Consider the following 60,948-nt stretch of genomic DNA (forward strand, 5'->3'; position numbering starts at 1 on the left):
TCTTAGCTTGTCAGTTAGAGGCAGAGTTGAAACAGTCTCTTTCAGCACAGAAGATTAATTTCTAAACAGTCAGGCCACAGAACAAAATTGCTAATGTTTAGACTTTTAAAAGTTGGGAAACTCACCTGCATTGATACTGAGTTGGGGTGGGAGTGGGTATGAGTATTTATGAAAATGTTCTTCACACAAACTTCCCCCAAACAAAAGCCTGTTCTAACTTACTGAGGGCTGGTTCTATCTTGCTTTGGAGAAAATACGTGAAGATTCACTCAAGTAGAATAATAAGTAGAATAATCTTAATCAAGGTTTCGAAAAGAAGAAAGTATAATGTGCATATCACTGAACACATGTAACCTACAGATAGATATAGAGACAGATATATACACAGAGGAAAAGAGGTCAAACAACTTTATTTTGCATGCAGCATTTAATGAAATATTTGTCTAGAAGTTTTTACTTAAAATGTTTACTTGTACACAATTCAGGGAAAAAAATCTGTGTTCACCGAGATTGACAGAATTAACAAATGAGGAAAATCTCAGTATGTTACTATCACTTGATATCATATGATTTTAGCACATCATTTTGATCATTTCAAGAAAATGTGAATGATTAATATGTTTAACACACTTGAAAATAAAGGCCATAAGCCTGTAAGACTTCGACTGACAATAATTATATATAAACTACTCCGAACTAAAAAAAATTAAAATTTTTGTTTTATAGGGATCTGAAACAAGATTCACATGTGAATATGATGATGAGACAGCAACCATTGTAGAATTTCTGAACAAATGGATTACCTTTTGTCAAAGCATCTTCTCAACACTGAGCTGATAATTAACTGCCTCCCATTTAAAATGTATCAGGCTTTCTATTTATTTAAATATTTAAAATTTATATTTATTTTGTGATGTATGGTTTGCTACCTTTTGTAACTATTAGTCTTCGGATGATAAATATGGATCTTTTAAGATTCTTTTTGTAAGCCCTAGGGGCTCTAAAAAATTCACTTAAATTATTTATCCCAAAGTATTTATTTTTATATTGAATTGTTAAATATAACGTCTAGGTAGATCAGTTAATAAAATTATTTAATAAAGTTGATGAATAAAAATAAGCCCAGATATTTGTTATTTTGGGAATAGCACACAGTAAGCACTAAAATATTTCTGAATTACTCATGCGAACTCATAAGATAGTTAAGATGCTTACAAAAGTCACCCTTCCCCCAGAGAGGTGCGTGGAATAGGGAAATGGGCTTCTCAAAGCTCTTGCTTTCTCCTTTCATGAGATGATTGGTTCCTTAGTTCTAGTCTGAGAAAACTCTCGGCAAATTTTATTTTCCTTGTCTAGGTCATGTCTTAAATGTAAGATGCCAAACACATTCATGAAACTCTTCATATAATTGGTGTGTCTCTCTATCCATTCTTCAACATCTTACATCTCACTCTCTGCCTTTAGGAGGCTCACCTGTATGACCTATATCAAAGGCCTCCCCTGCCCTCTGGCTTTCCTGCCACTGGGGAGCCCTGGTAGGAGGTCTGAGGGACAGAAGTGATTCCCCTGACTCCTGCCCTGTGGAGTAGCCTCTGGGTGGCTGTGCCTCTCCACCAAAGAACCCAGTTTCTCTCAAGGTGGCTTTCTTGAGACTTTTTCCTTCTGGGTTCTGCTAACCTTTCCTTCCACTCCTTCCTTCAAGCCCAGGGATGTTAACACTTCTACTTCTACCAGCTCTAGAGTATTGTACCATCCCTTGCAGTTTCCCCACACCCTGACCATAGCTTTGTAAATTGTCTCTTTATTAGATCTTCCTTGAATTATTCTAATTTGAGTATGCCATCTGTTTCCTGACTCAGACACAGTAACTGTACGAGAAAGAGCCCCGAGAAATAGACCCTCAAAATAGGATTCTGGGAGTGGGCTGTTCATATATTCAAGGAACTCAATGATAATAGAACATGGGAAATCTATGGGATGTAGCAGCATCCTGATTACTCAAACTGTCATCAGTGGTAGCATAAGATGAAATGCAGATGGAGGGCAAGGTGTTGTGAGATCAAATGGCTGTGACATTTAATTGCTACAGCAACAGCAGATATAAAAATTGTGATTATCACCAAGATTCTTCTGATGGTCCCAGAGAACAAAGGGAAAAAAATTAAAATTATGAATATACAATTAAAAACACGCATGGGCAACCAGGAAGTCCTCATTGGCAGTTTTCAAGGGCTTCCTCATCTCTTATAGTCACAGGGCATATAAGGCAGAAGACAAAGCCAAGAGTCTGATGTAAGGTCTGTAAAGATATAGTGCCAATTAAAAGTTTAAGCCTTCCAGGTCTCTTATGTTAAGGAAGGGGAAGGAGTGGGACCCTGAGATACGGGATGTGGATATTTTGTCAGACATGAGGCTGAGAACTTTAAACATCTGTCTGTCCGTCCTGCTGACAGCAGGCAACCCCTTTTCTTTAATAGTATTCCTTCTGAGGAAAAGTCACTCCTCTACTTAAAAACCTTCCAATGACTCAAATTGAGGGCAATTTTCCTCAGAACTCAACTCTACCACTTTTCATCACCTCCAGGACTAACATGGGAGTTAAGATCTCAACATTCTTGGGGCAGTGAGATGCAAAGTGTTTAGACCAATGGGGGTGAAAAATAAGTCATGTTTGGGCTGATTTAATTGAGATGAGTGCAATTACCTGGGATCTGGAACTTAATGTGAACTTGTAAATGGCATTAATAGTTGGTTAAATAAACACTTGGACTACATAGTGGCCTCTTTTAATGATACTGAAACGCCAGAGCTCCCCCATAGAACAAAGAGTCCAAAGGACCAGGGAAATGGAAATGTTGGAATGGATGTATTATGTGCAATCTTCTCATCTTACCCAGGATGACATTAAGAAATGCCTTGGGGGGCCGGCCCCGTGGCACAAGCAGTTAGGTGCGTGCGCTCCGCTTCGGCGGCCAGGGGTTCACAGGTTCGCATCCCGAGCGTGCACTGACGCACCGCTTGGTAAGCCATGCTGTGGCGGCATCCCATATAAAGTAGAGGAAGATGGGCACGGATGTTAGCTCAGGGCCACTCTTCCTCAAGAAAAAAGGGGATGATTGGCATTGAATGTTAGCTCAGGGCTGACAGTCCTCCTCACAAAAAAAAGAAATGCCTTGGTAAGGGGACACTATCATCCACCAGAGTTCTGTGGTGGCATTCTTCATTAGGCCAGAAATGACAGAACAGATGGTGCTGCAATGGAACTGGGTTCCCTGAGCTCATTGAGAATAATGGAATCCTGGGGTGATAAAGGCCAGGTGGTAGCACTGAGCCCTCAGAGACAAGGTAGAAGCAATCAACACAATAAACCATAGGACAGAGTGCTAATCAAAGTGTTTTGATTCAAAGAGATCTGTAATGGTGGCTAACCGATTGCAAGATCTCTAAAAATTACATAATAATTCTGCTGGGCAGAAATGAATGCAAGCCACTAAATAACTGGAATTCATGACTTGTTCCCGGTTCCCAGACTTGACCCACTTCACACACTTGTTATCCCTGCCTCAGGGGGAGGAGGCTGGATCCCTTCAAAGAAGGACCCTGTCATATGGCCACAGACATATACAGTGGTTCTTCCTCATCCACAGTTTTGCTTTCTGTGGTTTCAGTTACCTGCGGTCAACTGGGGTCTGAAAATATGAAATGGAAAATTCCAGAAATAAATACTTTGTAAGTTTTAAATTGTGCACCATTCTGAGTAGCATGATGAAATCTCGTTCTGTCCCAACTCCATCCTGCCCGGGATGTGAATCATCCCTTTGTCCAGTGTATCTACACTTTATACACTACCCTTTATATACTCGTTAGTCACTTAGAAACCATCTCAGTTATCAGATCCACTGTTGTATTGTTGCAGTGCTTGTATTCAAGTAACCCTTATTTCACTTAATGGCCCCAAAACAGAAGAGCAGTGATGCTAGCAATTCGGATATGCCAAAGAGAAGCCATAAACTGCTTCCCTTAAGTGAAAAGGTGGAAGTTCTTAACAAGAAAAAAAATCGTATGCCGAGGTTGCTGAAGTCTATGATAACTTTTATTATTACATTATATTTTATATTTGTCCTATTTTATTACTAGTTGTTGTTAACCTCTTACTTGCTTAATTTATAAATTAAACTTTATCATAGGTATATATGTATAGGAAAAAACATAGTATTTATAGGGTTCAGTACTATCTGTGGTTTTAGGCATCCACTGGGGGTCCTGGAATGTATCCTCCACGAATAAGGGGGGCCTGTTGTACTATAAAATTTTCCCCATGCCATTTTAGAAGAGATACTTACTAGGGAGACCAATCATTGAGGAATGGGAAATATCTAGATATTCTGGGGGCTATTAAATAATGGCTCTGAACAGACCCTATAATTCTGAAACTCCACTGTGAGCCACCAGTCAGAATAGGGGCTTATGAAGGTCAAGTGAGAGATGGACCATTAGCCTGAGTCCCTCTCAAGAAGGTCCAAAGGGATCACATACCTCTATAGTGGCCAAGGAGGTGCACTGTTCAGAACTCCTTTCAAGAGAACATACTCTGCAGTGAGCATGGTTGATTATTGACTGACATAGTCTCTAGCTGTTGCCATTTGCATTACATGACAGGAGCAACAGAATACTTTAATTGTCTGGTCCCAGGGATCTATCAATTCTACTGCTGTTATAATTAGTCTGGAGAGTACTTGATCTTCTTACTATTTCACAGAATATCATGTTGGTCCATTACATTGGTGATGTTATGCTAACTGGATTTGGTAAGAAGTAACAAGTAGTAGTACCACCTGAGTAAGGCATATGTAGGGTAGAAGAAGGGAGAGAAGTCTTGGCAAAGTTCAGGGGTGTGTCACAAAAATGAAGTTTCCAGGAGTCCAGTAGTTTCATGCATGTTAGGAGAGTCCTCTAAAGTGGAGGACAAGATGCTGTGCCTTGAAGAGCCCACTACAAAGAAGTACAAAGCTCGGTCAGCCTCTGGAATTTGCAAGTACACTACATATGCTACTCTGACCCATTTTTTGGGGGTTGGGGGCTACCCATAAGGCTGTCAGTTTTCAGTGAGGCCGATAGCAGGTCAAGGCCTCAATACAAATTCCTCAGCCACCTGGGTTTTATGACCCAGCAGACCCAGGGGTATTCAAAGTGTTTGTGACAGAGATGCTGTTAAAAGTCTCTAGAAAGTCCCTGGAAGATAATTACTACACGGTCCTATAGTTTTTAGAAAAGACCATGCCCTACTCTGCAAATAATTCTCTATTAAAAGGCAGGTCCTGGCTTGCAACAGAACCCTGGTAGAGACAAATGCCTAACCACAGGACACCAAGTGATTACACAACCCAACTGTCCATCATGAACTACTGATGTACTGAACCATAGTATTTGGTGAACAGAGCAGCATTTCATCAAAAATGGAATTGAGTAGGTCTGAACAAGTCCAGGAGAGATAAGTAAACTGCATAATTAGGCAGCTTAGATTCTCATGACACCTGGTTTAATCGCTGTCCGTCAGCCCAGTCCTTTGGCTTCTTGGGGAGCTTCCTACTACAAATTAAAAAAGAGGAATAAGTAAGAGGCTGGTTTACAAATGGATCTGCACCAGATGGTGGCATCAGCCAGAATGGATGATCCCAGAACTATAACCCTATTCAAAGTTCTGCCTTTGGCTGACATTTCATGCCGGAGAAATGGACAGCAGTATGGACCTAAAACAGACTGACTGATGGGAAGTGACAAATGAGTTTACCAGATGATCAGAGATTTGAAAAAGAAAAGGGAAAATTGGTGATGAAGAGCTCTGGAAGAGGTACATGAACGGACTTCTTTGAATGGGTAGAGAATGTGAAAATAATAGTGTCCCACTGTAAAGAAGGCTTAAGATAACCCCTCCTATGGATGCTGGCCAACCTCTTTCCTTGGTCAATCTAGTGCTTACTCAATAGGTCCACAAACAAAGTGGCTGTGGTGGCACGGATGAAAACTATGTATGAGCCCAACAACATGGTCTTTCACTAACAAATGCTGATCTGGCTACTGCCATTGTTCAGTGCCCAGCCTCTGAAAAGCATAAGCCAATGCTGAGCTTTCAATATGGCACCATTTCCCAGAGGAACCAGCTGGCTACCTGATTGATTATATTGGACCCTTCCCACTATGGAGTGAACAGTGTTTTGTCCTCAAAAGGATAGATCCATGTTCTAAATACAGATTTTCCTTTCCTGCTTCAAGTGTTCTGCAGCATCACCATTAGATTTATGGATGCCTTATTCATCATAACACTTCCACCAACCAAATAATATAGTTTATGGCAAAAGAAGTGTGGTGAAGGGGTCATGCCCATGGATTTCACTGATCTCACTATGTGCTCTATCATTCAGAAGCAGCTAGCTTGATATGACAGTGAAATGGCCTCTTGAAAGTTGACTTATGACACCTGCTTGGAGACAATATTGTGAGGATGAGGTGCGGTCCTACAGGATGACTGTGTTAAATCAGAAGCCAATATATGGTACAGCCTCCCCTATAGTCAGAATGCACATGTCTGAGAATCAAGAAATAGAAGTAAAAGTGGTTCCTCTCATTATTACACTGAATGACTCACTTGAAAATTTTTTTTTACCTCCCATCAATGAAAGCTTAGCCTGATCAATTTTAAGGTCCTAGTGCTCAATGAGGCATGTTTCTACCAGGAACCTTGACTTCTACCAGAAAACTGATTAAATGAAAGCTGAGACTACCTTTTGGCCATTTGGAGGCTTTTCATGCAGCTGAACCAACAGGTACATAAAAGACTACTGTACTGACTAGAGTGATTGATTTTGATGACAAGGGGAAATTGAGTTCCTGCTACAGAACAGAAGCAACAGCTACACAATAGGTAGCACTGTACTTGGAACCTAGGAAATGCAGTGGGGCATCTCTTCGCTCTCTTTCCAATAGTACTGGTCATTGGAAAACTGTACCAATCCCCAAAACGCAAGAATATCAAAGACTAAGATTCCACAGAATTGAGATTTGGAGTCCACCGCCAGGGAAAGAATTCCACCCAGCCAAAGTAATGGCAGAGGGTAAAAGGAAATATGCAAGAGTATTGGAAGAAGGTAGCAGTGACGACTAGCTATTGAGTAGAGACTCAAGCAGTTATATTTTTCTTGTTTTTCTCTCATTTTTCCCCCACATGTGAAATGGGACTTCACATAGTCTCACTTTTCTTATGTGAAGAATACTGGTGGTGCCCAACATTTTAAGTTTCAGGAAAAGTACTGCTAAATTGACATACTCCACAATGATACCAAAATTTATGGAATTTCTTGTGTCTCCTTTGCTTGGGACACAAACTTTTCTCCCAAATGAAGGAAGACAGTACATGTTGAAGAACAAAGAGGTGAACTGTGCCAGGTATCTTCTATTTTCCCCTCGACAACTCGACATCCTTCTCCACCCTGCTAAGCTGACTTACATGGGCTACATTAATGTGTTTTCTTGCCTTCTGGTTTCTAGATGAGTTTGGCCAAAGGGGATCCCTGGTAGGAGGTGGATGAAGGATCACCTTGGGATGGCTGCATCACTTGACCAAAGAAAATACTCCTCTCAAAGTGGCCCTTTCTTATGATCCTATCCTTCAAGTTTCTAATAATCTACCCTTCTCCTCCTCCCTTCAGGCCTCAGTGTGGTAGAAGTAACCCTGCGAGAGGAGAACAACCAATGCAGGCAGGTCTTGTAGGTTACATTCCTCGAGAGAAGAAATGTGCACAACAGATATCCTGGCCTTTTCTCTGAGGTGATTTTCCAAATTATGGCACAGGGAAATGGAACCCAAGTGGCAGTCCTATGAGGAAATAGAGGTAGGAGTTTAGGGTTGTCAAAGTGGATGAGATTTTAAAAGCAAAACAGAAGGAACTGTGGAGAAGGAGCGCATAAATCTACATACAAATTTCGTTCAATGGCTGATCCATCAGCTGCACATGTACAAGTTAAGACACCTCCCAACCACTAAAAGAAATGGCAGAAAACAGCAGGTAGGAGGTAAATTGGCTGTGGAGAGAGCTGTGTGGTGCTAAGGAGACATAGCCTGGAGTTTAAGCTCTGCCATGGGGGAAGGGTCTAGTAAACAGGTCAGGATTTATGACGAGAAAAAGAAGGGCCAAGACTCCAGGTAACCAAGCCTCGGAATAAGGACAAATCTGAAATATACCACCTCTAACAAAGCCTAAAACCAAGCTTCAGCAGGATCAAAAGTATCTGCCAGATCCTACTTGCCTCTCAAAAAAAACCAATCTACTTTAAAGATAACATGATCCAGAGCCTCTATAATATTTCCTCTACACGTAGCATCAGTTAAAAAATTATGAGGCATGTTAACACTTACACACACTCAAAATGAAGAGACAAAAAGCAATAAAAATCTTCAATGTGGAATTCAGATATAGAGTTATAAGACAGACTTAAAAATAACTGATTAATATGTTCAAGAAAATGGAGCATGAGATCTAAAATACAGATGAAAATATGAATTTTTGCAAAAAACTAGAATCTATTTTAAAAAATCAAATGCACATTCTAGAACTGAGAAATATAGTATCTGAAATTAAGAAATCACTAGATGTGTTTAACAGCCTACTGGACATAGCAGAAGACTGGATTAGTGATCCAAACACAGGCTAATAAAAAAATATCCAAACTGAAGACCAGAGAAAAAAAAGAAGGTACAAACAAAAGGAACATAAGAAACAAGTGGAACACAGTAAAAAGATGTAACATACAGGTAATTGGAATCATAAAAGGAGAGGAAAGAAAGCATGGGGGAAGAAGCTATATTTGAAGATATAATGGCTAATAACTTTCATAAACAATGAAAAGACATTTACCTACAGACTAAAGAAGCTTAGTAAAACCCAAGCAGAATAAATACAAAACAACAACAAAAAACACCCCCACAAAACCCTCAAATCCACACCTAGGGAAATCATAGACAAGCTGTTGAAAAGCAAAGACAAAAAGCAGCCGGTGGAAAAAAAGGCACTGCCTTCGGCAGAGCAACAATAAAATTGTTTGCTAATTTTTCAACACCTAGAAAGTTAGAAAATAATGAAATAAAATACACATGATAAAACAAACAAAACATATGATAACCTACAATTCTGTACCCAGAATTCCTTAGAAATTTAGGTGAAATAGACATTACAAACAAAACACTGAGAAAACTAGTCAAAAGCAGACTTGAACTATAAGAAGTACTAACAGATAACTTTGGGCTGAAAGGAAAAAAACCCAGATGGAAGCACAGAACTACAAAAAAAGAAATGGAGAGTACCACATAGGGTATATAGTGGCTAATTAAGACAACAATATGTCTTGCAGCATTTTAACATATGCATAAGTAAAATATTTGACAACGAACTAAGGGCAAAAGATGATAAATGGCATTAAAATGTTGTAGGATCCTTGCATTGTTTGAGAAGCGCTAAAAGAATGAATTTAAGGTAAACTGTATTAAGTCAAACTTATATTTTATAATATATGTTAACCTCTTAAAAAAGAGTATAAATAAAAAGTAATAAAGGAGAAAATATAGTATTAAAAATACTTAACCTAAAACAAGGCAAGAAAGGAGAAATAAAGGTACACTAAATGAACCACGAACAAATGAGACAAACAGAAAACAAAGAGCAAAAAGGAAGACTTAAGCCAAATTCCATCAATAAAGTCATTAAATATAAATGAACTAAAAAATCCAATTAAAAAAAGATTGTAAGATGAAATAAAAACCAATCCCAACTACACACTGTTTATAAAAAACATACTGTAAATAAAAAGAAAAGGAGACGTTAAAAGTAAAAAGATGAGGGGCTGGTCCAGTAGCGTAGTGGTTAAGTTCCCACGCTCTGCGTCGGTGGCCCAGGGTCCGTGGATTCAGATCCCAGGAATGGACCTATACACTGCTCGTTAAATCACACTGTGGCAGCGTCTCACATACAAAATAGAGGATTGTCACGGATGTGAGCTCAGGGCCAGTCTTCCTCACCAAAAAAAAAGTAAAAGGATGAAAAGGAATATATAATGCAAACACTAACCAAAAAAACCAAAAATCCCCCAAAACACAGAGGTAGTCATATTAATTTTAAAAAGGGGATTTTAAAGCAAGAGATAAAGAGGAAAATTTCATAATGATAAAAGAGTTCATTCCACAAGAAGATCTAACAATTCTAAATTTGATTCATCTAATAATTCCATAGCTTCAAAATATATAGAACAAGACTTCTGCTTTCAGCCTTGATAGAGTAACTGGTACCAGGCTGGCCCTCCTCTTATAAATAACCATAAAAGCAGGGCATTGAAGAACCGGCAGCAGAGAAATGTGACACCTAAGAAAATGAACACAAATAAGGTAAGCCCCACACAGAGCACAGCAACCTCACTAAGCTAAAGAAACAGAGATTAGAGAGTTTCACGGTTAGGGAAGCAACTGAAATTTGTGGCACAGCATGCTGGAGAGAAGAGAGCTGTACAGAAAAGGAGATACAGAAATATGTATAGAAGAACTTTAATTTTTTTTTTTTGCTAAGTACCAAGCTGTGCCTATTTAGGGGTGTGACTCAATAAGGCTAGATCTACAAAGAGTGACTAACAGGGAAAGAATGTGTACTGAAAAATTGTGACCTAAACAACCACTGAAGCTTGCATAGGATTAGAAGATGCTCAAATTCCAACAAGCCAAAGTAGAGAAACCTTGGTGAACACCCTGGGAATTTGGTAGAAAGACCACGCCTTAGAAGTTGGACTAATCTAGCCCTAGTGTAAAGACTACTCTAGACCTGCCCTAACAAAGTTTAAAAGAAAGCCTTGAAAAACTCAAGATGATCCATAAGTAGATTAATTCCATTCCAAAAGAAAATTCAACATTGTCTAAAATAAGACAACAAAACCCAGAAACTCAACAACAAAGCATAAATAATGTCTAGCATAAACCAAAAATGACCTGGCATGTGAAAAAGCAGGAAAATCTGACCTACATCCAGGAGAAAAATCCCTCAATAGAAACAGAAAAAAAAAAAAAAAGACAGAAATGATGGAATTTGCTATTATAAATAAGTTCAAGACTTAAAGGACAAGCTAAACAGTGAAGGAAAAAATAGGGAATCTAACCGAGAAAGGGAAACTATAAAAATGTAAACTATTAAAAAAAAACTATATAAAAATGAAGCAAAATTCTAGAATAGAAATTCTACAATTGAAAAATATATGAAATAAAAAATTCACTAGATGGGCTTAACAAGAGATTAGACACTGAAGAAGAAAAGATCAATGAAGTTAAATATACTACCACAGAGAAACTATGAAACTAAAGCACAAAGAGAAAAAAGGCTGAATAAAAAGTGAGTAGAAACTCAATGACTTGAATATCAAGTGGTTTGACATGTATGTAATAGGAATACCAGGAAAAAAGGACAGAAAAAATGTTTAAAGAAATAATGGTCAAAAATAATAAAACTCTGAGCCTAAATGGCCTTTTCTTTTATTCTTTGAAATATTAAAGGAATAAATACTAGCAATCTCACACAATTTGAAAAAGCAGAAAAAGAGTGGACACTTTAAAAATCATTCCATTAGGTCAGCATAACCTTGACACCAAACTAACATTATAAGAAATATCCCTGATAAACACAGATGCAAAAATCTTTAAAAAAATATTAGCAAATAAAAATCAATGTTATATATAAAAGTTAATGTATGTGACCAAATTAGATTTATTCCAGCAATGCAAGATTGGTTTGATATTTTAACAAAATGTAATTCATCACATACAGAAAAAAAAAGAAACCTATATAGACTACATGAATCAACTCAACTGGTGTATAAAAATCACTTAAAATACTGAAATAAACATTAATAGCACTCAGAAAACTAAGAATAGAAGGGAATTTCCTTAATCTGAGTATCTTTTTTGTGTGTGTGTGAGGAAGATTGGCCCTGAGCTAACATCTGCAAATCCTTCTGTTTGTTTGCTGAGGAAGACTGGCCCTGGGCTAACATCCATGCCCATCTTCCTCTACTTTATATGGGACGCCGCCACAGCATGGCTTGCCAAGCAGTGCGTCGGTGCGCGCCCGGGATCCGAACGGGCGAACCCTGGGCCGCTGCAGCTGAGCGCGCGCACTTGACTGTTTGCGCCACTGGGCTTGCCCCTTAATCTGAGTATCTTTGTCACAAAAACACAGCTAATATATTCATGATGAAACACGGAACACTTTCCTCCTGAGTTCAAGACTACAACTAAGACATGGATGTCCATCACCATTTCTATTTAATGGTGTAGTGGAGGTTCTAACAAACGTAATAAGAAAAAGAAGTGAAAAGATTAGAAAGGAAGAAGTAAAATTACTTTTCACAGATGATGTGATTGTATAAATAGAATATCCAAAAGAACTCTGGAACTACAAACTATTAGAATTAATGGGTGAACACAGTGAGATTACTAGTAACAAGATTAATATACAAAAAAGTCCACTGTATTTTTATATGCTAGCATCAAACAAATGGAGAATATTTTAAAATACCATTTGCAATAGCACCAAAAAACATCAAATAACTGGGAATAAATGTCATGAAATATATATACCTCTATCTGGAAAACAAAACATAACTAAGAGAAATTAAGACCTAAATAAATGAAACGATATACCATGTTCACGAATTATAAGTCTCGATATTCTTTTTTTTTTTATAATTTTTATTTATTTATTTTTCCCCCTAAAGCCCTAGCGGATAGTTGTATGTCACAGCTGCACACCCTTCTAGTTGCTGTACGTGGGACGCGGCCTCAGCATGGCTGGAGAAGCGGTGCATCGGTGCACGCCCGGGATCCGAACCCGGGCCGCCAGCAGTGGAGCGCGTGCACCCAACTGCTAAGCCACGGGGCCAGCCCTAAGTCTCGATATTCTTAAGATGTTAATTCTCCATAAATCGATCCACAGAGTTAATGCAATTTCATTCAAAATTTTAGTAGGTTTTAAATGTGCGTATGTGGCAGAGGTGAGACATGAAAACAACAAAGTGAGCCTTAAATTTATATGGAAATACAAAGAATCTAAAAGAGCCAAGACAGTCTTGAAGAAAACAAAGCTGAAGGGCTCATATTACCAAATATCCAGACGTTACAGTAAAGCTACATAATAACTAAGACAGTGTGGTAGTGACATAAGGACAGAGCTGAGGAAAAGAAAAGACCAACATATATAAGGTTACATCAGATGTGCAACCATAATTCAGCAGAGAAAGGATGGTCTTTTCAATAAATGCTGCCAAGTCAACTGGATAGTCATATTTTTAAAAAATCCTTGAGCACTATGTCCAAAAAAAATGGAAAATAATAAGTGCTGACAACAATGTAGAAAAATTGATACCCTTATGCACTGCTTGTGGGAAAGCAAAATGGTGCAGCCACTGTTGAAAACAGTGGTAGTTCCTCAAAAAGTTAAACACAGAATTACCATATAATCCAGCAATTCCACTTTTAGGTATATGCCCAAAAGAACTAAAAGCAGGGACTCAAACACTTGTACACTCATGTTCATAGCAGCACGATTGACAATAGCCCAAAGGTGGAAATAAGCCAAATGTCCATCCACAAACGAATGGATCAACAATAAAAAATGCAGTATACCCATACAATGGAATATTACTCAGCCTTAAAAATTAAATTATGATACCTGCTACAGCATGAAAAAACCATGGAATATTATGCTAAGTGAAATGAGCCAGGCACAAAAAGATAAATATTGTATGATTCCACTTATAGGAGGTACCTAGAATAGGCAAATTCATAGAGACAAAAAATAGATTAGCACTTCCCTGGGGGCTGGAGGAAGAAGGGAGTAGGGAGTTATTGTTTAAAGACTACAGAGTTTTTGTTGGAGATGATTAAAAAAAAAGTTCTGGAAGTGGGTAATGATGATGGTTGCACACATTTTGAACGTACTTAATATCACTGAATTATACACCTAAAAATGGTTAAAACAGTAAATTTTGTTATGTATATTTTACCATAAAAAAAAGGCATGAAGGTTCAACACAGTATTATTTAAAATAGCCAAAACTGGAAACAACCCAAATGTCCTTAAATAGGTGAAGGATAAACAAACTGTGGTAATATATAAAACGGAATACCATTCAGTAATAAAAAAAGAACTACTGATACACACAACAATTTGGGTTGATCTTAAGGTCATCATAATGAATGAAAAAAGCCAATTTCCAAACATTATAGTATATGATTCCATTTATATAATATTCTCAAAATGACAAAATTATAGAGAGAACAGATTACCAGAGGTTAGGGGAGAAGATTTGACTATAAAGACTGAGGGAGTTCCTTTGTGGTGACGGAACAAATTTGTACTTGGTGGTGGTAGTTACACTAACCTATACATATGAAAATATTTCATAAAATTATATACATAAAAAAGTAGTAAATATGAAAACTAGCGAAATCTAAGTTGTGTGGTCTAGTTAACTGTGCCTATGACAATTTCCTGGTTTTGATACTGTTCTATAATTATGTAAATGTAACATTAAAGGAAGGTGGGTGATGGGTACACAGGACCTCTCTGCATTATTTTTGCAACTTCCTATGAGCCTATAATATTCAAAATAAAATCCGTTTTTAAAATTCTGAGAGAAAACTCCTTTCCCAAACAAAAGCACACATTAAACTTAGTATCATATACTTTCTTAATAAATTCAGAAAGTTCTTGGTTTTTAAAAATACAAGTCATCTTAGTAACTTCACAGTTACACAGGTATAGTCATTAAAATCCTAGCAGTAAATGATCAAATAATTCATCTATAAGAACGTATATCTAAGGGACCCAGAAATGCTCCAAATTTCTGTAGTAGTAAATTGAGTTGTTTCTAGACATGAGGGATAACTGTACCCTTCATTCTTGTGGAAAATTAAAAAAAAAAAACATGAAAGTTTTCAATAAATAAATGTTTATTAGCTAATTACTATAGGAAAGTCATTGCCTAGGAGACAATATGCAAAACATCAATAAATTTATAATTTATTAACAGGGACAAGACATGTGAAAATAAATGTGATAAAAGAGGAATAGGATATATAAGAGTTTAGAGATAGGAGGGACATTTAAAACTAGAAGGTTTCAGAGAAAATTTCATGGAAACGTTATATTTGAGCTATCCCTAAAATGGGAAGAATGTGGGTAAAGTTAGAGTGGAGAGGTTCTGATTCAAGATGGCAACACAGGATGATCCTGAACTCACCTCCTCCCATAGACATGACGAATCTACAGCTATATATGAAAAAACTTCCTCTGAAAAAAACCTAAAAACTGGCGGAGCAACCTCTTCACATTGGGCAAATGAGAGAGAATCCCACCACAAACCCCACCCCTGGCGTGGCAACTCACAATTGGAACTCAAAACCTGGAGCTTCTCCCTGAGGAGCAAAGGGACCCCACATTGGGAACTCCAACTTTTAAGACTAGCACCTGAAAGATGAGCCCCCAAAACATCTGGCTTTGAAGACCAATGGAGCTCACACTCATGACTCACAAGGCTGTGGTGAAATGAGGAACAGCTTTCAAAGGGCAGACTCACTCACCCCAGCACTCAGCAGAGAAGGAGCCCTTTAAAAGCACCAAGACTCTGTGAAAGAGGTTCATTTCCTAATTTTAAGGCATTGGTCTGAGGGGCAGGGGCCTGCTGGGGTACTCTCTGGGAATGGAGGCTGGTGACCACCATCTACCTGCCCTCCCTCTGCCCTGCTAAAGCCAGTGGGTGTCATCTCTTTTCTTTTAGTTTTCCTTTTTTTTTTCTTTTTTCAGCAGGTGCCATCTTTGCTCTTCCCCTCTGCTTCCCTTCAGCTAGTGCACATCTTCTTTATGGTCTCCCTCTGCTGCATTCCAGAGCAAAAGCATCTCTCAGAGAGGAGCTCTTACATATGTCTGGTGCCCTTGTTTTTTCACCTGGTGCCCTGGTTTCTGCAGCTGCCGCCCAACAGATACCAGATGATGCTTAGCTCTGCTGGCCAGGTGGGCTTGTGTTTCTGGGTCCCACAGGACCGTAACAATCAGAGAGACAGTTCTTGGCAGGCTACCACCCCCAAGGCACTGCATAGACAGCAGACAGAAACATACCCTCAGCCTTTCTGTGCAAGATGCCTACTTGCTAATCCTGGAGCTTTGGCCTTCCAGGCAGGCTTTAGGTCTGGCACACATCTAGAGGCTAAGGAGGTGATCTCAGGAAATGTACGCTGGGGGACACCATCTATGTGCTCTCCCTTTGTTTAGCTATAGCTCACTGGTTATCTCCCAGAAGGGAGCTTACACACTCGTCTGGAGCCCCAATTTTTGTGACTGCTGTCCAGGGAACACCTCCAGTTTGCCTGGCTCTCAGAGCCAGCAGGGCATAAGTTTGCTCTCCCACAGACCTGTATATATTTGCATACTTTAAAAGCTGCTGCCTGAGGGTCTGGCTTCCAATCAGCCTGAATCTAGGTGCTGACTGAGATCCTCCCCTTTGAGACAATGATTGGTCTTGGCACATCCTCAACTATTGGGAGCTATTAACAATAAAATAGGCTGCTTAGACAAGCATAAAGGTTTGAGACAGCTAGGGCAGGGTTGAACAGTAAGGTTCATCTCCTACGCAAGGCCAACCCTTTAAGACTGGGAGACATGGCTGCTTCATCTAATGCATAGAAACCAACCAGAGTGTCAAGCAAAATGAAGAAATAAAGCAGTAAGTTCCAAATGAAAGAACAAGATAAAACCTCAGGAAAAAAACCTTAATGAAACAGAGATAAGTAATTTACCTGATAAAGAGTTCAAAGTAATGGTCATAAAGATGCTAACCAAACTTGGGAGAAGAATGGATTAACACAGTGAGAACTTCAACAGAGAGAGAAGATATGAGAAAGTTCCAAACAGAAGTCACAGAACTGAAGAATACATTAACTGAACCGAAAAGTACACTAGAGGGGTTCAACAGCAGATCAGATGAAGGTGAAGAAATGAACAATGCACTCAAAGACAGGGCAGAGGAACTTACCCAGTTACAGCAGCAAAAAGAAAAAACATGAAAAAAAGTGAAGATAGCTTAAGGGACTTATGGAACAACATCAAGCAGACTAACATTCACAATATAGGAGTTCCAAAACGAGGAGAGAGAGAGAGAGAGAGAGAGAGAGGAAGAAAGCTTATTTGAAAAAATAATGGCTGAAAACTTCCCTAACTTGGGGAAAGAAACAGACATCCAGATCCAGGAAGCCAAGCCCAGAGAGTTCCAAATAAGATGAACCTCAAGATACCCACACCAAGATACATTATAATTAAAATGTCAAAACTTATAGACTAGGAGAGAATCTTAAAAGCAGAAAGAGAAAAACAACTTATTATATATAAGGGAACCCCCATAAAGCTATCAGCGATTTTTCAGTAGAAACTTTACAAGTCAGAAGGGAATCGCAAGAAATATTCAAAGTGCTGAAAGAAAAAAGTTTCCAACCAAGAATACTCTTCCTAGCAAAGCTGTCATTCAGAATTGAAGAAAAGATAAAAAGAATTTTCCACATGAGCGAAAACTAAAGGAGTTCACCTCTAGACCGCTTTACGAGAAATGTTAAAGGGATTTCTTTAAGCCAAAAAGAAAGAGCGCTAATTACTAACAAGAAAACATATGAGAGCACAAATCTCACTGGTAGAGGTAAATATATAGTAAAGGTAGTGGATTCATCACTTATAAAGCCAAATAATTAGTTAAAGGGATACACAAGATAAAAAGATGTAAAATGTGACATCAAAACCAAAAAACGTTGGTGAGGGAGAATAAAAATGTCGAGCTTTAGAATGCCATCAAAATTATCAACTTAAAATAGACTGCTATAAAATGTAAGTCATTATATGTAAGATGGCGTGGAGATGTTCAGTCTTATAGAGCTGATGGAAAAGCATAAGTAAAGATAATACAGCAGGAAAGACAGGATATATTCAAGAAACACAAAATTATTCAAATTGGCTAAAGTAAAGAGATTAAAGAAGTAGGAAGCAGTGAACAAATGGGGAGACTTGTGGTGGACTCAAAAAAACAAAATCATAGAATTTCCTATGGTGCAGAACATTGCAGGTAATGCCACCATCATATTTTTCAATTCTCAAATACAGTAAACTTTGACAGTCTCAGACCTAATATATTCAAAGTTTGATTTGAAAGTGATATAAAACTTTAAAATATTTTTCTATTAATGAAACAATTCAAAAAGAGTTGATAAAAAAACTTAAAAATCACTAAAATATTGAAAAAGTATCCTTAGACATAACTTAAAAATCTTATCAAGTCATCTTGTCCAAACAAGTTACGTATTAGAATGGTTCTACAAAAGTGAATTTCCTCTATAGTATAATCAAAGTGTAAAGCAAAACTCTGACAAGCATAATATATCAATACTTGTACAACAACTGAAACTACAACTCTCAGGAAATAATTCATTTTAAAGTTTTCTTCTAGAAGTAGTACACCTTTTCACCTCTACCACCATGTAACAAATAAAAATTATAGCTTCTATGAAAACAGAAAATAATTCAGACCTAAAATACCAAAAAAGAAAGGCAATTCAGGCTCAGCAGAATTTTTAACAACAGAAATCTGTATGTTATTTCCAGGAACAAACACTATTTTGGTTGGTAGTGAAGATACTCCTTTGGTACTACTAAAACTATTAAAGTAAACAAAATCAAATAGTTTTGACATATATTGTAACACAAGAAGTGACAGAGCAGTAAGTTGTATTTTAAGTCAACTTAATTTATAGGATGGCATCAGGATCAAAAGATTTCTAAAGAGGAAATTATCACGCTTCCTGTTTACTTAACAATATTCTTTCTCCTTTCTCACATCAAAGAACAACTATCTTTATCTAGGAACCATCAATTTCAGCTCATTCTCAAAGAAAATAAACTTGCATTTGAAAGTCAAAATGATCCTTCATTATTATTATGAAGCTTGACATTAATATCCAGTCCCCATCAACATTTCCCAAGTATTTGTACATATTTCATGTACATGTTACACTCAAATTATTTTTCACAAGTTTCATCTAACACTTCCTTAAAATAATGCTCAGTCATGTCACTTCACCTCATGTGCAAAATGAAATATAATTATCTAAAAATACATCCCCACTAAAAATTTCTAAGTTTCTATAACAAATATAATTAAATGTCTGTTCTACTCCCTTCTGGCACTGCCTTAATACATGATCAATACCACCATATTTTTTATTAAAAAGTTTAGTTAGAATTCTGCTTTATAACATTTTTCATACCATGGCACAGATATGAAAATGGTATTACTGAACATGGGGGGTAAATAATAGGCTGCCTAGGGCCGGAGTTGACTGTCCAGGGCTCTAGCTGTCCGAGGCCCCACAATGACCCCTCAAAGGCTGAAGGGACTGAACACTAAATCTCCATTCTTAAGAGATTTTATATATTTTAACTATTGCACTATTTCTCCTAATAACTGAGTTAGACTGAGGGTGAGGGAAGCATGACAAAATATAGGCCAGGGTTAAATCTCCAAGAATTCAAACTTTGAAAATACCCTGAACACAATCTCTTGCAAATCTCACATCTGCCCCTTCCTCAATGAAACTGCTTTACCTCCACTCAATTCTCCTTTTTACTCGTAGTTTATTTCCCTCATTTTGGCTTGAACCATTTCAGTAATGCATTCACATTACCCAAGATTCCCTAAGCAGAGCTGACTCAGTTGCAGCTGGGCCAATTCTCTGACCTGGGTAACATCCACTATCCTCGCCAAACAAGTCATAAACATCACATTAGGCAGCTCCACTACAAATTCATACACACTGATGAAATCTCTCCAATCTTATAAACAAACATAAAAAAAAAAACCTAACCACATCCATATTATTCTCACCACCAAGCTGCTATAGAGAACCAGAATTCAGTCATTGCCTCCAAACCCTCATCTCCCATTCACTCCTTAACTGTGGCCAATCGTACTTCTGTCACCACTAACTTTATATTATTCTGTAGGGTGGTGTTTTTTAAAGTGTGGTCAAAGTACTACCTGCATCAAACCATCTGTAATTAACTTGTTAAAATGCAGAGTTGGGGCCTCCTCCCAGATCTGCTCAATCAGCGTATCTTGGAGTGGTACCTCTCCTGAGCAACCAGGTCTGGGAACTGCTGCTTTAGTCACCGGTGGACTCTTGTTGCCAAATCCAATATTTTTATAGTCCTTGTTATCTTGACCCCTCTGCAGCACTTGGGAATGCTTATTCTATTCCTGAAATTCCTCTTTCTGCTATTCTTCTCGCTCTTCACCTGTCAAACAACTCCACGTGTTTCTTTTTATTTTAAAAAATTCAAAATATAAGTTTCCTTGAGGTTCTAGCCTTAATGTTCTTCTTTATATTCCCCAAAAAGAGGCAAACATCTTTTTTCACAACTTGAATAATTAGCTCTTTGCAAGTGATTCCTAATTTTTAATCTTTACTCCAAAACTTTCTCAAGGTCTTTATCACTGTATTTCCAGTTGCTGAATATCTCCACTTGACAATCTATTACCATCTTAAAAATGTATGTCAAAACTTCCAATCTTTTCAGCCACATCAGATTCCATTCTTGACTTCTCTGCTTCTATTTATAGTACCTCCAGTTATCTTGATTCCAAAAATCTATACATTCATGAGGTAATGGGAGAATTACTATTAATTTTTAAGGTGTGCCAAATGAACTGTGGTTATACATGTGTGTGGTGTGTATATTAATGAGTCCTCATATTTTACAGATACATATCAAAGTATTTTCAGATGAAAGAACATGTCTGATATTTGCTCTAACATAATTCAATTTGGGGAGGTAGATATAAAATAAGGCTGTTGTGTTTTAATAATTACTATGGCTAATGGGTACATGGGGATTCATTTACTATTCTCTCTACTTTGGTATGTTTGAAAATTTCCATAGCAAGTAAACAAATAAAATGTCGTGAAACAGTATTTTAATGTATATCACTTCCCTACACAAAATCCTTCAAGGGCTCCCTTCTGCATACCAAATCGAGAACATCTGCTAGACTCAACTCTCAAGTTTTCCATCCAATATTCTATACTCTAGCCTCAAACACTGTAACATTTCCCTTCTAATCTTTGCTTTACAATTTCCAACCGGAATGCATTCTCTCTCCCATTTCAGCCTTCTAAATTGTACCCATCCTTCAATGCTTGCCTCAGATAACAGAACCTTAGAGCTAAAAGAGGACTTAAACTTAGATGCAACTAGTTTAGTGGGTTTTGAACAATTTTAGAAGTTGAAGTTTAGAAGTCTGAATTTAGAAGTTTTTCTTCAAGCAAAATATCTTGTACAACCCCAATACATAACACATAAAAGAGATAATAAGCATTGCTGCTTTTGAGGAAGGGCAGCCTGAAGCCCTTTTATCAAGCTTCCATCCCAAAACAAAGACGGACGACCACCAGTATCAATTTCATCCTCGCAAAGATTAAAAACTGAGCTAAGAGAGATTAAATGACTTACAAGTCACAGTCATAAAGGCAAATGTGATGTTTTATGTCCATCTCCTGCTCCTTCTACTAAATGATTGCCTTCTACTAAATGCCATCTCCTTTATCCTTTATATAGTCCCTCTTGATATCCCTCTCTAGATATAATCTTTCCTTTCTCTAAACGGAAATGCTACATATAATTGAATAGACATGATATATAGAGACACTCAGCGACTATATGTTGAATAAATAAGTGGCACTTACCAGATTCTGTCTGTAAAACAGTTGGGTATATTTGCTCTCTCTTACCCTTAAACCTGTAAATTTCTTGAGGAAATGAACTGTCTTTTACAGATTCCCATGGCAGTGTCCAACACATGGCCTTTTTACTGTGAGGCAAAACTTTTGGAGGCAAATGTTAACCGCCTGGTGCTTTTCCTTATTTTATAAGTGTCAGTAAAAAGCAAAATATCCACGAATGTGAAAAGCCAAGAGAAGGTGAAAGATCTTATATTTTTCAAAGGTAAATTTACTACCAAACAGAGGTAAAATAGAAATAAAAGCTGGAAATTAGCTGTGGAAGGAAAGCACCCAGGAAAGAAACTAAAACAAGGAAATACCAGCTTAGAGAAATCAGCAATAAATATCATCTAATTGATGGAAACTTATTAATAGTATATTTATGTTGATCCACGTGAAATTGCTCATATTTGACCCTTTTTAACCTATCAAAAAAAAGGAAATTTCACATGGTTAAACCTAATATTAATAAGTATAGAGTGCAGTCTACTGAAAGACATGCAACTGTCTTTCTAGAATGACTTCAATGTTCATCAACTAAACTCTACCATACTTTTAGAACAGACAAAAAACAAAAAAACCGACATCAACCTCATCAGAGATTATAACAGTTCATATGGAGTGGTATGAAATATACAAATTTAATAAAGATACAAGCTAAGAGGGACAAAGTCACCATTTCACCTAAAGATATATATTCTAACTAAAGAGTAACTAACTAAACTTTCCCTTTTCATCTAATCACTGTACAAACATAAATATCAAGATAAACAGTCTTTTATTGATCTATTATTAGAAATCTGTACTATTCTAAATTATAAAGGATTAAATAAAAATTAGATGGATCTTACAGGACACTTGAAATGGGCAATCTTATTTAAAGCATTTATGATAATCCTCTACTAATCACAATAATTTATCAAATTATTCCCTAACATAGTTAATATTTTTCTGCATTTATATGTGCAGTTTGCATTCATGAACTTCTTTGACATGAGAAATGATGTTTTAGTTACTGTTTATTTCCTATCACATAGCATGGTGACTGGCACATATCAGGCACTCAAATGTCTTTGAATTAATCAACAAATGAGTAAGAATTATTATTTGTATTCTTGGATTTTAATTAAAAAAAAAAAAAAAACTTGAGTGAGATACCAGGACATAATGTTCAACGAATATCTTTGCTGTATGGATAGCTTTAAAGCAACAACTTAAAATGAATTCTCTTCTAAACTATAAAAAGGGTAATGGCTTTATAATGTCTGTAAAAATAAATACAAAATGGTTACACAATGAATCAGGTAACTAGTTTTCAAAAAAATACTTTAAAAACTCTAATGTTTCGATGTAAATTGACAAGAATATTTACAAATTTTTAGCAATCTCTGGACACTGCTGTTGCAAGACACTGATTTTGAAAGCTGAAAACCAACAATATTTTTAAAATATTTTTACTAGTCAAAACACACCAAAAAATAAGATTTTTAATGACAATAGATTGCCTAATTCACATACTAAATTGCTCTATACAGGGAGATTTCACAATCCAGGAGCCATAGCCATGTTGCTGTAAGTAAGATTTCAACAACGTTTTCGCTTCTTGATAGGATCCAGACATACACTATAGAAAGAAAAAAAAAACTGAATTACAGAATATAGGCAGAATTTGGCTTATGAAAAGTAAGTAGGCCTAATCTTGTTTCTTTAGTTTGGTATTTTAAAAATTAATGAAAATCTTGTTGAACTCCTATTTTTTCTCAATATTATTTTTGAAACTAAAAATTGTCCTTCCCAACACTCCTGAAAAACAATTTAATTTAAAAAATTTTAATTAAAATTTTAATATTTATTACAGAAAACTTGAAAAATAGAGAAAATATAAAAGAAGAAATAAAAATCACCTGTAATCCCCAAACTATAGATAACCACCATTAATATTTTGGTTTATTTCATTTTTTATAAATGAACATACTGATGAACTTAAAAAGTTTTATTGAGTTATAATTTATATACCATAAATTCACCCACTGTAAGTATAAAGTTTGATGTTTTTTAGTAAATTTATAGAGGTATGCAACCATTGCCACAGTCCAGTTGTAAAACAATTCCATCACCTACAAAAAGTTCCACTTGATTGCATATTTGCAGTCAATCTGTATTCCTGGCCCCAGCCTCGGGCAACCACACTAATCTACTTTCTGTCTCTAGAGTTTTGCTTTTTTGAAAAATTTCACATAAACTGATTAACACAATATGTATTCTATTACGTCAGGCTTCTTTCATTCAGCCCCATGTTTTTAGATTCATTCATGATGTATCATGTATCAGTAGTCTGCTCCTTTTTATTGCTTATTAGTATTCCATTGTATGGATATATCACATTGTTTATGCATTCACGAGCTGACGAACATTTGAATTGTTTCCAGTTTCTGGCTATTACGAATACTGCTGCTGTAAACATTTATGCACAAGTCTTGTGTGAAAGTATAAGTTTTTCTTTCTCCTGGACTGATAACAGTGAAAAATACTGGATCATATGGTAAGTATATGTTTACCTCTGTAAGAAACTGCCCCAACTGTTTTCAAAAGTGATTGTACCATTTTATATTCCTGTCAGCAGTGCAAAAGGTTTCCAGTTTCTCTGCAACAACAGCTAGTATGGTCAATCTTTTGGATTTTAGTGGGTAGTGCAGTGGTATCTCATTGTGGTTTGATTTTGCATTTCCCTAATGTCTGAGACTGAGCATCTTTTATATGTGTATTTGTCATTTGTATATACTCTTTGCCACTTTAAAAAACACCGTTGTTTGCCCTCTTATTACTAAGTTCTAAGAGTTCTTTATATATTCCAGGTCCAAGACCTTTGTCAGATGTATGATTTGCAAATATTTTCTTCCACTCTGTGGCTTGTATTTTCATTTTCTTAATGATGACTTTTGTAAAGCAAGTTTTAAATTTTGGAGTCCAAATGGTCAATTTTTTCTTTTATGAATTGTGCTTTTGGTGTCACATCTAAGAAAATTTTTCCTAAGCTAAGATTACAAATACATTCTCATGTTTTCTTTGGAAGTTTTATAGTTTTAGCTCTTTTAGATCTATGATCCATTCTGAGTGAATTTTTTGCATAATTGATATACTCTAAGTTAATTTTTTTGTTTTGTCCATGGATATCCAAATGTCCCAGCACTATTTGTTGAAAAGACTGTTCTTTCTCCCATTATATTCCTTTGGCACCTTTGTACAAAATCAATTGACCATAAGTGTGTGGGTTTATTTCTGGACTCTTATTCTGTTCCATTGATCTATGTCTCTCATTACATCAAAACACTGTCTTGATTACTGTAGCTTTACAATAAGTTTTGAAACTAGGTAGAGTAAGTCAACCAATTTTGTTCTTTTTTAAAATTGTTTTGGTTCTTCTGTGTCCTTTGGATTTACATACCGATTTTAGAATCAATTCGCTTGTCAATTTCTACACAAAAGCTTGCAGGGATTTTTGACAGAGTTTGCACTGAATCCATAGATTAATTTGGAGAGAAGTGACATCCTAACAATACTGAGTTTTCCGATCCATGAAATGGTACATCTCTCCATTTATTTATATCTTCTTCAATTTGTCTCAGCAATGTTTCATCACTTTCAGAGAATAGGTCTTACACTTCATTTGTTAAATTTAAGCCTAAGTATTTTTTTTGCTATTGTGAATGAAACTGTTTTCCCAATTTTATTTTTAGAGTGTCATTCCTGGTATATAGATATACAATTTATTTTTCTATATTGTTCTTACACCATGTGCTAAATTCACATGACACAGTTGTTTTTGGTAGATTCCACAGGATATTTTACATACAAGATTACATCATTTAGAAATAAGTTTTTCTTCTTTCTTTCCAGTCTGGATGCCTTTTCTTTCTTTCTCTTGCCTTGCTGCACTGGCTAGGACCTACAGAACAATGCTGAATAGAAAAGGTGAGAGCAGACGTTCTTCCCAGTCTTGGTGGGGAAGGGGGAGAGAATTCAGTCTTTCAACATGAAGTGTGATGTTAACAGTAGGTTTTTCGTTCATGTCCTTTATCAGGTTGAGGAAGTTCACTTCTATTTCTTATTTGTTCAGTGTTTTTACTGTGAATAGGTCTTGGATTTTGTCAAATGCATTTTAGACATCTTTTAAGACAATTATGAGGGTTTTAAACTTGAATCTATTCATATATTACATCAAATAATTTTCTGATGTTGAATTAACCTTGCATTCCTGAAAAAAAGAATCATATAATATGTGGCCCTTTGTGTCTGGTTTCTTTCACTTAACTGATGTTTTCAAGATTCATCATGTTGTAGAATGTATCAGTACTTCATTCCCTTTTATGGCTGAATGGTAGCCCACTGTACAGATATACCATATTTTGTTTATCCATTCATCAGATGATGAACATTTAGGTTGTCTCTACCTTTTGTATATTATGAATACTGCTGCTATGAACATGTATGTACAAGTTTTGGTGTGGATATATGTTTTCAATTCTCTTATGCATATACCTAGGCATATGGAATTCCCAGGTTACATGATAACTCTATATTTAACTTTTTGAGGAACTGTTAAACCGTTTTCCAAAGCAGCTGCACCGTTTTACATTCCCACCAGCAATGCATGATGGTTCCATTTTCCTTATATCCCTGCCAACGTTTGTCAATATCATTCTTTTTTATTATAGCTATATCAGTGTTTGTAAAGTAGTATATCATGTGGTTTTCATTTGCCTTTCCCTAGTGACTAATGATGTTGAACATCATTATTGGTCATTTCCTTATCTTTGTATATTCAAATTCTTTGCTCACTTTAAAAATGGGGTCATCTGTCTTTTTATTATTTTGTCGCAAAAGTTCTTTGTGCATTCTGGATACAAGTCCCTTGTTAGATAAATGATTTGCAAAAATTTTATCCCAGTTTGCGGTTTGCCTTTTCATTTTCTTAATGATGATTTTTGAAATGCAAAAATTTTAATTTTAACAAAAGAGAGAAAAAGGCTATCTACATCACCTACTCAATCAGGCTCAAATCACATGCTGAAATTAAAGCTGTTTCACAACTTTAGGATAGGACAATTAATTTATACGGATATCTTAAATTATTGTTATAGACTACTTAACTTCTATAGTTAGCACAGTTTATCATATACAGAAAAAATTTTATTACCATTTTGCTTTATTACCATTTGGGTATGATAGCAGGTTTTGAGCAATATTATCAAAGTAATTACACACCATACTGAGGTGGCTACTTTAAGTGTCAACACTTATTTACATAACTAATTTCTGGCATATTCATTTAAAAAATAATTTTACCACTACATGGCAATATCTTATATTCAGGAACTATTCAAACAATTTTTCTTATGTATCATGATCAAAATTAGAAGATTGTTGTCTTAAATTTTATTTCTATGATCAACTTCATTCTTTCAAGGACTTACCTTAGCTGCATGATATGTACCAGCTTCACGTAAATCTTCTTTTTTAGCTTCTTTGGCAAGCAGGTTAAATCGATTTAACATTGCAGCCTTACAAAGCCGACTTGCCATTGACATACCACTTTTAAATGGGGAACTAAAGCAGAAAAGAAAGAAACATTCACTAATCATTATTCAATGATTTATGGTAGCAGTTGTAGGGATTAAAATCAACAAAGAATCTACAAATATTTATCTCAATTATGTGCAATGCATATACTGAAATTTTTCTACATAAAAATCTTTCTGAATATTTATTTTCTGAAGCTAATTTCTTTTATGAAGTTACAGTTTAACTTACTACAGTGTTGCATTACAAATTCAAGCAGAAGATGGATGGAACATTTCTATTGTTTGAAGCAAAATTAATCTTCAGTGTTCCAAACTAAAACAAACAGTGGTTCTACCAGGGAATGATTGGAAGAGGGCATAGAAATATTTTCTGGGATGATGAAAATGCCCCACATTTTGACTGAGGCGATAGTTACACAGGTATACACATATATCTCATGAAATTGTACAGTGCATTTAACTGTATGCAAATTTTAACTCACTAAAAAAAGTAAAATATACACACCTGACCACCCTCCATACATGCATATATGTATGCATACACAGATAAATATTTTTTCTATGTTTCTAATAAAAGTGAGTCCACAGATCATGAGTTTTGCTACTGTAACTCTTTCCCTTCGTTATTATCTTTTTATTAGTTTTGCAATTAGTTTGGCAATTATAAAAATTGCCAAAATCCTTCATTTCTCTCTGTCTCCATGTTCTTTACAATGTGACTTTTCAGATTCTCCCATCAATAACTGTGGCTGATCTTCCCTCCCCTTGAATGTGGACTGGCTTTGTGACTTGTTTTGGCTAAGTTTTGAGGTAGTTTATATGCAGCAATAGTTAACATACATTCCTGTGTATGAAGTCTATTGATCTCTATATATTAATTTTCCACTCGATACCTTTTGTTGTGGTAGCTTTTCAGATGATTCATTCGGGCTTTTCTGGTATAAAATGATACCATATGCAAAGAGTGGTAATTTTACCTTCTCCTCTCCAATATTTTATATCTCATTTTTTTCTTGTCTAAATGCATTCAGTAAAATGTTAAATAATAGTAAACAATCATGTCTCATTTTGGATGTTAGTGCAAATGCCTCTAGATTTCATCATCAACCATCATAATACTTTTAGACTAATAAAGATACATTTTATCCTTAACAAAAATATCTATTCCTTTTTTATTGAGTATCTTTATCTGGAATAGTTGTAGAGCTGAATTATATGCCTTCTTAGAATTTATGGAGATAAATATATGGTGTTTTTACCTACATCAATTAATATGACAAGTTATATTATGAGAGTTTCTATTCTGGTATTATTTCTATTACATTAATATCCCCACATTCCTAGAAAAAATGTTAATTAATATTGCTATATAAAACATATTATTAAAGTACTCCCTAATATTCTGTTCCCTAACATTTTATTTAGCAATTCTGCTTGGATATAAAAGTGAGCTTGGTCTGTAACTTTTGGGGAGGGGCAGCAATCTTCTATCAGGTTTAAGTATCAATGAAACAATTGCTTCATAAAAGCATTTGGATGTTCTTCATCTTTTTAGATAGCACATGAAGTTCCTGCCATTTAAAGGTTTATAAAATTCCTCTGAACCATCTCAGAATGGTACGTTGAGAAACAGTTAGGGCACCTTCTTGATAATTTTCTCATGAAAATAATCTGTTTAGATTTTTCTCTTTTCTTTACCAGTTTTAGAAATATTTTCTTCCTAGGAATTTATGCATTCATCCAGGTTTTCAAATATAGTTGCATGGCTGAGCAAACAAGTTTCTCATGATTCTTTTAATTTTCTCTGTTTCTGAGTAATTACTCATCATTTATTATATGAGATTAGCTAGTGATATTTTTTCACAGAATCAGCTTTTTATGGTTACTTTGAACTTTTTCTGTTTTCTAGCTCTTTAATTTACATTTCTAGTTTTATTAATTTTTTCATTCTGCTTATTTCCATTATTTGTTGATATAAGCACTTAAAAAAATTGGCTTTTCCATTCAGCTTTGCTTTAGCTCTTTATCCTACAAGTTCTCATATGTAATGCTTTCAATATCTTTGTTTTCTAAATATTATGCAATTTTATTTTGTATTTCCTCTTTGAGTCAAAAGTTAGACTTTTTTCCTCAGTAAAAGAAGTCCCTAATATTCTGATTTTGTTATTTATAGTTTTATTGCATCACAATCAGAAAATACTATTTCTATGTTTTAGAATTTGAGATTCCTTTGTGGCGTAACATATGGTCAATTTTTGTCCACATTCTGTAGGTTCTTGAAAAGCAGTTGTATTTTATATTTGTATGGTGCAGAGTTTTAAATAAGTTAATCAAATCTACATTATTGTTATTTAAAACTGCTATATTCTTGCTTATTGTCTACTTGATCTACTATGAACTAGAAGAGGTGAATTATTGTCTCAACTACCAATGTGTTTCTATTTTTCCTATTATCTTCTGTAATTTCTGTTTTACAAATGTTGATACTATATTACTTGTTGCATAGATATTCATAACCCTTCTGTGTTGTGAATTACACTTTATATTGCTAGAGTGTCCTATGCCTTATGTAATGTTTTGGGGCTGATTTTACACCTTGTCTAATATTTAGATCACATCTATTTTGTGTTTGTAATCACCCAGCAAGCACTTGGCTCTAAGAAATGAGTTAAGCTCATTTTACATTTATTAATTTCATCTCTGTTATGCTATTATATGTTCTCAGTAAATAGTTTTTTATTGTTTTTCACAGAACACCTGTTTTGTTTGTATGTGTGAGTTAGTCTGTTATTAACAGTGATACACTTCTTTATGCTGATTTAAAGCATAAATAGTATAATTCAACCTAGCTGAAATAATCAATAGTATGCTTGACTGAGTTCACACCAAGAAACACTTGTATGTGCTCTTAATTTAAATCCGTCTTCACAAAGAAAGCAAATTTAGGCATTTAAACTTGCACCGACGCACCGTTTGTCAAGCCATGCTGTGGTGGCATCCCATATAAAGTAGAGGAAGATGGGCATGGATGTTAGCTCAGGGCCAATCTTCCTCAAGAAAAAAGGGGAGGACTGGCATCAGATGTTAGCTCAGGGCTAGTCCTCCTCACAAAAAACACAAAAAACAAAAAAAAACTTTCATCATTATTCATTACCTCATTATAAATGTATGTTCACACGAAAAGAAGCATTTTAGTTTTACTTGATAATCAATGGCAGGGATATTACAAAGAAATGTCTAAAAGGCCTAGTGCATTATGGTTAAGAACAAGGGCTTTGGAAATAAAATGTTCAGATCAGAATCGCAGCTGTGTCACTTACTACTTAGGTGACTTTAAGCAAGATATTTAACTTAGCTTGAATCTCAGTTTCTTTATCTGTAAGAGAACAATACCACCTAATCTACAGGGTTATTATAAGAAGGCAGTATAACATAGTACAATAGTTCTCACACTTAAGTGTACATAAGTAATATTTGGGAGAGCATGTCAAAAATACAGATTCCTGAACCCTAGATCCATAAATTCAGATTCAATAGAAGAAACTGAATTTCTTAAACAAATATATTATATGATTCTAATGATAATGGTGATGAAATGACACTTAGAGAAATACATGTTCTGGAGGCTGATTTTGAATGCTGGCTCCACCATTTGCTATGTAATTTCAGTAAGTTACATACCCTCTTCAGGCCTGTCTTCTTATCAGGGAAAAAAATTTTTTTAAGTTAGTACGATGCCTACAACATAGTCACATTCAATTAATGATAACTATTATTACTGTTGTTCAGAATTCAAAAAATTGTATCCAAAAAAGTTAGAATAATAAAAAAATTATATTAAAACGTGTCCTTTTGCTTAAGTAGTATGTGAGTTTTAAAGAAATTAGGAATGCTAACCTTTTAGTGATCTTCCCACTTAGGCCATCCACAATCTCCAAAGAATTGTCCCCTTGTGCCCAATTCAGACTTATGGATTTATATTCCAAGTTTGTTTGAAGTGAATATGCAGAAGGTACTAAACTAATATGAGGCCTGTTGACCAAGTAAAACATTGGAAGTTTCGAAGTGAGTGCGTCATCAACACGTTGCTTTATAGCAATTTCTAAGCCTCTAGTATCACTGCAATTCCCATCACCTAGAAAGCAAAATCAAAATACTCAGAAGTTCAATATCGAGACTATACCAAAAAAAAAAAAAAAGAAAGAAAGAAGGAATTGGAAATAGTCTAAAGTCCATTTCTTCATCCTTTACCTTGCAACCTTCCCTATCCTACTTTTACTCTCTTAGCAGCTACATTCTTTACCAGAAGCAGGACAAGGTAATGACAGTCAGAATTTCCATTCAAAAAAGAATCTTCTACAGAAAATAATGAATTGACATTCCAGTGAATAAAAGCAGAGCCAGAGTTGACCTCGAAAGAAACTGGTACTTTTAAGAGGGTTCTGCCAGAGTGAATTGGCTCATTCTGTCTTGACTTCTCAGATTACAGCATAAAACCAGTACTTAATGCAGCAGATAAATGTGGCTGAGAAATAATTGGTGAAAGTAAGTTATTTTTCCACATTTGAGGGCCACAAATTACAACTGCTCCAGTACCACAATGTTTCAGTTTCACAACACAAAGTAATTTAAAGAATGACCAATGCTGGTTAAAACTGTGGCCAATACCAAAAGCTCTGAGTTCTCCGTTAAAATAACTGTTGAAGAAGAGAGCTCAATAAGATGCAATGTCATTAGTATAAAATAATGGGCGGCATCAAATTTAAAACAGAAGTTACAGAACAGTCATTCCTATTTAAAAATTAATAATTCTAAATCAGATCTCTTTCCTCCTTAGATGGTCAGAGGTTCTCACAAGAGAATCTTTATACACCACTGGACATATTTCAGAAATCAAGTTTTGTTTCCACATCACTGGAATTGTTGAGGGAGCTACTGAGCTTACACTTACTATGACTATTTGGGAACTAAAAAATGATGTAAAAAGAACATGAGTTGCTCTTGACATCCTTTTTCTAAGCACTCCTTTGAATGTTCCAAATCAAGAGATATCAACAAATGAAGGCTAGTTAAATTAAAGATACACTTGGGCACAGAAAAAAAGTTGGGAAGAAATAAGGTCTGTGGAACAGTCTTTTTATCTATAACGAATAGAAGACGTGGATTCAAAAGAAAATGTTATGGAGGCCGGCCCCGAGGCTCAGCAGTTAAGTGCGCACACTGCGCTACTGGCGGCCCAGGTTCGGATCCCGGGCGCACACCGATGCACCGCTTCTCCGGCCATGCTGAGGCCGTGTCCCACATACAGCAACCAGCAGGATGTGCAACTATGACATACAACTATCTACTGGGGCTTTGGGGAGAAAAAGGGGGAAAAAAAAGGAGGAGGATTGGCAATAGATGTGAGCTCAGAGCCGGCCTTCCTCAGCAAAAAGAGGAGGATTAGCATGGATGTTAGCTCAGGGCTGATCTTCCTCAGCAAAGAAAAAAAAAGGGGGATTAGCACAGATGTTAGCTCAGGGCTGATCTTCCTCACAAAAAAAAAAGAAAGGAAAAAAAAAGAAAGAAAAAAAAAAGAAAATGTTACGTATTTATTATACACCATGCTATAGACAAATGTGTCCCCACAAAATTCATACGCTGAAACCTAATCCCCAATGTGATGGTACTTGGAGGTGGGGCCTTTGCAAGGTGATTGATTAGGTCAGGAGGGTGGAGCCCTCATGAATGGGATTGATGCCCTTATAAAAGAGACCTTCACCCTTTCCACCATATGAGGACATAGTGAGAAGACAGTTATCTATGAACCAGGAAATGGGCCCCTCACCAGACAACGAATTTGTCAGCACCTTGATCTTGGACTTTCCAGCCTCCAGAACTGTGAGAAATAAATGTCTGTTGTTTAAGCCACCCAGTCTATGGTATTCTTTTTTTGTAGCAACCGAACAGACTAAGATGTATTGTAATGAGATGACACTGGTTGTGCCTAAAATAGCAAGACAGTTTTGGAAAAAGATAACAACCCTACAAGTCAAACTCCAGGTATGATTCCTTAAACATCAAATTGTTTCACCTAAATGTTTTAACGAGGTGGTATAAAAGCTAATTTAATAGGAAAAAATCAAGTATATTAGTATTTTATTAGAAGCTTTACTTTTTTCCTTTATATACGTATGCTTTACTTATTAACTATCTGAAGTATGATTTTGATTATATCTTGAGGCTAAATCTTGTTCCTGGAAAATTATATCTCTAAAACTATGTCATACAATAGGTAAATTTTTATTTGATCCATCCAAAATAATCTGAAGTAACAACATGAAAATCAAAGGTGAAAATCAAAGGTTAAATCTAATCAAAGACTACAGCAGACCTGATCTGACAGCTTTTCATACAGAAAAGATCTAGGAGCTTAGTCTTCCATAAGTGTAATATAAGTCAACAGAAATGGCTGCTTAAACAGCTAATACAAACTAAGGCTGCATTAATAAAAATAAAGTGTCTAGATCAAAGAATACAACATCATTAAAGAACTATACACTGGTCACACATCTGGAACATCACTGTCTGAGGCATTACATTTTAAGACCATCAACCATATATTACAGAACATCTGGAGAAAACAAATCATGTTCCTGCGAAACACAACTGATGTCTAGATAGGAGAAGACATAAAGGCAAGAAGCATCTTGTCTTTGTATTCCAAATGTCCATTCTGTATTTTATGCAAATGGCGCCCCCTGAGAGTTATTAACAATGCACAGCACCTAGATATAGTAGGTGGCTCAATAAATACCTGATGAAAAAGGAATATAAAAGATCAGATCATCAGAGAGCAGTCATTATCAATCCTGGATACACATTAGAATCACTAGAGATTAGGATATTAATACCAGTGCCATTCCCATACCATTTTAAAAGCTTCCCAGGAGAGCCCAATGTGCCACAAGAGTAAAGAATAATAGATAAAATTTATTTTTCAAGTGTTCCAGGCAGTAGAATTAGTATTAAGTAGAAAATAAAAGCACTTTCAAAAATAAAACATGCTGACTCAAAGCATTTATTCATGAAACACTAACTGACCTCCTAGTATAAACCAGACCAAGATGAGGAAAGCAAAGCACCTGCTTCAAGAGTGTCAAGTTTAACAGACATAGCAGTCAGATTCTAGTCACTGGCTAGGCTCAGACAAAGGTTTCAGAGCTTAATTTAATAGGAACAGCAGCAGCATGAGAAGTTATGAAGACTGAGTTTGCTCTCCCAACAGGCAAACTGAATGATTTGGGATATTTTATTAAAATTCTGAACCTCATATTACTGATCTGAAAATAAAAGGAAAGGAATGAATAACAGAATCTCTGAGGCTGTCAAATGCTTCTTAAAAGTCCCATGAACTATGTTTAAAATAGATTCCTTCACTAGGAGGAAATCAGCATTTGGTATTCTCTATAATCCAACTGTACAATTCAATTCAGCATATAAAAAGAACTCCTGGATGGAAATACTTCTGGACAAACATTCCTGAAATATTTAGACAGATGATCCTACTTTAATAGGACACCAAATTTGCAAAATATACCTTAAAAAGCTTGAAAACTAATATAAATCCAGCTATTTTTAAAAATCTAAGCAAAGTGAGTTTTTTTTCCAGATTATTCTGGATTCTTTTCTGTTCAAATAATAGTAAATGACTTTTTAAATACAAGCCTAAGATTTTTCTTAAAAAAAGAATACTACCACAAAAAGACAATATGACCATCTGAGAACATCTACAGAAAAGTTTGTTTCCGCAAACTTTTTGAAAAGTTAAATGAAGTCTTAAAATATAATACTTCCTCCCACTTGTAACTGGTCTATTAAATTAACTTAGGTTGTTAAGAATCAAAATAAAGAACTACAAAAGACTTCATAAGACTTAAAAGGGGACAAGGTCATTATTGTCAAAGAATTAGAATTAATCTGTATTGTCACTCAGTACAGAATTAAAGGAAGCAAATTTCAATTCTAAATAAGAAGGAATTTTTTTAAACAATTGGAGTTATTCAATTAGTGGAATAGATTGCCTTTAATCTATTTCTACTCTCCACACACACACTACTGGAGGCTTTATCAGAAGCGGCATAAAAAGAGTTTGTATATTAATTAAGAAGCCGTACTAGACGACTCATAAAGTTCAATGAACTCTTGAGATTATTTTCAGCTGACTAAATCACATTCTTTTAGTGCACAGACACTTTAAATGAGTATGTCTCAAAGAAAGCCTTTCACAACATCTGTATCAGAATCACCTGGTGGTACTCTTAAAATGTATATTCCTGGGCCTCAAAACTCCTACCCCTTGCCCGCACCGCCCCCCCGACATAGAGTAGAGATCTTAAAAGGTCCAGAAATCTGCATTTTTTTACAAAAAACAACTTAAACACTAAAATTGTTTAGGTTATACCGGACAGAACACCAATTAGTTAGCTTTAGATGTCTCCCACAAAGATGCCAAGAAAGAGAGCAGAAGCAATTTTACAAAGTGTTACAGTGTTTTTATTGCTACCTGCTGTTCCCCGTGGGTAGGTGCAAGATGACAGTCAAAATGATGAGATCTAATTTTTAAGCCCCTGTTCCAAATCACTAACTAAATACTAAATAATTTTAAAAGAATCTATATCCATCCTTTTAAGAAACTAAATATAGTACGGAGTTACATCACACAAATGACAAATCTTAAAATATCTTTCTTCACAAAAGTCAAAGAAAGCCTTGCTTGCCAAAGCTGTGATTCTAGAGAAAGCACAGACATTTCTTAGATACTTTATAGACATTTATCATGAACAAAAACAGCCTTTCCTAAAGGATACTGAGAAAAGTTTGAAGTGTCTGAGAGAGTATCTGAACTGACTAAAAGAAAACAAGGTAAAGAAGAACTTTATTAACCAAATTAAATCAAAGAAATATATCTTCCAAAAGAATATATATTTTCAAGAAGTAGAGCTAGAAATAACTACTTTTGAGAGTATAAATATACAGGTATTCTTATATACTGCTGGTGGGAATGTGATTTGAAGGGTTACTTGGTAATATTTTTCAAAATTGCAAAAGCATACATCTTTGACCTGCAATTCTACTTCCAGGAATTCATCTTATAGATATACTTTTACATGTGTGAATAACAAATGTAAAACGGTCATTCACTGTAGCATGTCACTGTCACTGTAGCATGTTGGTAGCTACAAAGGATTAGAAACAATCTAAAAATCCCATCAATCTATAACTGGTTAAATAAATTATGATATATTTATACAAAGAAATACCATACAGTGAGCCATGAATAATAATGAGAAAATTCTTTATATATCCATATGACTTTTCACTGAACACCCTTTGAATCTTTTGAATTGTGACCCAAGTAGTATTTCCTATACAAAGAAAATAAGCTTAATATTAGAAATATAAACAAATAATAATTGTTTCCTTTTTGTACTTTATTAAAGCCAAACCAAACAAAAATGGCAAGGAAATACAGTATCTTGTATACATATGGAACTGAAAAAATATTACCTATAAGAGAAATTCCTACAGAAATGACTATAAAACACACAGAATGACAGGGCTGGCCCAGTGGCGTAGTGGTTAAGTTCGCATGCTCCACTTGGGCGGCCCGGGGTTCGCAGGTTCAAACCCCGGGCATGGACCTAAGCACCACTCATCAAGCCGTGCTGTGGCAGCATCCCATATACAAAATAGAGGAAGATGGGCACGGATGTTAGCTCAGGGCTAATCTTCCTCAGCAAAAAGAGGAAGATTGGCAAGGGATGTTAGCTCAGGGCTGATCTTCCTTACTCAAAAAAAACAAAAAAACACATTGAATGGAAACAAAAAACAAACCCAAGAAAGAAATAACAGAAAAACCACCACCTAAAAACAAAAATATTACCCATGTGAGGATTTAAAGCTTACATGTGTAATCATTACCAAAAATTTACAGTAAGCAAAGGAGAGTAGAGTAATGGTAGTATTTAAATTGTTTCACGAGGGTAACTAAAGCTTTGAAACACCTAGGGCTTTATGAAAACTATAGAAATGAGCTCCAAAATTGCTTGTCGATGAGATAATGTCTGGAAAACCATTCTAATATAAAGATAGCATTCTGTAATATTCCCCACCAAAGAAGTAAACTACTAATTCAGATTATTTATTTTGTGTTTTAGTTACTTGTGACTCATCTGACATATCAAAAGTATCCAGACCATAACCAAACATATGAAAAGGGAATAAGGGTAGGAAAGAACCAAAATGGGCATTTAATATTTTTCTTATTTCAGAGATAACGAAATATAAACTTTTAGATTTGAGAAGTTCAAGGAAACATCTCCCAAAAGAGAGGGGTAAAAAACTGAATATTGTGCAAATAAAAGTATAAGTTCAAGACAGAATACAGCTAATTGGCTAACTTAAAATATTAATTCTTAATCACCTGGTAAGACGACAAAAGTCATATTATACTAAGTATAATTACAAGTTACCATGAAATGAAAAGCTCAGCAAAACAGTGGATCTGTCTTTTTTTATCTTAAATACAGCTTCATGTATGCAAAATCTGATTTCATACGGATAAATAAAATAGTGTGTTTAACATAGTGAAAGAGGTCAGGATGTACTGAAATCCCACTCACCAACAAGTATATTGCTTATATAAACTGGCTGTATAAAGTGACTCAGCAATGCTCCCTGTACACCAAGCACTTCCCATCTTGTCAATTTGTCACTTGAAGACATACTGCTTACTCTATTAACAACATCTGCAGGACAGCAGACAGTCAGATAAATCTTGCCTTCAACAGCCACATGCAGACTCAGTTCTTCATTGGCTTCAAATGCAGATATAGAATGAGGATTAAGACGCCTAGACAAAGAAAATCAAGTTTCTGCCTTTAAAAAACAAAGTTGACAAAGTAAAATCTACATTTACCTAAGAATTGTTCTCAAACATGTTTAACTTGCCAGTGTACATTTAATTCCTGTAACAGAACAGACACAAACCCAAAGGTCACTCCACCAAATGGAGTGACTTGGTTCCACAAGATCAATACCAAACAGAAATTAACCATATTTAGAGCTTCCAGCAAAGATAAACTTATTGTTGCCATTCTTTATGTCCCTTAAAATCAAATGAAAACGTAATTTTTGTCCCCACCATAGTATGTGATTTTTCTTTCTCCGTATGAAAACATTTAAAAACTAGAAAGTGAGGGAACGAAAAAAAGAAAACTGACAATTCGTATTCAAGTTTCATCTCCAATGAAATATGTTAAAATGATAAAATGTAAAATTATTTTTCTTGCCGTTTCTCTCCAGAACACTTATTGCTCTTATTTTCAAAGATGTTAACGGAAGGATTTTTAACAAACTATTAACCAAGGTAATCTCTAGATGGTCAGACTTGAAGTGAATTTTACTTTCTGCTTTGTGCTTGTCTGTATTGTTTAAATATTACACTAACTGATGCTACCCATTCGTCAAGATAATGAAGTTTTGGCCACAGATTGACCAGAAAAACAAACTGCATCCTTAACTCCTGTATTGGTATGTGAATAGTGAATAAATCCATACTTTCCTCAAGTTTATGAAGTCTTAAAACTAGAGAGGAATAGAAGATTTTCAATAGCATAGAAAAAAAAGTGGTGAAGTACATGGACTATTTAAGTAGTAGTAATAGATCAGATTGAGTGGAAGGGAGAGAGAGAATTTGTGGACTCTTACAGTCTACAAATAACACCTAAAGGCTGGAGGGGAAATATGGATAGATATGAATTTGCCTGTTGTATTGCTGTAGGGATTTAGAATATAAGATATGGCCTTCCTAGCTGCTTTTAAAAACAATTTCCATAATACTTACAACTGTGACTTAATCTGGGCTGATCCTTTAGGCAACTGGTTCATATAGAGGTAAATGTTGATATTCTGTTTGAGAGTGAATAGATTAGAAGCTGGTTCTGTACAAAATATTGATTTTTCCATCATAGCAGGATTTTTGCTATAGAAGAGTAGAAGTTGTCTATAAAAGTACCTAAAAGAGATGGATTATAATTTTATTAAGTAACAAAATGTAAAAATGATGTATCTTAAGCATAATATTCATGTGTCATGAGCAACGTCCCTATATGTCAAAAGTTTTGATAAGAACTCCTAAAATAATCTTAACCTTATTTAATGAAGAATTAAGTCCCTTGAGCAGTCCTCAACTGAAGCCCAGTCTGTCCTGTGACCTGCCTTAAAGCACCACTCCTTGACCACTCCACTCTCATTTCACATTTGAGTCTTCAACTGTCATATCCTGCAAAAGACCCATTTCTCTACTAATTCCTCCCTTCTTTCTCAGACAGTTCTGCTCCCAGTCTCTTAGGTAAAGTGTCAATTTTCTGCCTTACTTTTATTTCCCCTTCCCTGCCAAAACAGACAGACACACAAATAACATCAACAACTGTGGTTCCTGCTCCATAGTGGTTTTGAAGACAAAAACATAAGAGCATAGGTACAATGCAATGAAGACCATAAGTTGTATTAACAAGTGAAGCAGATCTCCCGAAAGACTACTACTAATCAAATCAGGGGACAAATACTATTTTGCTTTTTAAAAAAAAACATGATTTTAATGCTGCCATCAAAAATATGTAATAAAAAATTAAGCACCAGTATATAACAGTGCCAAGCATGGAAAGAAACAAACATAAAAGAGGTAGCTTTAAAGAGGTCAAATAACTCAATAAGCACCAAGGGGAATGGAAGGACAATGAGATGCATTATTTTCATGAACCTCCCCCAAAACTTTCCTTTTAAGATTATAGGATTCTTTCTCTTAGAGATACATAAGTTTTTCAGAAAAAATACTATGTCTAAGTTTGCTCTAAAATACTCTGAGAGAGGGCCGGCCCCGTGGCTTATCGGTTAAGTGCGCGCGCTCCACTGCTGGCGGCCCGGGTTCGGATCCCGGGTGCGCACTGATGCACCACTTGTCTGGCCATGCTGAAGTCGTGTCCCACATACAGCAACTAGAAAGATGTGCAGCTATGAAATACAACTATGTACTGGGGCTTTGGGGGAAAAATAAATAAATAAATAAAATACTCCGAGAGGATTTTAAACAGCAGCAACAAAAAGTGAGGTTGCATAGATTAAATAAGAACAGCAGAATGCTGATAACTGGATATGATCACTGGCTATTGGTATCAGATTGCTGATAACTGAACAATGGAATTCATAATCCTATTCTCACTTATGTGTGGTATGAAAATTTCTGTAAAAAAAGTTTTATGAAAAGTAAGCTCAATGGCTTAAAAGAACCAAAAGCTGGTGGATGCTGCAGGAGGTTATACTTATTTCCCACTTTTCATGTTTTCATATGAAGGGACTTCTGAAGAGTGGCATTCCTGCCTTCTCCCTCCTACCTCCTATTCACTCCTCTTGTAAGGAGCACAGTGACTAATGAGTCTGGAAAAAAAAACTAGGCATGCTCACCTCAGATCGTTTCTCTCTTTTTCTTTGAGATCTACCAGCCTAAAGAATATATTATCTACACTCTGCCATGAATTTACCTGTTGTATTGCTGTAGGGATCTAGAATATAAGATACAGCCATTCTAGTTGCTTTTAAAAGCAACTTCCGTAATATTTACAATTGTGATAAACTTTGCACAGACCTCATGAGTGGAAACCCATCAGTTTCTGGTGCTGCCTTTGGATAAGTATGTCTAATTCAGGGGTGAAATATTACAAAGTCTACTTGGTCCAGATCTAAACTTATACTCTCAAAATACTTAATCAGTAATAAAAATGGTATTTTTAGCTTAAAAAAAAGGTTGTAAAATTCTTAAAACTAGGCTCCTAAGGTCTTGATAACAGAAGCCACTAAAATCCACAGACTAGACACTGCAGTTACTATGATAAGGTTTTCAGGGGCCGGCCCGGTGGTGCAAGCGGTTAAGTGCGCGCGCTCCGCTTCGGCGGCCTGGGGTTCGCCGGTTCGGATCCGGGGTGTGCACTGACACACCACTTGTAGAGCCACGCTGGGGCAGTGTCCCATATAAAGTAGAGGAAGATGGCACGGATGTTAGCTCAGCGCCAACGTTCCTCAGCAAAAAGAGGAGAATCAGCATCAGCTGTTAGCTCAGGACTGATCTTCCTCACCAAAAAAAAAAAAAAAAAAAAACTATGATAAGGTTTTCAAAAGTGACACAGAAATAATCAGATGGCTTGGATAAGAAATTGTCACATCCTTGGATGAAAGATTAGCAAAATTCCATTTGAAAATAAAGACATGTATGTGGTTACTTTGGGCTAAGAGCATTAATATTTGATGGCATTAAATATATTTTGTTACACCTTACCTAAGGAGAGACCTTCTTGCTGTAACAACAGCATGAGTGTCGTGCAACACTCTTCCATCTGGCTTAATGCACTGGCTGTAATTGTATTCACCTGTGCCTATAGCTACAACTTCATGCTGTCCAGCTGAAAAGAAAAGGTTAACAGTAGCAGGTTATTTTGACCTCCCTCTTCCCTATGTTCAACCTCCACCTCTAACTTACCATTTTAAAGTTAGTAAAATATATTGACCAAAAAGATGAATAAATGACCCCACAGTTTCAAGTAAGAGCTTGAGAGTCTTCTAAGAAGCAAAATTTTAAAAATATTTCAATATCTCAATTAAAAAGCTGATGTTTTATATTATGATACTTTAAATTTTTACCACAATCAACAGAATCACCAGATATCCTTGGTTTTCAAATATGCATCTATTTATTCTACATTTAGATTTATTTTGCTAGCTAAGAGACTTCATTTGCCATTCTACTTCTGTCTTAAACAAATTATCTACATATAATGCCTCTAATTTTTTCCTAATCCTCTCAAACTCTCTACAAACCAAATTACGGTTTCTTTCTCTGTTCTACTAAAACTGCTTTTTTTTTGAAGAAACAAGCACCCAAGCTTTTTTCAGTAGTTTTACTCCACTTACTTTTTGCTGTACCTCATTTGAGATTTCCTTCAAATCCTATGCTTAGAAGATACACAATTCTTTTTTCCTTTCACATCCTAACTATGGGGTCTTTCTACAGCCTAGTCACTAGCTCATTACTCTTTTTTCTCTAAAGATTCTCCTCTCAATATCTTGCTCATTCTATCTCTCACTTTTGTGTTAATGATTTCAGAAAACCTCTAGTCTTAGTCTTTCAAAGTTCAGTTTCACATTTGCAACTACCTAAAGGATTTTCATCAATTCAACAAAAATCAGTGAGGTCCTACCAAGAAGCAGGCACTGAAGTAGATGCTAGGAATAAAATGCTGAACAAGACATGTTCTCATGAAGCTTCTAAAAGGAGAGACATAAAAAAAAGACTAAAACCACAAATTGTGATAAGTGCTTAAAGAAAACAAACATGGGGCTAAGGTAAATAATAATGGAGGGAAAAGTTACCTCATGCAGACTACTTGCAGAATCCTTCCCTACGAAACTGAAATTTTAAGTTTCAGTATAAGAAGTGAGCATCATGAAGAGCGAAGTAAAAAGTATTCCAGTCAAAAGAAACAGCTTGTGCAGACCCTGGGCAAAGAGAGACCAGTGTAGCTGCTCTAGCAAAGGGAAGTGAAGGGAATGGCATAAAATGAGGTTAGAGACAGAGGCATCATAAACCATGGTAAGGAGTTCGTGGATTTTACCTAAGAGCTATGGCAAAGCTACTGAACATAAGGAAGCAAAAACCAGACTGGGTTACATTTTAAGATAACTGCTCTATGTAGAGAATGGCATACGTAAGGTTCAAGAAGCTGAATTAGGGGGCCTGTTACAGTAGTCTAGGTAAGAGATAATGACTTAAGACTCAAATGATGTAAGTTAAATGGAAAAGAATGATCAGATCTGAGGCTGAGTTTGGGGATATAATCAAAAAAGGCTTAGAGATGAACTGTAGGGTGTTAGGGAAAAGGATAAATAATGGATGACTTAGATTTTCAGTCTGTCTGAGCAACTGGGTGGATGCCCTTTACTGAGATGGAGAATGCTGGAAGAGGAGTAGGATTAGATGAGAAAAATAAAATGCTCAATTATCTCTAGTGTAGCTGCTCCAGTAAGGGGTGGTAAAAGGGAATTATATAGTGTCAGTGTAAGTTCTGAAATGGTAATGTAAGTTCTGATTTATAAAGGGCAATAGTGTAGCCAAGAATTCAGCTTCTTTCTCAACTCTGTAACTCAACTTGCAATGTTTCAGGGAGATAATAGAGTTTGATAATGCATAAAAAACAAAAGATAGCCAAAAGAAGGAAATTCATCAAGATGTGAGAGGGAATGGAATCAGGATTTAAGTGAAGGGATTAGCCCATAAGAAGTGAGATCCTTCCTCCACTGTAACAGTAGAGAAGACCGACAAAAAAGCAGGAAAGTATATAGATTTGGTGGCAGAGGCCAGAAGGCAGTTTGGATTTCACAGCTTCTTATAGACCTGATTAAAAATTATGAGGCAAGGCCATTAGTTGAGAGCAAGGATGCAAGAGAGGTTGCGGGGTATTTGAGGACAAAGAAAAAGTATGAAATAGCCATCACAGGGAATGTGTGACTAATCCTACTGGAGACACAGGCTGGCTGGGCAATGAGGAATACCCACGCAAGGTTTCTAATAACACATTTTAAGTACGTATTGATTGTGTGAGTTACTTAGGAATGTGTACTTCATTTTACTCATGCTTTCCACACCTCACGTTCACAATCATATTTCTAAAACCAATTTATTATTCTCACCCATGCTCTTCTCCACACAACTTCACATCAGCTTCCAGATTCCCTGTGTATATGGAAACACCATTCTCCTACGTAAACTTGAAATGATGTTATTTTTTTATTCATCTACCATTTGTTGTCACCTTCATCTTATCACATCAATTTTTTAAAAATATTTCTTTCTCTTCCTATTCATATCTATCTCAATTCTAGTATAGCACTCCATCACAAGCATCTAAGCTGTGATTCACTAATTCAGGTTCAATCACTGTAACATTTTTTAAAAATTGTTTGTTGCCAATTATTGCTTAAACATCAATTTATCTTAATCATCACAGATATAATTAATTATTAAGCTTTTACTAAATACCAAGTACTGTACTAAACACTTTATTTACATTATCATATTTAATCCTAACGAGTCCATGAAGTAGAAGTTATAATTTCTATTTTTAATAAATGAGGAGTTTAAGCAGAGAAATATTAAGTATAAAACTTGCCCAAAGTCATTTAAGTAGCAGAGCTGAGTCTGACACAAATGTTCCCAATAATTATAGTACATTATCAATCCCTGTTCAAAAATCTTTCACAGCTTATTATCTATCTCATTAAATTCAACTTTTGGCTAGCTTTTAAGTCACTCCAAAGTCTGGTAACATCTCACCAACCTAACTATATTTTGTATTACTCCTGTATATATACTCTTCTGCACTAGAAATAAATTTCTCTCTCACTGTCCCATAAACAGTTTTCTCACTGCTGCTCTCTTCCCTCATGTTTTTCTCTCTCCAAGAATATTTTCCTTTCTTCTATTTAGTCAAACCTAATTAACCCTTAAAGTTTTAGCTTAAGTCTCACCTGCTCCCAAAGACTTTAAACCTATCAGTTCTCTATCTATGAATTCTCATGCATTTTTGGATTACAGAAAACACTTTTTAACTTTCATCATCTTAGACTTTCAACAGTATTTGTATCTTCTCTCGCCTCCTAGATCATAAAAACTCCTTAAGAACAGGGCCAAATTTCAAGTTGTTTTTATATCATCTAAAATATATTATTCATAGATGAAAATAAAATTCAAACACTTTTAATTAATGATCAGTCTAGAACATTAAAGGGTAATAAAAGATTAAATGTATTTGGAATCGTATCATAATATCCACATGAAAAACCAGAGGCTCATGATTTTTCATATTTTAATCTTTTCTTGAAAATGAAGAAAATATGTTAATTTTCATAGAGCTTTTCTCAATGTTTGTTATAATGCGGGATTAGATTTCAGGTTGGTAGTGGTACCAACAGAGTTATTGTTTAAAATGTTAGGCATTTACCACTCTGCAGTGCTCTATTGGTTCCTGGTTTATCTCTATCTTTGAGAAACTTTGTGTTTAAGGACCTACACCTATTGGAAAAGGTCACTTCAAATCAACGCAACCATTATCAACAGGGGCAAAGATAGTTAATTAAAATACTACCCTAGTATAGTTCAGATCATTAAGATATTTAATAGTTTTTCAACACATCCCAAATATTTGGACTTACCTCGTTCAATTACAAAAGCAGCCAATGAATTGCTACATTTCAGATATTCTGAATGAGAAGAAACTAGCTGATTAAATGTTTCTTTAACAATCTGGGGAATCTTTGCATACTGAATATGTCTCCCTTCTAGGAAAAAAAAGCAATATGAATTTGAGGAACATTGTGCTTTCTCCCAGAGGTCTCTATTACACCTATTATAACCCCACAACTGAATGAGTTAATAATTTACAGATCTATGTAAGCAAATTTTAATTTGTGTCAGGACTAAGATTCTAAAGTATTCAATTCTAAAAGATCACAAGTTATTGAGATTTTTGGATAACTTCTTGAAAGATGTCTTAGTATTACATATTAGACAATTATTGATTTATGTTTGATGAAAGATCCAAAAGTTATACAGGATACAAGACAATTCTTTCTTGTACAGGATTGTCCCACATTGCCAGACAACCAACATTTCTTGAATGCCAGTAGTCTTCCCCAATCAGTGTGACAATCAAAATACTCTCCTTAGTATTTGCCCCACTGAGTACCACTGCAAAGTACTAAGCACTTAGAGATTCTTAATATAGTTCCATGTTCCCACTAAAAAAGTCCCAAACTTCAAAAGGGCATAGTTTTAAGTAAGTAACTAGGATCACCATACAACATTTTTTTTTTTTTGTGAGGAAGAACAGCCCTGAGCTAACATCCATGCCAATCCTCCTCTTTTTGCTAAGGAAGACGGGCCCTAAGCCAACATCTATTGCCAATCCTCCTCCTTTATTTTTCCCTTTTTCTCACCAAAGCCCCATTAGATAGTTGTATGTCATAGCTGCACATCCCTCCAGTAGCTGTACGTGGGACACCGCCTCAGCATGGCCGGACAAGCGGCACGTTGGTGCGCGGCCCGGATCCAAATCCAGGCCACCAGTAGTGGAGCACCTGCACCTAACTGCTAAGCCCCGGGGCCGGCCCAGATACAACATTTTATAACCAAGAATATACATGAAAAGTTACCCATGGATTTTCTTTTTTAAAACATGACAGAGCTAGAGTCTGGGGTAAGGGCCCTGGCCATCTGTTCTGTGTAAATATGCTTGTGTATCCCCAGTGAAGAACCACTATTATAGAGAACGAGAGGTTGCAAAATCACTTAATACAGTGTTTCTCAAAGTTTAGTTGTAAACCACTAAGATAGTTCCTGATGTTTCATGATGGTTGCTAAGTAGTCTATCAAGTGGATCACATTCCATTTAATGTTTTCAGAGGGAAAAAGCAATGAAACAATTTTGCTTTCATGCATTACATATATATGAAATGTATAATTAATTAATTTTCACAGAAATTCTTTTCACCTGCTTAATAACCATTACATTAAAAAGGCACAAAAATGATAAAAGTCTGACGTTAGTAATCTCAGCTAATATTCTGCTAACTGGATACAACTCATTTGAGTTAGCCCATCTACATTTTTCTGTTTATATTTGTTAAACTTGAATTTTTCTTTGTTAATGTTAATGCTCTCTTCTTGGCAAAAACAAGTCACATCAAAAAGAGTGAAAGAACAGTCACCAAGTTAATCACAAAATGAAGCTCTGGAGGGAAAGAAGAACGAACTACAGGTAAATTTTTTTTATCTAATCACAAAGTGCACAATGTGGAGGTGCAAATTATCATCATCATTGCATGCCAGCATATATTTCACTAAAATGGTCAAAACCATCAATGTGTGATGTACAAATTAGTTTTTGGTCCTTATCTAATAAAAATATGAATGAGAAGTACTCAGCAACTTGCCTCTGGTATCACCAAAAGCTCATGATATAGGAGAAGCAGCATTCTTTTAATGATATTTTAAAGTTTAACTACTTTTTTATTTAAACAGCAATACAAGAGACATACATGCATAAGTCTCCTTCTCCAAATGAAACAATTATTACTAATTTCTTATGGATATTTTGAGAAATAATCTATAAAAATACACATACTTCGCTTTAAAAAATAAAAACTGGAGCACGCTAAAACCCACTTTTTGCATTTACTTTGTCTTGGACACCATTCAAGGGTAGATAGTAGTGCTACTTCATCCTTCTTAATGGTTCCACAGAATGAATGTACTATAATTTACTTAATCATGTCCTATATAGTTAGCAAATACTTCGTGTTATGACAGAGAATAGAAAATTAGTACTGACCAAAAAATTATGTGGCAAGAGAATGATTTGCTGCACATTCAAAAGGTTGCATATGAATAACACAAAGAACATTTGAGAGTTAACATACTGATATATCTCTTGATCTTAATTCAGTATTGAAAGAAATTATAGATATTGTGATACAATCAAATCTCAGTTACTAAATGTAACTCTTATTAGCATGTGTTTGAAGGAGTAAGGAGCAAGTGCAACACTGTTTTCCCTATACATGTGTGCTGGCTATTGAGGAAATACAGTGTTCTCAGAAATTATTGGAAATGAAGGATGAGATAAAAATATGATGTACATAATACCAATTAACACCATCTCTTTGATTTCAAGTTGCTAATTTCAAGTGACACTATCACGAGTAACCTTACCCTATCTTCAGAACCAATATACAGTCATGTGTTGCTTAACGATGGAGATACGTTCCGAGAAATGTGTTGTTAGGTGATTTCGTCATCATGCGAACTTCATAGAGTGTACTTACACAAACCTAGATGGTATAGCCTACTACACACCTAGGCTATATGGTACTAATCCTTTTGGACCACCATTGTATATGTAGTCTCTTGTTGACCGAGATGTCGTTATGCGGTGCATGACTGTATCACTATTTTTAATGAAGATATGGTCCAGTTAGAAACATGGAAAAGTACACAGGCTGTGAAATAGTGATACTCTTTAAAACTGGCCCAACACAAGCTGTTCAGGAGATTTTTGTGGGTCTCAAATCTTTTTTCCTCAAAAGTGATAATGTCTAACTCCTGTGTTTACTCGTAAGCTTGAAGGATCATGTTTGCTCTCTCTTTTCTCACTAACATTTGACTTCTACCAAACAGCCTACCCAACCTGACACTATTCTTGTATTTCTTTAAACATACTGTTAACCATACACGCTTTCTTCCTCACAGACTGATCTGTTTTCTCAGGTAATAGTAATCTATATTATTTGCCAATCATTGACCAGGGATTCTATCCCACTATTCATTAAAAATGTCCACAGAGGCTGAAAAGAAAGACTAGAGCCCACTCCCATATTAAGAGATCATTGCTGTTGGGATGATCCCTCACTGCCCTTCTGTTCATCAATTCTTATGACTGTTAAGTCAAATGACTACATTTAACTATTGGTAGATTGTGTCTTTTGAATGTGCCCATTTTCCCTGGTCTGGTCCTTTTACTCCATGCAAACACACAAGACTTTGCCTTTCTCTGTCTTAGAAAGATAAGTGAAAACCAAGCTTGAATAGGCATAAAACTGTTTTCAAATCCTAACCTACAGTCTTGGAAAAGAGAAAAAAAGAAAGGTTCTCTTTCATTTTAATCCTACAAATACTCTAAACTTTAAAGTCTGAAGTGTTACTGTTATGTAGGCAAGGTAGAAATTGAGAATAATTTCCTGCCTTTCAGGGGATTCATAATCTAATGGTAAAAGTATACAATAACTACTATACAATGTTGAATATGATAAAGTGTTTTAATAAAATAATAGTAGTTACTATTTAGTCAGCACCTACTGTGTGCCAGGCATGATCTAAGTATTTTACATGTATGAATTTATTTAACCCTCATAATAACCCTATGAGGTAACTATTGTTATGGCCATTTTACAGATGAAGAAATTAAGGTACACAGAGAAGTAACTGGTCCTAGGTCACACAACTAGTAACTTCAATTGCAGCTGTAGTTTTCTTGGGCTTGAGTGACAAATAATTGTCATTAAAGAAAGTGAATAGATTATCTGAAATGAATGCCTCAACCATCAAGCACTAGAGAGCCATTGGTTTTCATTAATGACAAACCCACCAAAGCAAAGAATTCTCATAAAAAGCAGTTATATAAAATTGATGAACAATCTCATTATAGAAAAAAAGTCATTTCTTCAGTCTTTCCTGTTTCTTATTTCTCTAATTTTTAGCAGAGTATGGAAGAAAATTCTCCCCTTTGTAGAAATGTGACAGGTTTTAATGATAAAATATTAATCTATATCTTCATATCTATACATATTTTAATTATGTTGTTATAATTTTTAATTGAGTTACTGTTCTAAAAAGGAACATCATAAAGAACTTTCCTACCATAATGTACTTTTGAAACATATACTGGTTCAGGTGAAATAACAGGCTCTGCAGGGATAGGAGGAGGACCTGTAAATAAAACAAAAACATAAGGAAACGTGAAACTTCAATGTTCCAAACAGCAGGTACCTTACTTTTCTGTAATAAAACAGCAATCCAAGAATGATTATTTTTTCTGTATACTCTGTCAACTCTAGGCCATCAAATGTCTGTTAGCCTCAATAAAATGTGTTTCCTATACTGAACTCAATTATGCAAACGCATTTCTGGGTTTCCTAATCTTATGCTACTATACAGCTTGCTTTGTAATAGATGTAACATTCTGAAAAGCAGTTAAAATGAAACGCCAATTTAGATGCTTATGAACAATTTTATATTTATTGTAATACTATGTAAAACATTTAAAATTAATATTCTATCAAAAATTAGTAAGTAAAAATCATTTTTAATCTTTCTTTACCAGAGTGTTTTCCAGGGGAATACTACAAAGTTTTCAAAGCTTTTACTCTCATTCTTTGCAATGGCTTTCCAATTTGGTTCCCAAGTTAGGGAATCCAGGAAAAACAAGAAAAGAACATGACACTAGACCAAAAGAACAAAAAAGATCAGGAAAACTTAAATGAAGAGGCTCCAGGAGCAAAAGTTTAATTCAAGTTAGTATCTTTGAAGAATCATTTATAAAGACAAGGAAAGCAAACAGAACTGCTACTCTGGACTTAATTTTGAGTAAGATGAGAAACTGGCTGAATATATAAAAATCAGCAAGGAAAGACTGACAATGTCATCTTGGGGCTCATGTTACTTATGCAAATGCTGACTACAGTTAGATATATATATACTCTGGACTTCAGATAAGCAGAACTGTAAAAACTCATAAAGATGGACTTTTTTCCATTTACTCAAGTGAGTAGCACTCAAGGAGAATGAAGACTAAAGATATTAAATCCTATTTATGAAGCAAAAATACTTTCAATGAATAAAATGTGACTGCACAAGTTGGTTTGCATTTTAAAACGCCATACACCAACAGGCAAAATAATTTTGAAAAAGAAGAACAAAGCTGGAGGACTCACACTTCCTTACTTAAAAGGACAGTAAGCAAAACAGTGTAGTAATTGCATAAAGACAGACACATAGACAAATGGAACAGAATAAAGAGGCCAGAAATAAATCCTCACATGTAGTCAAACAAATTCTTGACAAGGGTGCCAATACCTAATTCAACTGGGGAAAGGATAGTCTTTTCAACAAATGATGCTGGAAAAACTGGACAGCCACATGCAAAAGAATGATGTTGGACCCTTACCTAACACTGCATATACAAAAATTAAATCGATATGGATCAAAGACTCAAACATAAGAGGTGAAACTATACAACTCTAAGAAGAAAACATAGGAGAAAAGCTTCATGACAATGGATTTGGCAATGATCTCTTGAATATGACACTGAAGGCACAGGCAACAAAAGAAAAAATAGACAAGTTAGACCTCATCAAAATTTAAAACTTTTGTGAATGAGAGGTCACTATTAAGAGTAAAAATGCAGGGCCGGCCCCGTGGCTTAACGGTTAAGTGCGTGCGCTCGGCTGCCGGCAGCCCGGGTTCGGATCCCGGGTGTGAACTGACGCACCGCTCCTCCGGCCGTGCTGAGGCTGCGTCCCACATGCAGTGGCTGGAAGGATGTGCAGCTATGACAGATAACTATCTACTGGGGCTTTGGGGGAAAAATAAATAAATAAAATCTTTAAAAAAAAAAAAAAAAGAGTAAAAATGCAAATCATGGACGGGGAGAAAATATTTGCAAATCACATATCTAATAAGGGATTGCTATCTAGAATATGTAGAGGGCTCCTAAAAATCAACGAAAAACAAACAATTCAATTCAAAAATGGGGAAAGGACCCGAATGCAACATTTCTCTAAAGAAGATATACAAATGGCCAACAAGCATATGAAAAAATGGTTGTCACTAATCACTAGGGAAATGCAAATCAAGGCCACAATGAGATACCATATCACACCCATTAGGATGACTACTATCAAAACAACAAAAAATAACTAGCGTTGGTGAGATGTGGAGAAATTGGAAACCTTGTGCACTATGGGTGGGAATGTAAAATGGTGCAGTCATCATGGATGACTGCATGCAATGGTGCAGGCATCGTCAGTTCTTTACAAAAATTAAAAATAAAATTGCCATATGATCTAGCAATTCCACTTCTGGGTATAAACCAAAAGAACTGAAAGCAGGGTATCAAAGAGCGATTTGTACACCCAGGTTTATAGCAGTACCATTCACAACAGCCAAAAGCTACTGAAACAACCCAAGTGTCCATCAATGGATGAATGGATAAACAAAATGTGGTTGGTATATATATACAATAGAATATAATTAAGTCTTAAAAATGAAGGAAATCCTGATACATATTATAACATGGATGAAATTTGAGGACAATACGCTAAGTGAAATAAGACAGTCATGAAAAGACAAATACTGCATGATTCCAATTATATGAGATACCTAGAGTAGACAGAAAGTAGAATGGTAACTGCCATGAAAGGGAGAATGACGAGTAATTGTTTAATGGGTATAGAATTTCACTTTTGTAACATGAAAAGAGTTTTGGATATTGGGTGTGCAACAAAGTGAATGTACTTAACACTATTGAATTGTACACTTAAAATAGTTAAAATGGTAAATTTTGTTTTATATACATGCATTATAAAATTTTATGTTATTTTTACCACACTAAAAACTTTTTAAATGATTTTTAAAAAAGAGGTATTAAAATAAACTAAACTTAGAACCAGATTCCTAAATCATTGTGTCAAAGTGTTAAAGATTTCCAAAACCTAACATAGTATCATTAATCATACTGCCCTTGAAAAACACTAGCACAAGAGTTTTCATACAGTTAATAATACAATAAGACTACACTTAAAAAAACACCATGGACAAAATATGAAAGAAGATATACACGAAAAATAATTCTGATGAGTTCAAGACTTTGAAAAAAAATTAAGTTTTTTAAGTTTTATGTTATAAACGAAGAAGAGGAGACAAGAAACACTAATGTAAGGTTAACAGCAAAGAGAAGAAATACTCAACTTATCTTTCGTATCCTTTCACAAGAAAAATAAGTCTTTAAACTCAGCCTTCCTGATTGAATATTTTAAAGAAGAAAATATAGCTCACTATAAGAGAAAAGATGACCTAAATAAATTATTTCTAGGATTTCTAACAAGAGAAAAAATATTTTTAAAGAACTTTTTAGTCTCAATCAAGGTACTACTGGCACTTTTTGAAAAACAATGGTGAATATAAAAGTGGTGTCAGTCAAGATGGGAAAACACCACCTTAATTTTCACAAAGGAAGGAAAAGATACATGCTTAAAAACATGAATTGTAAAGATTCTAAAGATTGTAGACTACTACGCAAAACATGTGCTAGCCCTAGATAAACATTTTGAAAACACTTAGGAAAAAAAGCATTTATCATGAGAAGCCAATCATAAATACCCTTTTTCGATAACTAAATTAGATACTTGGAAAATTCTGTAGATATGTTTTAACTTGATTTCAACAAAGTATTTTAGTTCCTTGAAGGTAAAGGACAGGTCTTATTTGATTCTAGATTCCAAGTACCTACCACAGTCCTTGAACATAGCACATCCTGAAAACACAGATTTATTGATTCTACTGCATGCTACGGTTGCAAGGAAACTGGGACAATATCACTAGGGACATACTCAGGTGGGTTGATGGCTGATAAAATAATCACATATAAAGGATTTCCATTAATAAACTGAAAGAATGCCTTAAGAATATTATTTGTCACAGGTTCTGCCTTTCACATTAACTTGTTAAACACTCTGGAAAGGCAGGAGTATATCTATAAAAAAAAAAAAACCTGAATAAATCACTAGTCATACTAAGCTCTAGGTGAGCAGGATTTCTTCACCTAGAGCATAATATAGTGTGTAAGACTGAATAAATGAATGATGGACAAACATGTAAGTTGGTAAGGATAGAAAATTATCAAGTGATAAAATCAAGACTCAAAATTGTCAAAATTGACTTCATATTAGAAAGATAAGTTTCTAGGTAAAAGTCCTTACCTTCCAAATATTTAAAAGAAAAAAAGTCAAAGAAAACATTATCCATATGACAAAAAAGGAAAAAATCGAAAGAAACCATAACAAGACACTTATCAGCGGTTTATAATAAAGTCAAATGTTAAATTTTCTATTAAAATATTCTTTGATTATGTCAAAAACCAACAATTTTATGAGCAATAGAAAATCATTAAACAAAACAGGATAGTCAGACATTGGACAAACACAAAAAATAACTAGAAGTAGCATCATCATGAGTATCAAAAAAAAAGATTTCAAGAGTAAAAATATATATATACAAAATATACCCATAAAACAGAACAAAAGGAGTAATTTTATATTGAATTACAAGGTTTACTCTGTAACAAAGTGAAATCATTGCATCACTGCTCTTTATAGGTCAAAGCACATGTAAAAAACAAATCAGAGTATTTTAATAAAACAAAGATAAAATGACATTTATAGTGCTAGTACGTATAAGACATTTACCAAAATCATCATACCTGGCCCTAAAAAATTGATAAATCTGAAAAACAGTGAACACAAAATAACATAAAAGTTAACAAAACACTTTCTTAAGTACTTATTAAATCCAAAGTATGACAAACTATTTGAAAACAATGAGAAAGACTATACACAAGATGTGGCCAAATAAATCATTTTTAATTATTAAATAATGGTTTTAAATTAACATAAAAATAAAAATATATGAAATAAGAATTCAACTTAAAGAACAAAATGACCTTAAGTATGACAAAAGAAAACCTGAAATTAATATACAAAAACCAACAAACAAGAAAAGCCCAGTAGTACAATAAATAATAATTTAAATTTTAATAGAATGAATTTATCATCACTGTTTAGATCAAACGAAAATGTTTTTATTTTTTAAATTTGCCTCATTTACAGGTAAACCCAAATATAATCTAACATGAAATGAATAGTGACAAAAACTGCCTACTATGCTAACACATATAACATGCTAATATAGTCCTCAAATTGATTAATATTTAATAAGAACTACTATCATTTGATTATGTATTATTCACCAGGCACTAATTAAAGGCTTGGCATGCATTATTTATTTAATCCTAGTGACAGCCATAGGAAGTAGTTACTATCATTGTCTCCACTTTTCAAATGATGAAATGTAGGTTTAGAGGGAAAATAACTTGTCTGTCCAGGGTCAGTATTCCAATCTGAGCAATCTAATTCTGGAGTTTACATTGTTAAGCTATTTGCTATGCTACCTTAGGCCATCAGTTTCTCAAGTAACTCTACCATCACTGAATTTAACACAGGCAAACATCACAAAAATTGCATTAAAAACCTCTAAGTATTAAATGCACAGTGTTAAGTGCATAATAAGAATCCAATAAATTACAGAGAAAACCAAGTGTCTGGACTTGAATCTACTGGCAATTTGACAACTTATCAGAAAGTTCAGCAATATGATTATATCTTTTGGTGCTGAAATACACAAAAGCATTTTAACTACTACTAAATAGGTCAGCAATCAGACAGCAATGGAAAGAAAATTTTCAAATCCTGCTACTTCTATCTTATAGTTGCCACGTAACTTCATTAACAGAAATCTTTCAGGTGATCACTTCTGGAAAATGATTTTACACACACTTTATAATCAAGAGTATTTACCTGATGTTTCTAAATTTCTCGGTTCAGGTTCATCCAATTGTAGAAGCTCATCAAGAGCTAATTTTGCCGCATTGGATCTAGACTCCTTTTTATTTAGTCCCAGTCCAGTCTTGTATTGAATACCATCCACCACGGCACAAAAAGCAAAATATGGTCCCATAACATTACCTTGAAAAAGAACTCAAATGAATGCTACAATACTTCACAGTACAATCTTGTAAAAGATGTCTGTTATATGTGAAAACATCCCAATACAAAAATTCTAGGAAACTATCTCTATCTATCAGTTTTTTTGTAGGGCCAGTACAGGTTACAAGTAAAGCTGGGTGGGCCCCTCAACTAGTTCTGAGGAATCCTTCAAGCAGCCAGGTTGCCTCCAGATTCTGCGGGAGCAGTAGGGCCAGCTTTAGAGTAGAGGTCATACATGGAGTAACAGTGTCTTGTATAATGCCTGGCAATGGCAAGCATCCAAATATCTACAGAATAACCAATGAGAGGTACTATGTGTAGCCTCTAGCAACATCTTTCTTCTTTCAAACTTCAATATAGTCATGCACTGCATAATGACCTTTCAGTCAAGGGACCGCATATACCATGGTGGTCTCTTAAGATTAGTACCATATATAGCCTGGGTGTGTAGTAAGCTATACTATCTGGGTTTGTGTAAGTACACTCTATGATGTTTGCACAACAATGTGATTTCGTTGTATCCCTATCTTTAAGTGACATATGACACTACCAATAAAAGTTGAATTTCTCCCATCTTATGAGTGCCCTGATACTCTCTTAAGCTCCAGAACAGTAGAGACCCCTTTGAAGAAATCCTGTGCACCTATCAGCGAGTCAGGTAAGCAATTCAACCCACCTTAGCCTTAAGACAGGCAGAGGGAGGGAATTCACAAGAAAAACCCAAACATAAACAATAAAAAAGACATGCTAAAGAATTAAACTGAATGTCCAGTCATCAAAAGTTCCTATAAGGATTGCCTTTACACAATTACTTTTACCTAGTTTTCATATTTGCCTGATGAAAAATGAAATGGAATCTTCTAAATTTACAGGCCAAAGATTTTTCAGGTTCAAGTTTTAGTTGTTGATATTCAGACTTTAGGAGGCCTTTAAGAAACTTGAGTCTCCACTTTAGTTATGGATGGCTAGGTACAATGTCACTCCACATAAGCCTCATCATTATTTTCTTCTCACATATGACATTAACTTCTGGGAGTTTTTTCCTTAAGATACACATCAAGGGTTTACAAGCAACTCTCAACTGCATTTAGGTAAATTGCTTTCCCCCCACCATCTATGACCTCAGTTTCCCAAGTTCCTTCCTTCACGATCACCTGGGTTCCAATCCAAATTTACTAAACCTGAGTATATTTTGTATATTAACAAGTGGCCCAGATGATTCTTATGTGTGAGATATTACACAACAAATTTGTTAATTAAGTACTCTGTGTCAGAGTGCTGAGTCTTTAAGCTTCATCCTGTTTATACCCCAGGTTATCAAACTTTAATATGGATCTAAATTACCTGTAGAGCTTGTTAAAAATACTGATACTCTGATCTCACTACCAAACCTGCTGAATCAGATTATTCAACTAGTACTATGCACACAAAATGAACACCATTAACTGTCAATGGGTTGTGTTTTTGAGTAGTTTTCCTCAGATCAACGAAGATTTGCCCTGATCAATTTTTTTTTCTTACTGTGACCAATAGTTTACATTTTCCAAGGGCAGTCTGAGAAGAATAGAGGAAAGTTAACTAGTTACACAGAAATTAAGCCCAGAGTATTGATCACATGAAATAATCCAACCTACACTAACAGGACCTAGGAAAACTCCACATTCTACACTAATATTCTATTTTTTGTCATCTGTTAGTTTACTATTATTTCATCCAAAACAACAGACTGGAAACTTCACTTCATTATGACAATCTTTACTAAAATCTCAAAAACTTTAAATTCTTTTGCAAAGATGCTAACTTTGAGACCTATATTGGCAAAAGTTAGTACCAGGAAGAGAAAATTAAAGAAACTAAACTAGCTGATATTGTGTGAGTACAAACATACACACACACACACATACATATGTGCACACATATTTTAAAAGACTGTGCTTGACTCTCATACTTTTAGCCTGTCAATGACTCTTAAGAGCACTGATTCTCTTATCCCTCCGTTTTCCTAAAGTTCTTCCCAATCTCTGGTCACAAAGTGAAGAAATCAGAAACTGCATTCTGCATTTTACTGATCTGTACTCCTGCAGCCCTCCAGAGGCACAATATGGTAACAGATTCTTCTGGTCGGGAGGCAGTTTTGAGAGAGAAAGGAGAAAACAGTCACAGACAAGTCTGCAGAGAGAGTATCAATCATGTAAGAGCTATTTTCACTTTTAATTCTTGAAGTTCAGAAGGCAAACTTGACCATAATTTTTGTTAGGCATCATCATCACAGAATCTTTCTCATAATATAATCACAGTCCAATTATTTAACATCCCTACAAAAGCATGTTTATTCTACAAGAAGTATTTATGCTTGAAAATAATCCACCAGGCTGATGAGATTCCAATTCAACTAGCCATACACAAAAAATTAAAATTCAATGATTATAAAAATTTTGTATATGTGACTTATTTGCAGAGGCTCAAACGGCTAAAGAAATATCAATACAAAAATTTCTAAAGTATACTTGTCAAAACATACTAGTAGTTATCTAACCCCAACATTTTGAGAATACAGAAAATAATCAAATTTAGTACCACTTATATGCTCTCTTTTTAATAGGAAAAAAATATTTTCCAGTATCGTGATACACAGATACAACTTTGGACTTGCCTGTTGTTACTGTTTCCTTAAGGTCAAGCTGAACCCGCTGCATTTGTGCAAACTGGTGCAAGGCTGACACAGGATTTATCTCTCCACGTTTATATTTCATTATAAATTCCTTAGGTATTTTTTTTGGAGGAAGGACAGGATTTGCAACAGAGGAAAGACCTTTGGAAAACAATGGTTCTGGAAAATTACCTAAAAATAAATGTTTACACTTGTCAATTTGGTAAAATAAAATAAGTAATAAGCAAAAGCACTAAACCCCTCCCCAAAAGGGAAGATTATCCCAGACACACTTGGTCATATGTGTTTCTTATTACAAGTAAGTTTCTACTAAATAATTCTGGCACATATGACAAGTACAACCTGCTATTGCATGTATCTTCTGGAGTACTAAGACTATTTTGCAAAGAAGTGCTATCACTGTCATATCATTAGGGACATCAAAGACTCAGAATTTTAGTAACGTCAGGGTCTTCAGAGGCTCTCTAAGCCATTTTTGCACATGATGTCACTAAGGCCTAGAATGGAGTAAGACAGATCTGGGACTAGAACCTAGCTTCTGTTTCTGATTCACTATTTTATACTACCTTTCACACTGAATTCAATCGGATTTTTAAAGCGTGTTTGTCCCTGCTTTATACTTTATGCTAAGTCATATGAGGAACACAAACCAGTGTTAAGTCCCGTCGTTTCCCTGAAGGGGCAAACACAGCCTCATCTCAAAAACGCAAGACACACTTGACGCGGTTGAACAGCCAAGCGGTAGAGAATGATGAAGTGAGCCCAAGGGGCAGGATTTCCAGGCCTCCTACGGCGCTGGAAGTCCAATCGGAGCTCCCGGTGGGACGCGGCCACAGGTAAACGGATACATATCCGGGAAATATTTAAACCAGAGGCTCAACAGAACTCATTGGCCATTCCAGAATTTTAAAGAACTTAGGCACTATTGCAAATGAAAAGGAAGCCCATACCCGTCACTTGCGTAACCCTGGATGCCATATGCGACAGGGCGTGACTTTCCGAGGAGTATCCTGCGGGGGCAGTGACCGTCTGGGCTGATGGCTGAACTGGCAAGTTCTTTTTCAGCATCTGAGCGAAGCTAGGGACCCGGGAGCTCTGAAACCAGTCATTGCTGCCCGACATTTTGTCACCTACAAGTGGTAAGAACGTTGGCAGAAAATGAAAAATAAACTAAAAACACTTACTCTGAAATAAAAAAACAACCACATTTCCATCAATGGCCTTGACACACACACTCACGCAAGAGCTAAATCACTCTGACGTCATGACTGCTTTGTGACTGGAGTTTTGATTGGCGCGGAACCCGTCCTCTCTAAATCCCTTCCAAAAGCACTGCTACAAAGGGGGAATGAGGGGACAGGAAAAGAGCGGAGAAAAAGAAAATTCAAAAACACGAGCCCACCGCGGCTCGTTGATGGCCTCCCCAGTCCCAGCACAACTCCCACCCATCAAAACCGTCCTTCCCGCCCTGTCGGGTGGACGCTGCGGGCGGGCAGCTCACACTGGGCAGCAGGCCGGGCCGCAGGCTGGGGGCTCGCCAGCCGCCGCAGCCCCCGACGCCGTTGCTTCCTCCTTCACGGCTCAACCTCTCTCTTCAGGCCGCTCTGTGTGAGCGCCACGCGGCCAAGGCGGCGTCTTTCAAAAGCGGCCTCGCGGCGCCCCTGCACGACCCCACCTACGCCCCCGTGCCCCGCCTCGTCCAATCACCAACAGTCTCCGCGGCCTGCGCTCCCGCCTCTGCGCCCCCCTCGTCCAATCACCAACCGTCTCTGCGGCCTGCGTTCTCGCCCTCGCGCCCCCCTCGTCCAATCACCAACCGTCTCCGCGGCCTGGGCTTCCCCCTCCGCGCCCTGCCTCATCCGATCAGCAACCGTGTCCGTGGTCTTCACTGTTGCGTGCCCTCGCTGTGGTCGCGGTGCTCCAAGGTTGGTGTCGCCAATCGTTGTGCACGTTCGAGGCCCGGTGATGCCGGCTTAATTCTGTCAGCGTGGACTCTGGTGCCCTGTGTGCTGGAGAAGTGATGTAAAGTGGCGAAGTTCTGCCTCTTGATTGTCGTGCTTGATGCCCTCCACCAGCACCACCTTTCGCGGTCCTCACAGGCCGTTGTACTGGGGCCTCCCCATCCAGGGGGCTTCGAGGCTGTCCTAGGGGTCCCTGTGTGGGGCGGTTTCAAGGCAGCCCGTCGCTTTATCCTCACGTATATACTGTGAGAAGACGCCTGTGGACCAGGCATGGTCTCTACGGTGTCTCCCTATTTACAGAAAAAAACCGCC

General features: G+C 35.8%; 2 protein-coding genes across 3 annotated transcripts in view; one reads left to right on the top strand and one right to left on the bottom strand.

The window, feature by feature from the left end:
- Positions 1 to 837, top strand: part of IL2 (interleukin 2) — a 4,164-nt gene extending 3,327 nt beyond the window's left edge. For both annotated transcript variants that reach the window (XM_087437243.1, XM_004426522.2), the window contains one exon: positions 727 to 837. In XM_087437243.1, coding sequence (XP_087293369.1) covers positions 727 to 837 — 111 coding nt within the window. The remainder of the gene's footprint in view (positions 1 to 726) is intronic.
- Positions 838 to 23,018: 22,181 nt separating this feature from the next.
- ADAD1 (adenosine deaminase domain containing 1) lies at positions 23,019 to 59,799 on the bottom strand. The gene is made up of 11 exons (XM_004426523.3): positions 59,626 to 59,799; positions 58,658 to 58,846; positions 55,816 to 55,983; positions 50,045 to 50,113; positions 45,784 to 45,909; positions 41,855 to 41,978; positions 39,368 to 39,538; positions 38,145 to 38,374; positions 31,378 to 31,615; positions 27,373 to 27,505; positions 23,019 to 23,522 (listed from the first exon to the last, which is right to left on the bottom strand). The coding sequence occupies exons 1-11, from the start codon at positions 59,795 to 59,797 to the stop codon at positions 23,409 to 23,411; spliced, it is 1,734 nt and encodes a 577-aa protein (XP_004426580.2). The 5' UTR covers positions 59,798 to 59,799; the 3' UTR covers positions 23,019 to 23,408.
- Positions 59,800 to 60,948: the final 1,149 nt, after the last annotated feature.

This window comes from Ceratotherium simum, chromosome 12 (genome assembly GCF_057802395.1).
Source record: "Ceratotherium simum simum isolate JZ-2026a chromosome 12, ASM5780239v1, whole genome shotgun sequence".
Taxonomy (NCBI): Eukaryota; Metazoa; Chordata; class Mammalia; order Perissodactyla; family Rhinocerotidae; genus Ceratotherium; species Ceratotherium simum.

Excerpts from the sequence above, each read along its gene's own strand:
- ADAD1 (XM_004426523.3), bottom strand. The coding sequence starts at position 59,797 with ATGTCGGGCAGCAATGACTGGTTTCAGAGCTCCCGGGTCCCTAGCTTC. Across the intron at positions 55,984-58,657 it reads TAAGGAAACAGTAACAACAG|GTAATGTTATGGGACCATAT; the intron begins GCAAGTCCAAAG and ends TTCTTTTTCAAG. Across the intron at positions 50,114-55,815 it reads GAGAAATTTAGAAACATCAG|GTCCTCCTCCTATCCCTGCA; the intron begins GTAAATACTCTT and ends TTTTATTTACAG.